This window comes from Pieris rapae, chromosome 1 (genome assembly GCF_905147795.1).
Source record: "Pieris rapae chromosome 1, ilPieRapa1.1, whole genome shotgun sequence".
Classification (NCBI taxonomy): Eukaryota; Metazoa; Arthropoda; class Insecta; order Lepidoptera; family Pieridae; genus Pieris; species Pieris rapae.
In genome coordinates, this window is record NC_059509.1 from 3,751,531 (window position 1) to 3,823,619 (window position 72,089).

At 32.5% G+C, this 72,089-nt stretch overlaps 3 protein-coding genes across 4 annotated transcripts; 2 read left to right on the forward strand and 1 right to left on the reverse strand.

Moving 5' to 3' along the window:
- The first annotated feature begins 337 nt into the window (after positions 1–337).
- On the forward strand, positions 338–3,619 carry LOC110994789 (leucine-rich repeat-containing G-protein coupled receptor 4). The gene is made up of 3 exons (XM_022261641.2): positions 338–541; positions 1,545–1,723; positions 2,169–3,619. Exons 1-3 carry the CDS (start codon positions 538–540, stop codon positions 3,504–3,506), a joined length of 1,521 nt encoding a protein of 506 aa, XP_022117333.2. The 5' UTR covers positions 338–537; the 3' UTR covers positions 3,507–3,619.
- Positions 3,620–3,986: 367 nt separating this feature from the next.
- Positions 3,987–8,589, forward strand: LOC123690011 (leucine-rich repeat-containing G-protein coupled receptor 4-like). The gene is made up of 4 exons (XM_045632410.1): positions 3,987–4,140; positions 4,581–4,648; positions 5,541–5,742; positions 6,012–8,589. The coding sequence occupies exons 3-4, from the start codon at positions 5,563–5,565 to the stop codon at positions 8,061–8,063; spliced, it is 2,232 nt and encodes a 743-aa protein (XP_045488366.1). The 5' UTR covers positions 3,987–4,140; positions 4,581–4,648; positions 5,541–5,562; the 3' UTR covers positions 8,064–8,589.
- Positions 8,590–9,261: 672 nt separating this feature from the next.
- LOC110994910 (protein windpipe) lies at positions 9,262–40,054 on the reverse strand. Of its 2 annotated transcripts, none has more exons than XM_022261830.2 (3): positions 39,797–40,054; positions 22,313–22,356; positions 9,262–12,337 (listed from the first exon to the last, which is right to left on the reverse strand). In XM_022261830.2, exon 3 carries the CDS (start codon positions 12,335–12,337, stop codon positions 10,217–10,219), a length of 2,121 nt encoding a protein of 706 aa, XP_022117522.2. In that variant the 5' UTR covers positions 22,313–22,356; positions 39,797–40,054; the 3' UTR covers positions 9,262–10,216. The 2 variants fall into 2 exon arrangements, with proteins under 2 accessions (XP_022117522.2, XP_022117521.2); XM_022261829.2 differs by having other exon boundaries at positions 22,313–22,359.
- Positions 40,055–72,089: the final 32,035 nt, after the last annotated feature.

The window sequence follows — 72,089 nt, forward strand, 5'->3', positions numbered from 1 at the left end:
CTTATGTCTCAACGTTAGTATAAAATTTATAATTGTAATTAAAATAGCTATACGACATGTAACTTACCATAGATTCTTATCCATCATTAACTACAATTATGTAATATGAGAATTAGTATGCGCCATAAAGTGTGATTTATTATCATAATTTAGGCATTAAAGTTAATACAAGTCTGTATTCACAGATAATAATTATCCTCGGTTTAGGATGTGATAAAATAAAGTTTAGATACCTAATTTAATGCTATTTAATTACGTAAATTGGTTTTTTTAGACACGCAATCTTTGATAGTCAACTTATCTCTATTTTAATAAAACTGATAAGTTTATCATGTTAAAACACCATTTATATCTGACCAGCTCCACAGGCGGGACCAATGCGAGCAAATATAAGTTTTTCAAGATTATTTCGTGTGTGATAAGGTATAGGCTGTATTGTGTAAAGGGCATTATTTTATGTGTAAAATCATTGTTGTAATACTATTTATGTCGAATATGTGACATGAAAAATAATATGCGGAAGAAAATTTGTTTGTAATGGGTAAGTTAATCTTTTATCTCTATTGCCATACAAATTATTGTTACCCTTTTTTTTCGTACCATTTCTCTATGATTAAGGTCAAAATTAAAGAAATCTTTACTGTGCTTTAATAGTTTTTGGTTTTATTGCAAAAACTCTTTAACATAGATATAACCTGTTGTTTATGATAACAATGCAGTGTTCTGAATGTTTTCAAAGGGCAAATCTATCTTAAGATGTACATCGCTCTAGAGGCTTAGATGTGATATATTGTATTATGTGTTCAATGAATTTTTAATTTAGTAGAGATTTTTTAAAGTAAATTTAATTCATATTATATCATCGTTACATCCTCTTTCTACATTTTTAAAGATTTATCGCTTCCTATAACGATACATAGATAACACAATATGTGTGTGGTAATGGTATTATATATATGCAGAAATATTAGTACGTTTTACTTGTAGTAAAGTTATAGAAGGCATGCGATTTTGAACCCTGAGTGTTCGCTGTAGAAATGTTTGCGAGTAACAAAATCCCGTATGAGACTGATCTATCCAAAATTCACGGGAGTTTTAGTCCAAATGAATTTTTTTGTGTCTAGTACCGTTTTGGGACATTTTTATACTGAATATGTAATCCAGTAACAAAATCTTTATGAAAGGATAGAAATAAAAAATTGTAGATTTGAAAGCCAGTCCTAGCCCTATGGCATCCAATCCTTATGACTGATCCTCTACTTAGTCGTGAAGATGATTTGAGCCATTGATTGATAGAATCAGTCCTTCTTATATTAACATAAAGGACCTAAATGACGATATTATATATTTGGAACTGACTGAAAACTAAGAATTTAAAAAGAAGTTCAAATGTCTTTAAAACCTAAGACCACTCAACATAAGATAATTATTAAGCTTATTAAGCTGCTACATAATAATAATAATATGCACATATCACATTATATTCATATCCAGAGATTTTTAATGCCTCAATTTGCCATTATTAATAATTTATACATTTTCAGATGTGGGTGTTATAGCAGTGGTAGTATGGTTGCTGCCAACGGTAGTGTTGAGCGGAGTCCTACGCGACGACATTGATTTTGAGGATGATCCTTGTCGAACTTACAGTCAGGATGGCCTTTGGTTTTTAGACTGCTCAGATCGGGGCCTGACTGAATTACCCGATAACTTGAACTACGACGTAAGTATTTTTTAAGATAAGTAATTTTTTTGTTAAGTGAGGGTTTCAATTATTCATTATGTTTCTGACATTGAAGTTTTTAAACGAGTTAGCTATTTAGTTTGAGAATGATCAGAAGACATTGCAACACAACACAACAGGTTTTGTCATAAAATAAGTACCTACTTGCAAAAATCGGTTAAATGTTTTTATTGATGCTTTGTAAAGTGAAAGTCAAAGTCGTTAATTCAGATGGGTAACATAACTTACACTAATTATAACTTATAACGTCAAAAATAAATACATATGAAATGCTTCTAATGTTACATTTACTGCCAGTTCTCACAACAAGGGCGTAGAACGGAACTGGCAGTAAACTCTCCGCCACTCTTTATTCACAGCCATTCCTATTAATATTATAATTATTTAATGTTGCATTTGAATAACAGTTTTTTTTTAATTTCAGGTGCAAGTGCTAATACTGGCTAATAACAATTTTGTTTCATTCCCGAAACAACTTGAACAGTTTTCCAATCTCCATACACTTGATTTGTCTGGCAATCGTCTCGCTACCACACTGCCTGCGTATATGGAATCATTTCAGTCACTAAAAATCCTGAATTTGTCAAATAACAATTACGATACCTGGCACGCAAGTCAGAGAACCTTCAATATTAATAGGTTGGATCTTTCTAAGAATAAAATAAATGGAATAGAAGAAGATGCTTTCACGAGGTTGCGTAACCTTTCTTTTTTGGATTTATCCGAAAATAGACTGAACGACCTACCGAAAACTATGTTCTCCCATGCAACTCATCTATTTGAACTTAACCTATCGAGAAATTACTTTTTATCGGTGCCACAGTTCCAGTCCCAGTATTTACGAATTTTACACTTGAGCAACTGTCAAATTGCCGGCTTCAGCAAAACCGCTATTTCTGAAATGACGTCACTGCTCGTGCTTGATCTCTCAATCAATCAGATTGAATCCATTCCTGATGATTTTGAATCATTAACGTTACAAGATCTAATACTCAGCTACAATGAAATAAATATGCTAACGGACAATACATTCTCGTCACTACCGCATTTAGCGGTTTTAGATCTGAGAGGAAATGCATTCAAAGAAGTCTGGTTGACCTCCTATTTTTCCTCAAATCCCTTTTTGAGGAGCGTTTATGTGAAGGGGAACCGTTGGAGCTGCGAAGGGTTCAGTGTGAATTTGCTCCTCACTTATGACTTTTTGACGAAGGAACCGTCTAAAGTGAGTGATAAGGCGTCGTTAATATGCTATTCACCTTCGAATGTAACACAGCTGACTTGGCAACAGGCTTATATTAGGACGTGGCATGCAGACGATGGCTCTGGCAATGGCTACACATTTATGGCTGTCATGATAGGTGTAATTATAGGAATTGTACTGACATCCTTTGTGTGTCGTAGCCTGATGTTTATAAATAAGCCAGAACCATCTCGAACTGCTGCGAATACTGTTCTAAATGGAAGGACCACTTCACCAACCCCAGCCGTCAATAATGAAACAGAAACAAGAATACCTTTAAGGGTTACGTCTAATCGTGATGATTTACCTCCTACTTACGATGAGGCTTTGCTTCTGCCGCAATTAACCTCATCATTTCATTCACTTCCGGACTTTATTGATACAGAAGAGAATTTAAGGAGAAATCGTAGATCCAGGTCTATTGGTGATTTAACAGAACCGAGGCCTCGTTTAGGTGACAGACGATCAATTCGACGAACTGTCCGTTTGAGTTCAAACGTTGAGACCAGAGAAAATTTATAAAAGTGTACTGTTTTGTTGTTATTTAACGATTATTTAAGGTCTAATTTATATGCGATTTTTAAAATAAGTTCAATAAGATTTAGGTAATTAAATATAACGTACATTAACATTTATAAAACTGTTTTTATTATTTCATTTATAGACATGTCCCCTGAAACTTCTACATGTGAAATTTTGAAAGTGACATCTATATTTCTATATATAACGCTTGTCAAAAACAGTAACTATAAATCGAGGAAAAGATTCACAATATGAAGCAGAGATGGCGTTGCTTTAAAAAGCTAGGTTAATATTTTATATCAAAACGCCTTGCAGAAATAAATTTATGGGAAACGTATAATAATTCCCTGTTAAAATGTATTTTTAATGCATTACTAAACATTATATCTTAGTCATCAAATGAAGTATATTTACTTTGTTCTAAAGTTAGTTGTGAACGTACTATCTCAAAGAAACCTTATCGTTATCAATGATAACACGTCATTCGTTGATTTGGCTCATACAATGTTATCTACTATAGAAAATCGCACGTAAAAAACATTTTGTTTTATTGTGGCAATCATCTGTTTTAATAGTTTTGTGTGTGAAATATAAAGAAGAAAAGAACAAAAAGTAAAATGTAAAATCGTGTATGGTAGGTTCAATATTATTTTTATTGTAATATAAACCATAAGTTACCTTTTACACTTTTTTAATGAAAGTGAACTCTGTTTGAAATGAGTCTTAAAAAAAGACAATTTAAACTGACTCCAGTACTCGCGAGCCCTCTGAGAGAGTCCATGGGCGGCGGTATCACTTAACATCAGGTGAGCCTCCTGCCCGTTTGTCCCCTGTTCTAAAAAAAACTTTCTTTGGTAACATCACAGTTGCAATGTTGAACTTAAGCGTAGCATTTGAAATCATTGTAAGGCTATCATCAGAATTTTATTCTTGTTAGAAGAGTATTTCCATTGTACAACCCATAACTTTGTAAACAAAACCTGAACCTTTATTTTAATAGATTAAACCATTCTTTAACATAACAATTGATATATTTAATTAAACTTTAACATAACATAGTGGACTTCTTTGCAGCCATTACAGGATTTGTATACATATGGTACTGGAAAAATATTCATCTCTGTTTGCAGTTTCGATATCAGGTGAGCAAGTATATAACGACCTAAATTTAAGTATTCCATAACCACTTATCACAGTTGATAACAGATAAAACTGTGACTATGTGTTTTACCTACATAGTATTAAACATTTGTCGATAAAAAACACAAAATTTAAAACGCCTTAAAATTTATGTATATAATCTTTATTATCATTTCTCATCAACAAAAATTCAAATAATTGGGTTCGCCTTTTCTTTTTCACTAAAATTTTTTTTTTTTGTATTGGCAATTAAACTGGGACAGAAATAAGAAAAAAAAACCGGGAACGAAAAATGTGTTTATTTTAATTTGTTTATATTTACCGGCTATCTGTGCAGAGCCATTTTAGGCTTCCGTCAAAGCGTGACCGGAAAGAAATTTGAACACCTGACTATGACTCAAACAGGAAACAAACTCTACAGTATGATCTCTATTATACTATGTACTTGTAAATACAGATGAAACAGATAAAATATAGTTAAGAATCCTAGTAAATAGTGTACGCCTAGTGGCTTAAGCGTGCGACCTCAACTCCGCGGTCGTGCTTTCGAATACCAACTGTGCACAAAAGGATTATACTTTCGATTTGCTCAATTAACACTTGCTCCTACAGTGAGAACACCGGCATTCCTACAAATCCAAAAATCGTCGAGATTTATCAGGCACGGACGTTTCACGGCTGTTTTCCTACTTGTCTAAAAATTAATAATTGTCAAAGAAAATGATGTGTTCTGTTATTACCTTGCCACAAACGATATCAAATGGATATTTTTGTATTAAATTAGCCGGTATATTATAGCTACTTACAGAGTATGTTTTGAATTATTTAGTTACTCCACGGCAAGCAAACATTTATAGATTAAAAATTATATATGTTATTTTTTACTAATTTCAGGTAGTAATGATCCAGAGACGTGATGATACTATTGCGACTATTAGGAATATGCATCTTTGTTTTATCAACGAAGTCAGAGTTATTAGACTTCGATGACAATACAAGTGAAATATGCTACCTGTGCATATGCAATGACGATAGAACTAGTATTGACTGTTCTAGGAGAGGACTTACCAATCTTCCAGATGGAATCCCAAGAAAGGTAGATACTAAATACATATTTTACTATACATCTCTTTGGAGTGTCTAAGGTCGCTTATAATCTTATCCACATACGAGCAGCCAAATCTAGATAGGTATCAAATGTTTTTGACATATCAGCTCAGTTTATTTAATCTACTAAAGGTAAACCAAAATTTTCATGTCCTGTGCCTGACATAGCGTTTAGTGAAACAGATTCACTTTTCATTTTTATTGATGTGACAAAAAAATAATGTCATTCATTCATTCATTTTAAATTTTGTTTTTCAGGTCAGGAAGCTTAATATTTCAAACAATGAAATATCAATTTTTCCAACAACATTCAGCAAGTTGTATAACTTAGTATCGTTAGATTTAAGTGGCAATCAGCTACTTGAAATACCTCAGAATGCCCTGCAAAATCTAACATATCTCGAAGTTTTAAATTTATCAAATAACAATTTTGAATCATGGATAAGTCTTTATCCAAATGAAATCCTGCAGCCGTTATCTAATTTGAAAATTCTGGATTTGTCCCACAATAAATTTACCACATTAGCGAATTTAGCAAATCAAGAATTATTAATAAGTCCGTCGTTGGAAACACTCATCTTGGACAATTGTGAAATAGAATCAATACACGGAAGATCACCGTTAAGTGGACTGATAAATATAAGAGTATTTAAAATCAACAATAATCCTTTAATGAGATTTCAAAATCTTATCTCACCAACGCTTAAAAGTTTGTATTTAAGTAATTGTAAGCTAAGTTATATTAGCCCTAACGAATTATCATATTTACCATCGTTAGTTTACCTAAAAATGTCACATAATTATCGATTAGAAATATCTTCAACTATTAACACTCTCTCTTCAACGTCCTTAAAATATTTGGATATATCCTATTGTAACGTACTTCAACCTAGTCTCAAAGGTTTTCAGAATTTAAGAAAAGCTATAATTAATCACAATATGATAAGATTACTGCCGGGAAATGAATTTTTTAATAACTCAAAGCTGGAATACCTCGACTTGTCATACAACAACATTGGATCAATTTCTAGTGATACATTTCGAGGATTGACGTCACTTAAATTCTTAGATCTGTCGTGGAATGAAATAGCTCAAATACCAGAAAATAGTTTGTTAGAAATGCCATCCTTGACACAAATGAAATTAGCAAGAAACTATATAACACGAGTTGGATACTTGAAATCTACATCACTATCAATAATTGATATGAGCTCCTGTGAAATAAATACGATAGGAAAGGCATCTTTAGAAGGTTTGCCATCACTCATTGAACTTGATGTATCGCACAATCTTATATCACATATCCCGGATAGTATTTCTTCAAACTCCTTGAAATATCTAAACCTTAACTATAACAGACTGAGCCATATAACCAACAATACCTTTTTCATGTTACCGCGACTCAGTGGCCTCGGAGTGGTTGGAAATCGATTTACAATTATCTGGAGTAGATCTTTCTTTCAGTCTAATCCATACTTAGAAAAATTAGAGCTAAGTGACAATATGTGGCGTTGCGATTGTACGGATGACAATATGTTCGATTTTTATGAATATATTACACTCGAACCGAACAAAAAGGAAGAGTCATACAATTTAATGTGCCATGGACCGCAAGATGCAGTAGGACAAACTTGGTTAGAGGCTTGCTACTTTACATGGAACCCCACAGAGAGAGTACAAAATGCAAAAAGTTTAATATGGTTTATTATTATAATGATTGTAGGATTGGCTCTATGTCTAGTTTTAGTAAATGGAATTAAAACAACAATGAATCGTCGTGTAGCATCCCTTCAAGCAGAAAGAGAAAGACAAGTAGAGGAAGCGAGAGATAGACTTAGGCAGTTGAGAATACGTGCAGAACAGGAGGCGTTATGTAATACGCCAGACCCAAGAGACTTAATAGCCCCACCCACCTACGACGAAGCTCTCTCCATGCAGAAATTGAATGTCTCTTGCTACTCTTTGAATGAAACGGGAACTGGTAAAAGCAGAAGAAAGAGAGGCAGGAGGAAAACTAAGTCAAGTGGTGACTTACTGGAGGATACTGAAGCGCAGGCTGATGTTGAAGACTTGGAACTTACAGAAACTAGTAACAATCGAAGAAGGCGTCGTCGTAGATCTACAAAATATGGCAGTCATGAGATTGCAGAACTAGATCAGTCACCAGGCGCAAGGAGAAGGCTTATGTCAGGTAACGAGTCAGATGATGATAATGTAGTAGTACAAGTAGAAGCTGATCTAGAAAGATCTATGCGGAATAGAAATAGGCGCCATTCTGTTAATGAAGTGCCAAGAGAAAGTGACTTTTAGAAAAAATCTGCTTTATTGTACAAAAGTCATCACGAATAGACATTTAATACTTTTGTAATAAATACGTATTGTAGTCCGTTGGGACTAAAATATACTCCATATTACAAAAAAATATTATTGAGAGACGTTGTGTTGTCCCGATTATATTATATTATATTATTATTAAAATTAATTTTGTTAATATTTTAAGGTGTCTTTTTTAAATCTTATAATATAGACATATGTAATATATTAAACAAGGCAAGCATAAAAATAATTCACTGCGCCATCTTGTGAACACTCATTTAACTAGTACGGAATAATTCGTCTTGCTTATCAAAAAGGTTAAATTCTCGAATAGCAGAATTACTAACAGAATTGTTAGGAGTTGTTAAGAGATGGCGTGATTTACACCGTAACATTTATTTGCCCCGCCAAATTGACAAGCTTTTGTTAATAATAAACCTATCCATATATCCACATGATTGTTCTATATTTTTTGTCCAGCCATAAAAATTATATACATTAAACTTGATATAAGCTCAGATTTAATTTTTTACTACTTTTCCCGCATCACATATTGCCAGCATTGTATTTGTTTTCAATTGTGATTCTCAGATGTTTTCAAAATTGGGCTCGGGCGTTAGTAATATACAGCATATCTGTCAGTTGCATTCTATCCATATTATATGTAATATGTCTTTCTATGGATGTCATGTTTATCGCCGAACCCAATAATTAATCCACAATCAGACCGTGACAGTTGATCGATCTCCTATCTGCATCCCAATAACCAAACCCTACGATGTGGCGACGGATAGAATGCAATCTCTTCGCTCTTTACACTCATATTTGATAACCAAATAAAGTAAATAAAACCGTACAAGTATTAAAATATATATGTCTGTGTTTAAAACATATCAAATAGCATTTTAATTATTAAAAAAACTGGTGTATGTATTAGTATAAGTATAAGATAGGATATCAGTACAGTTGAACTGTCCTTTTCATACAAAGATATATCCACAACGATGACGACATATCGACATATGGATTTTAAAATCCGTCGATTGTATATTGAAATACTTTTGTCAATATTTGGATTAAGGTGTCAATCTCAGATAAAAAATGGATTGAGATAGGTTATTGGGTTTGGGCGTATGTCTACTCTATACTCTCTATACACTCTATGTCTATAAAGGGATTAAAAAAAACACACTTTCAATCAACATTTTATATCGTTCAAAATAAAATTACATCATTTATAAAAAAATTACATTGGAATTATTGTTCTCGTATTTGATCCTTATAAAGATTCATAATATTTATTAAATAAAATATTGGTGTTCAGCATAAGTCACAAGCACGATACGAGATAATAGTTAAATGACAAAACAGGGATTTTTATTGTATTAAAAATAAAAATATGAAATAGAAGTTACTAAGCAAATAACTATCAATATACATTTGTTTCAATCTGCATAACTAAGATTTTACGTTATAGCGTTCCTTACAATAAAATGGTATCACATTCTTAAATACTAAATAATTATAATAATATTACTTAAAGGAACTTATGCTTAAGTTATGAAACGAATCTCTGGTAAGACAGAAAATTATAATAGTGACACCGAACTTTCCATAGTATGTGAGTAATGGATACAACAAGTAAGTACACAACCATTGAAAACTCAACATTGTATCCAGAATTTTTATAGGTGATTTCAAAAAAAGATACAGAGCCTATAGTACCAAAAACGTATCTGGCCTGGTTGTACAAAGTGAGGAAAAATGGAAATTTACTAGCCGTAACTGGGACAGATATATTTCTGGCATACAGGGATGCGATAACAGCCGAGCCTAACGAGGATTCCAATTTTAAATGTAACTCTAAAAATGGCAACATTTTATACACATATTATAAAAATATTCACTTATCGCTCAATATACTCTCATAAATATACTAATAAGTTAAAAATAAAGGCACTGTCGACTACAAACACACTTTGGCAGTACTTAATACACAGTCAATACCTTCATACCATTTACGAGTCCCCCTTAATTGACACACATACGCTTAAATCACAGAATTTTGCCAATATTATAATTAGTATAAGTTTGTTATTAGACACCGATATATACAATCCCTTAATGTTTTATTATTGAACTAAATTTCAAGTAGCTGACTTGCGTGCGTTTCCATCGACTGAAGGTGTAATAATTATATCTCCTGCGTTAGATCTGCTCCTAGTAACTAGCACTGGAGTTTTAGGTTTCGGAGTTTCCGACATTTTGATTCGAACTCTGCCCATATCAGGTGAGTAAACAGGCACATATTCCCGAGATGGTGACAGGTAGTCTGAATCATTGGCTCCATTAATTAGTGGTTGCGAAATATCAGAGCCTCCAGTGCCATTTAATCTGGGTGAATCATCATCAATAGGAACAAAGATGTCTTCACTAGAAAGAGAATGTCTGTTACCAGATGTTGGTGATGCTGGGTCGGAGTCAAAAGAAGTTTCTTGTTGTAAAACTGGGTCTTCAATTAAATTATTATCCTTAGAGCTACTTTTGTTTTGATTTGTGTCTCGTGGGCTGTCAGTCCTTAGGTGTTTCTCATCATTCTGCTTAATCCCATTTCCTACGTCTCCGTTTTCATTTTTCTTCACATTATTTTCATGTGTTGGTACTAATTCATATCTTCCGTTAGTCTTTTTATCAATAGGCGCCACTACTGCAGCTGGCTTTCCTAATAACGATTTATTCATGTCAACCATTTCTTTTGAAGCTTTTTCTACATCGCGTTTTTGTTGCCTAAGAAGTCTTCTATCTCTACGTTTACGCATTTGTCCTTTTGTTATTGCAAAACCAATTAATCCGACTAATAGAACGACTATTAGAGCTATACATACATAAGTTCCTGTTTTGTGAGGCGTTACTGTTTCTTCAGTATTCGGTATTTGACCTAAAACTTCTGAAGCCTGAGTTATTCGTATTTGTTCTGATACGGTAGTGTCTCTTGTTATTTGGGGTGTTACTGCTTTTTCAGTCATGACTTCAGCATTAGCACTTCGACTGTGCCAATCAACTCCACCTTGATAAATGGATGGTGGTTCTGGAATGGGGAATTCTGTTGTGCTTCCATTGATGTCTTCATCATTTTCAAATATTTTATGAACCGGTTCCGGATTAAACTCCTCAAATACAGGAGTTGTAGTTTCTGGTAATCTTTCAGTCTGATCTTCGTAATCAAAAGCAAAAAATCCATCACCCGAACCCTCTCCAGATCCTTCTAAGGGATTTTCTGTTGTTGTAATATTATTAGCGGGTAATATTTCTTCAGAAACCATAAGATTACCCAATATTTTTTGCTCCTGAACTGGTTCAATAATATCACTTATTGTCGTGCTTTCAGCTTCACCAGAACCCTCGATTTCAGTTAAAGGAGAAGAAGTTGACAAGCGACCCACTTTCATAAACTGTACGCTATCATCGTCGTCAGAGAGTTCTTCACCGTGAATGATACTTCCATCCTCTAAGTCGTTTCCAGATACTAAGGACATAGATTTTAATGCTGAAGTTTCCTCTCCAATTCTTACAGCATCAATTGGTTGGTCACCCATCATCATATCCATAAAATCCGATTTAGCAGCTTTACATATATCTTTCGTTTTTAATTCTAGCCAGGAACGGCCTTTAAGTCTCAATGGAGTTTGACATTTAACATCATCTATGTACACATTTAAGGATAATAAGTGGTCCCGAGCAATAACATTATCACAAGAACAATGTAGGGGATTTCCTTCAAGTTCCAAATGTTCTAGACTGTTCAAATGTGTTATATCAGAAGGCACGTCTTCGAGTAAATTATTTGTTAAATCTAAAGAGCTCACGCTCTTTGGTAAATGCACTAGTGCCAACTTTTGAAATCTATTGTTAGCCAGATTTAAATGTACTAGTTTTCGTGCATTATGTAAAAATTTATTGATCTCTGTAAGGCCATTTGTGGATAAATCTAGTGTAACAACTTCAGTAAGTTTATCTAATTCATGAGTTATTTTAGTTATATTGTTGTGCGAGAGATCTAAAATATTAACATTATGGTGTTTCTGACGTAGAGTGTATTTGTAAAGCTCTGCTAGGTTGCTGCACGTGGCCCGGTGCAAGCCATCTCTCGTGGTACTGCAAACACAGCTTTTCGGGCAGATGGCAGCCAGACATGAATTCAGAAGTAGGGACACCACTATGAAGCAAGCAGATATACGCAGCCACGCCATGTTGTAGCTTTGCGCCATCTGAAAAGACAATACATCCTTTTAGTACAGAAAACGACAAAACAATTTCATAATTCACAATATTTTGGCAAAAGAACTGCGAATCATTGTCACAGTGATACAGAGTCGCCTCTCGTCAAATTCTGTTTTATTTATATTCGTAAATCCTCGGTGCACTTGGCCGGCGCGCGGGCCAGAAGTAGTTCAATGTTAGAGGCAGGAAGCAGACTGTTAACCATTTGTGCGAATGTTACCAGTTACACTGTCTTCGCGGGAGACGCCTAAGTGGACAATATTGCACAATACCTAATTGACTTAGTGTATATACTAGAAGCTTGAATTGTGATATAAAATTTTGAAAAGTAAATAAAATTACAATCATAATTTATACCTTAAGGGAAAAATACAATACAACCGTTTTTAACATTCAATATAACCTCCAAATTGCACAAAAAATAAAGAACAACATTTTAGACATATATAACTATATTAACAGATGCGAGTTCCTGAAAGCTACTCATCTGATTGCAAAAACCCGCATAGCTAATAATAAGATATATGTATATAAAAGAGTTAGGAGGAATTAAGGAATTCAATACTACGGCTCCTATTGCAACAAAAATATGTACCATTAAAGACGTCATTTAACTATATTACCTTAGTTTCATATATAAGTTATGGTTCACTGCAAAGGTTTAATAAAAAGAGGTAAAACATTTTATAGAACCTCTTATAAAGTCAAAAACTATCAAGAACGATTCTTTGAGGCATTTTTTTCCAGAATTAAAATTTAAAACAAAAAAAACTTTGAAACAAAAATAAACTTTCCTATAAAGAAAAATAGTCAGTGGAATCAAACGCAATATTTTGGCTCAACATTGGTTACATGTCACACACACACACACATCAATAGTTATAGATAGAAACACAAGATTTAAACTGGCCTTTGTAATATTTAATTGAAAGGCTGTATTATGAAATAATGAGTCACAAAGGTCGTTGCAACGGATATACGAACAGACATAACGACCTTGGACATTAAAACGTGTCATAATGTTCCGATTTTTATGTCCTTTTATAGAGATTTTAAATTTCGAATGGTTGTAAACTTGAAACAAATTTAACCTATTTACAGGGTCATATGTATTTGTTGAATTATTTAACAAGATTAACGACCGTTTCACAGAATTATACATATATTGTCTTTTGTTTTCTAACCTGTACACACACATTCATTGTGTCTGCATATTAAAAATAACGTTTATCAAACATATGACAAATAGTTTTATTTGTTAAAGCATATCTGTTTCTAACTCTATACTAACTCCAAATCACGCAAAATTCATTCAATATAAACTTATTGACTGAATTTTGCGCGATTTAATTCATATTAAAAGATTTAGAAACAGATATTCTTCATGAAACCATAAATCAATGTATGTTACTTCATTAATTACAAAAGAGAATTTTCTCCTGGCTTTCGCGTCATAATGCAATAACTGAAGATCGGCTTTCCAACAAGGTAACTTACGTCATTGCATGTATCACAAATTATCAGTATCTATAATCTATTTCTACCTATAATTATCACAGATTAATAAAATTACAAGCAGGGTATAGGCAGGCATGAAACTTACACTGTTATTACTTCTTTCGTTTTGTACTTGAATTTAATATAGTTAGCGAGTTTTACAGTCTGTATGAATTTCTCGGTTTTATAGTTTTTATATTAGATAATAATTTAATGTAACTTTGAACTTCTTAAGGTGTTTTTGAATATGCTTTAATGAATATGTAGTACTAATAAGTAAGCACTTATACCAATATTTTACGCAATCGTGGTCTTAACGGTGAAAGTTATGTTAAAAAAGGTCACCTCTCTTAGACTTTTCGTCGCCAATTAAATATAGGATTTGCATTAAACTTAATTTTGAATTTTATTATGAGCGCTTTTTAAGAGTCAAAGTAAGCTAAAGCTAAATATTGTTTATTCCCAATTTTAGCTATTACAGGCTTCTTTAATGATTGAACGTAAGAAATGCCCATAATAAGCAGAGCATCCAAGCTAGCATCAATCAATCAAATCAAAAATCATTTATTCATATAGGTTGTTACCTATATGAATAAAGTGTACATTATGTTTAATGTACACTTATGAACGTCAAAAAAAAAGAAATATACCAAAAACATGAATACGAAATTTTCCCAAAGGATATGTTTAAATAGTATTAAAGTGTCACTGTATAACCTTGTCACCAAAACTGTGTGCGTCACTTAAATGAACATGAGATCAGAGATAACGCAAGTTCCACTTAGTTTACGTCATCAAAAAACCAAATTCACAAACCTCAAGAGAAATCTATTTGTTAAGAAAAGACGTCGAAGGTTTACGAAATTGTCGTATTCCAGAATAATAAAAAAAACTGTAGCTTCTTGTAAAAAGCACGCCCATTAACTTCAATTTACTGCAAGAAATTTCGTTATAAATCGGGGAACAATGTTGCCAATTTCGGGGCTATTTTTAAATGTTTAATGATACTGGCAAGTTTGCTCATTGTTCTGTTCAAAAACTGTTTCATTTTCATTTCACTTGTTAATGTCAACTTTCTACTGGAAGACCTTAATTTAGACTACGTAAATAAAGCGAAAGGTCAACAAACACACCTCAGCTTCCTTATTAAGTTGTTTTTTTTAAATCCTTTTTGGGAAAATGACCTTAAGTCACCGAAAATGTTGTGCAGAGTTTATCAGTTACAGATTTATCGCAATACTATAATTTATGTGAAATATACACTTACTGTACTGTACACTCTTCTATCCCTAATTATCTATTTGTTTAACCTTCAAATCGAGTAAATAAAATAAACACGGAAGCAAAGATGTGTTACAAAACAATTTTTCTTAACACAACGTACAGAATAAAGTTTTCGTTAGCTAATTTATTATAGACTTAACAACATTCCTCGGTTTTATTTAGAATCAAACACACTTGAACTTGTAGCGTTATTCCGTGTGGGTGAAGTAATAAATCTTTATTTCGAGATGGCGAGCAAATTACATTTGAAGCAAATTACACTTGATCCTTAAATAATTTAGGCTGCTTTTAAGAGAATGCTTAGTAACGATAAGGCCGCCAATATCATCATGTTAGTGTTATTATTTAATTGTCTTTAAAAAGTGTGAATTAATAAATGAATACTTCTTTCTCGCATAGACTGTATTTTTTTAATATTGAGGCTAATATGTTTACCTAGCAAGAAAAGGATGACAGAATGTAGAAATATTCTTTTACAATACCAATGAGTAACACGTATATAAATTATATTATATAAAAAATCATAATCTTCTAAACACTTAAAAAAATACTAAAACACTTCACAATACTATTTAATGTGCATTCATTAAATTATTTAACCGTTCTTTATGTTCCGTAGATATGTAAGACGAATGCAATAAACTCGCGTTTATATCCGAATTAAAGAAATATTTTAAGAGCCGTTATTAAAATTTTACAAATTTTTATTAATAAAGAGAAGCAATTCGATTTCAAGTACCAATATCCTTAACTGTCTACAATATCTAAGTTTACAAGTATATTAAAAAGTCCATTATAGCTGTATTACAAAAGTAATTTCCTTTAAGCTATAAAATCTCTCGCCCCTTTTCTTAATGCCGTCTGTTTTATGCGCGTGCGCATTTCGTCGTAAACCTTGTTCGGAATTCCGTTCAATACAAGTGCAAAGCTAAATTCAATTATTTAGACATCATCACGTGACAAGTCATGACTATCCATATTTGACATTCTCCTTTGAATTAGTTGATATGGAATATTGTTTAGAGTATAGTATTTCCATTGGTAATCAATTTAAGCTACTCAGGAGAGACAGAAGAGAGAAGAAGGAGACAGTATGTCTATTAATTTTTTTGGAATCCAGTAGTATTTTAGTTAATGGTTACAAACATTCAAAAAATATAAATGTTTCGGTCTACAAAATAAGTAGAGGATATACTTTAACCAACTTAGAAGGTTAAGTTCTGCAGTAGATATATGTTTAGAAGATTAATAATGTAAAAAAAGCGTCGCTAGTACCTTTTAATATCCGTTTTGTAATCATTTGTTTTTCTATTACAAATTATTTCTACTTCTACGTGCCAGACACATGCCGTCAACCTTTTCGGTCTAAGTAATTTAGATCCAAAAGGTTGCCGGTTTCCTAACGATGTTTTTCTTTACCATACGAACGAGTGGCATGCAAAATTCATTTATGCATAGGTGGAGGCCAAACCCTATAACCTCAGGGAGGAGAGTCGCTGAAGCAACATTACTCCAAGAATCTTCCTGCTCCTTCTCATTTAATTTACGATATATACCTACAATTACTAACATTATAATGTGAGACATTTAATAACAAAGCTATATTTTATTGATTCACCAGCCGTGTAATTCATCATATCACTTCGCACTTCTTAAAACGGATATGGAAAAGTACAAATATTAAACAAATGAACAAAGAGACTTGCGAGAAGTGCACAAACATACATTCAAAGTATCAAACAATCTCGGATTTCTTCGAGTGAAAACTGGAATTTATTTGCGGTAAACGGCCAAGGTGATCTCCCATTGGATTGTGTCCAAACACATTAACTGCACTCGTTTTTTAATGTAATTTTATAAAAGTTTCGTTGTCACGATTATAGATGGCGACGGTGTTTATAATCTCGTATCGCTTCTAAAAGTAACTCACCAGAGTTCACGTTATTAAAGCGCAAAAAATAGCTTTTTGTTTGTGCTTTATTTTAATTTTCACCCTGTAGGTTCTAACTAATGTGGTTTTTAAAATTTGGTGACATTGGGACTAATGCCATACATACTTAAAATCTATAAATATGTTTCTGGTAACCCCTCATTAAAACGTAAATTCCACTTTGATAAAAAACAAAACACGTAAACATATTTAAATTGAAAACTGTTTTTAATTTTGAACAACATCTTTTAACGATAAAATAATTTGGTTACTTTGAATTACATATATACATTTACTGCGCTGTGTGTGTACTACATTTGTTTAATTAATCCCTCTAATACTTCCAATTTTAATGCAAATAAATAATATATTTCTTTATTTAATAATTAATAGCGTTAAACTAATCTCATTGTAGTCAATAACTATCATGGCATTATAAAAATATCGTATTACCTCATTATTCTACGTAAAATGTATTGTGCGAAAGTGACATTTTCCTCAATAAAATTAACCAGAAGTCATCACACAAATTGGTAGATATAACGTACCTACAAACAAACACTTTGAATGAAGATAATATATGCTTATTGTTTACGTTCTGGTCCCAATTGCATAAATTGAACCTCCACTAACCCAATTTTGAACAATACATTGCAGTACAGCATTCTGCCCACTGCACATTGTTTATTAGTTTATTATCATTGGAAACTTGGCAAACATGCGTCAGACGCACGTCAAACTTTTTTGTGACTCGGTATAAATACCTGTTATTATGATACAACGTATCAACATATTTTTCACAAAAAAATATGGTATTCGGTTACAAATTACTGTCTAGCAGCGTTTTTTAGTGAATTAGTAAAAAAGTAATTTTGCCGGTTCACCCTCAAAGTACTAGTTTTACTTTAAATTATGACTGTAATTACAATTAAGTATATATTTCTGGAACAAGTAGTATGTTTTATGTATATCATACTAAATAAACAGATAATACGTAATACTATTTAAAAGGTTTACATAAACAAATAAGTATTATCATATATCACTTTTTATTTCTGTCCTAAAATACAATATTTTTATATACATACATGTATAATAAATATATGGTTATAACCACGATGATAAAATGACTTTAAGATGAACATACTCTCACTTATTTGAACAGCATCCACCACTAAAAGATGTTGCCGGGTTTCGCGAAGTGTTACGCAAGATTTACACGGTAAATTGGTTGATAATAATAATTAAATGACACAAAGACCCAGTAACATAATGAGTAAATTGGAATTTTGTGGCAGGTTGCCAATGAAACAGGTGCGGATGTTTCCCAGACGACTAGCCGCCGGTTTGACTCTCGGACGAAATAATTAGATTCTAATTTTAAACTTTTTTAAAGAACTGTATAATAACTCTACTGTGTGTACCAGTGAACTATTCGAAAACTGAATTGCACTAATGTTTTGTATTATCTGTGATAGAGTTTCCATATGCATATAATTTATAATATATATTTTATTTATAATATATAATTATTAATAATAATAATTAAGCCTCATCTATTCCTATAGCAATATTATTTACAAAAGACACACATAACTACTTATATGCAAAAAAGCTATATTTTTTCAAGGCATCATAATTAGTCGTCATTTGGCTCCATCTCTTTTGATCTTGAGCATTTTTCTGCCAATCTTGTGTAAGCCTGTGTGCATTTATTTTAACCAACAAAAAATAATATACAATATTAATACATATTTAAATTGCGTTAATGATTTAAGATACATGCAACAAAGTAATTAATTAATAAATTTTAATCGATGTAGGTAAAATGGCCGATTCTTTACTTAACAACTGAAATGCCATTCGGACTCAAGAAATTATTGGAATAAACAATAATTTTGCTTGTGATAAAGTTGATAATAATTAATTGATTAAAAGCATTCAAAAATGTAAATAAAGACTATGGTTACGTTTCATTGTTACATAATTTTAAATGTTACTGCATATTTGAAAGAATCATTTAAGGAACTGAAACGATTTTTCATTGTATTAACCTTGATTTGTCTAAGATAAAATAAAAAAAAAGTAAAAATATACAAACAATGTTAATAAATTAATAAAAATATACCTACACTGGGGTTTTATGTAATGTATCCTACAATTCCGACTCAATAGTAAAATGATAGGCCTTAGGTGATTAACAAACTTGATTATTAAAAAAAGGTGTTCTCATCATTAAATAAATATGACTACGTGACTAGCTAATAAGTGCTGTCTAGATCCGTTAGATATATATTTGCCTAAATAGAACGTTGTTTGATGTAAGATTTATCAATACATCTTTCGGAGAATTCATAGCGGAGTATAAGATTTCCTTTTTGTTCGTTTAACTGCATTTATTTTAATCTACACTTAATATCATACAAAGAAAATTACCATTAGGTCCTCAACGAAATCGCATTCCTGGTGTCGCTATTGGAACTTACAGTTACCGGCATTCTAATCGATAGCCAGTAGTTATGTGTAACTAAACATGCGCCATTTTTTACTGCTCAATTACAACCACAACATTTGTTAATTTTGGTCAGGCAACGTCCTAAAGTAAACTATATACGTGCTATGTTTTTTTTAATAATATTTTACTCTACTCCCCTGCCATCGTGTCCAGGGACTTTATATATCTCACAATTTTTTTTTATTTTTTTTTTTTCAACAAACACTACGTTCTATGTTTTCAATTAGTACAATATATAAAAACATAAATTTAATTCACGTTTTGACGGTTATAACACGATAACAGATCCTTCAAGATGGCCGTGATAATATTAAATTCTCATTTATCATTCTAAATTTACACATTCGTTGTTTTTTACTGTGATTACAACAGGATATGTTTGACGTAAGGATGGCGTTGGATTAAACGTATTATCAATTAGACGTCACGATAATTTTATTGTCAAGATATGGAGATACTGTTCGTAGTAACGTATCCAAAGTCTAATGAATAAATATCATTTTGTATTATTATTAATTAAGAAAACCTGCATCAATATTAAAGGCAGCGATGACTAGTGACTCATAGTTAGGTATAATTTTTAATATTGGTTATTAATAATATATGCCGTGAAAAGTGATCAGAAATTTATTGACTCACAGGTTCCAGCGAAGTAAAGTATACTTAAGTCTAAGTATACTGAACAAAAAATTACAAAGAATTTAATTTAACCAAAAAATGGTCGATTATGATAATGTGTGTCTGAATGAGGACCTTTTATCTGAATATAAAACAAAGACTAAAGAATTAAAAGAGGCAGTTTTTTAGTATAATACACCTCATTTGATTTATATTGGTCTAGGATTGGATTCTGATTCTAATTACATTCACCAATCTGTTTCGTTTGATTCTGTTTTTTGGGACTGCTTGTTAATTCATATCAAACTATATATTATATCAACTGATTCTAAAAATGTCTCATGTTCACATGTTATTTTAGGTTGTGTGAAAAAAAACTGTTTATGACAAATTAGTGTTTTTGTCCAGCACTTACACTAATGTGCCATTGGATGGGTCGACTTTTTGTGTGTTAACAAAAAGCGTCAACATGATATTTTTGGAATACAACAAGATATTGCGACAACATGTTACTGCTTCTGATTAGTAAACGAAAGTTTTAAATATGTATTAGCAACAAAAATTAGTGGCCATTAGGTGAATCGCTAATTGCAACTAATACTATATACATCATACTATATTTTGATGAGCATTTGAAACTCGGTTTATGTTCTTTTGATTCTATGAGTGAATTTAAAGCTCAATCGTACTGTCAAGAAAACATCGTGAGGAAACCTGCATGGCTTAGACCTCACATACTTGCCTTTTTAAGGATAAAGCAACAAGTATCTGGGTACAAGACTAAGTGTTTTTTTTTGGGTCAGGTAAGGCTTCCGAATAATAACCATATATTCGTTGCATGTCTGCTATTGCCAAGAGAAAACAACCTATGGGAAATACAGCATAGAGTTTTTATAAACACTGGGGTGACATAGTGGCAATGTAGAGAAAATACATTTAATACTTTTTCTATAAATACTATTTGAGAAACGAATTCATACTTATTTTTCAATGTTTCTGTAAAAATGAATACTTAAAAGACTGACTCATGTAAGTAGGTGTGATCTGATGTCACTTCTGTGTACATAATCTGTGGCTAGAATTTGAATCATTTGTTTTGCGAAAAATTATACGATGATCGCATTACTACTATTGTTTAATTAAAAAGACAATTGCTAGTAAGTCATATGCAGCTTTTGTTTTTTATTATAACAGTCTAAATAGTATTCAATGCTATGAATTATATAATAATAATAATAATTATAGAGGACACTCAAAGTCTAGACTAGCCGATTGTAAATTGGTAAAATAGACCGGTGATTTAATAATTCAAGTAAATATTTAGTATCAATTAGGTAACTTAAACTCTTGCTGTAAAAGGACACGGCTAAGCCACGGTATAATTAAATATATATTAAATAATTTTAGGTAACATCTATAATGTGTCGCAAATATTTTTTAACGATAACCTTTCAGACGTGTACTCTCATAAAAAAATTATAAACACTTTTAGTAATTGTTCTGATAATACATAATATTCTTATCAAGGTTAATTATTACTTTATCAGGTGATGATATTTAAAAGTTTATGACTTAATGAATTATAAGGTAAACAATATTATATTCAGGTGCATGAGTAGAATGCAAAAGTTTTATGTTAAGAAAGCAAGTATAAATATGAATAATAAATAAATAGAAAACATACTTTTAATATAATTGTATAAAAGGAATAATTAGTTTCTTTCAAGAAAAGAAAGAGTTTAATTCTCAAAAGCCAGGAACGCGCTTGAATCTTGTAGAGATCCCCGTTAATGTTCACTAGATTCCCATTTTGCATAAATATTAAACCAATAAAAGGAATTAAATCGTTACAATACAGATGCAAGTGTCGAAACTTGACGACAACTTCTATTGTTTTCCCTGTCTCTCTCGTATCATTTTGTTAATAGATAAAGGAGACAAAACATATCATATATCTTAACTAGAGTGAGTGTCACGAGATAATATAATTATTTATCACAATCAAGCAACACACTTAATTAGGAATAATGAAGCTGTAACTGCTTAACCAATTTCTTAAATTCTTAAAAATATCTCTTATTAAAATTTATTTGATAATTAAATATTGAGAATACTTACTCAATTTAAAAAGGCTCGGCGTTTATGGCATCCCACTTCTTGCACTACTGTAACAAAAGATATTTAATTTAGTAACATGTCATTAAAAAAATACGCTTAAGTTTGTTTGTTGTATTTGACATTTGTCTAGACATCTTTGGTGCAGTCGACAATCCTGTTCCTACATATATACGCCTTTGCATAGACTTAGCAACAGAGTATATAGCACGTAGGCTGGTTTGAGGTAATACTAACTTCGGGTACTAGGCACACACAAATATTCTATTTCTTTATAAAAATTAGAATATTAAATAAGAGTTACGAAACTGCACAAAAAGTAAGCAGCTGATACGAAAACCTAAAAAGTTACCGGCCTGAATCCAACAAGATTACAGACTATTATTTATTTCCAAGTATAAATCATTGTATAAAAAGTCGGTTTTCTTTCATTTCAAAGAAGCTGATCAATGAAGGTTTTATAAATATCCCGTATAATAGGATAGCAACAGATGTTTGAATACCACATTACTGAGCAGGTAAAATATCGTATGATCGCACGTCACGGCCTTTGACTCGTAACGGTTGCTTAACCGGAGAAACTTGTGAACATTCGTATTCAGGCTAATTAAATTAAATATCAAAAGGATTTTGCAACTAATCTTATCTTAGGTCTTTCGGTCACGTGACTCCGTCCTTTATATGTATTGTCTATCGCTTTATACATCAAAGACGATATATATATGTATGTGGAAAAGTTTTTAACACTTTTCTTAAAAATAAGGTTAAAAAATGAATTCATAAACATAAGATATAAACGTTTTTTTGCTAATAATTGTCTAACAATCCGTTATGTTATGTTATGATATGTAGTTATGAGGCACTATTACTATCCCCAACATCGGCGCGGCCGACAGTCACATGTGCTGAGCCTGTTTCAGCGAAGAAGTATCAGTCACCCATGTAGTCCTAGAATGCAAGGCTGTGGCTAAACAACGTGTAAAAATCCTCGAAGGTCGCTCCGTGAAGCCTGTGAAGTGACTTCTGTGCTTCTGAAAGAAGCTAGACTGGCTTAATTAGCCAGGACTTTACACAAAACGAACCAATTATGAGTTTAAGTTCGGAAACTGAGTCTATACGCTACCTACTATCCCCAATTAATTTGGACGAAAAGTTTACGCCACATTCAAAATGTCAAAAAAACTTAAAATATTGTTAACTACGTAATTCTGTTTTTTCACAAACAAGTTCCAAAGAACTTCTCTCAGCTAATTTCAAATGGTAAAAGATGTCGATAGAGAGAAAAATTACAATCCTATTTATTCACCTAAGTTCTAAGGTCCTAAGTGTAAGGTTATCGAGAACCGTCTTTGATATAAATGAATCTTTGTACTTTGATTTATTCGTTATTTCAATTAGAACTAAAAGAAACTGTTTATAATTTATCCGTTTATTTCAAGGGCGTGTCATTTGTGATATGATCTAATCACTTAAAGGTTGGCTCTAATGTTGTAGTTTTTGTTAAACGTGTATCTTAAGGATGCTTTATTTAGTTAGTTTACTAATACTTTTATAAATCAGAAACAGGAAAATATATATATATTCAAAAATAGTAATAAACTACTATAAAAACAATCAGTCTACAACCATTTTTAGGTCTTAGCTGATATATCTGTTTCAATCTAATATGCAAGTAGATGATCAAAGAAAGTCCATTGGTGCACAGCCGGGGATCGTCCTCAGGAATGAGTGTCGCACGCTTAAGTCATATTTCGAAATTCCTACTACGTTAATAAGTGTTTCAGATTTGATATTCAAACTTAACATATTTTGAATTACTAACATTTTCAGAAAGCGTAAAGACACTAATGTTTCTGTCGTTTCGTCAAAACAAGGTCGCCAGATGAAGATAGCCATTGACTTTGATTTGACATCGTAATCTCACTTGATAACCTAAAATGATATCCAAGAATATTTAATTATACCAATAAATCACCGTATGCAAATCAATACAACTAATATGCCAATAGTGTCCTCTAGTAATATACAATTTAGCTTCAATTATTCACAAGTCGAGAATTAATAAAAAATGGCTTCTGCTTTAGTTTAATAACATATAAATATTTATTTCAATTACAGATGAAACGCGCATAATTTACACGTGCATTATTTAAGTATAAGACCACGTAATTGATAAGCCTAGAGTGACTTTACCTTTGAAGGTAACTAATAATAACATTAGGTACGTTTAGTATGACATCGTAGATTACTATGGCGCGTAACAATAATATCAAAACCCGCGTCCATATTAATATTTTTTTTTATTTATAAGTCTCGGGATATCCGTATCAATCCGTTGCAGAAGAAAGTTCGCTAAAGTGTTAAAGTAAATGACTTATATATAAGTAAAGAAAAGCATTGCTAACCAAAAACACATTTTAGTATACTTTAGTTCTAACAGCGCTGATTTAGCAGCAGCTAAATAAAGCATCAGTCAATAATTTAATTTGTGGTACGCTTTAAAAGCACGTTTTTAATTACGTCATACAATAGACCTTATGCAAAGTTTTTTCCTTAAAAATGCATATATTTACTTCAATTTAAAATTAGAACGCTTACATGAAAATCTGATTTGCGTTGTATTTTCTTTAAACGTGTTATGATTATTCAAAGACAAGTTACTTTGTAACTCGCGGTAGTTAAGGTAACGGTAATCAAACCGCTGCATATACCGTACGGGATATAAACCAAAAATGGCTTTGCGAGGATTTGAATTCTGCTTAAGAAGATACAAGATAATTTTTTCAACTTTTATTACCCATACAACATAAAATAGATTTAAGTAATAATGTGACATATTTCTTTATTGTTTCAGTGTCATACAAGTGTCATAATGACAACGTAGGTCGAGGCTCAATAATTAATCAATACTTCAGGGCCTTGAATACGGCTTCGGTTAGACTAGACTTATTTTGATCTTATATTTTTCAAGACTGTTTTTACTATCTCGGTATCATCCAATACCATTGATGTGGCATACATTTTTCTGTTAAAACTGACTTCATACTGTTATTTATATATGGATATTTATCGAATCGCTGTTGTCTGCGGCAACGTAAATATCATTTAGCTGTTGGTCACAATAACGCAAATGTCACATGATGGTTACAAAAGACCAGCTCTAACTCTAGGTTGGTCTAAGATTTATGTATAAGTATTAAGAATTAATCAGGAAACTTAAGTCCAGTTACCCATGATGATTTCCATTTCATTTACCATACGAGCAACAGTTAAACGTGCACATAGAATGAAAATTTCATTGAAGCCTGTCCGTGATTCAAATCCACTACCCAAGGGGTCAGAAGCACACGTCCATGCCAACACTGCTCACACTGTTATACCTATTGAGTATTCCATAGACTATCAAAACAGGATCGATCAATATCAATAACATGTAGGTATAATAAAAATAATAATTCGCAATAGAAGTTTTGGACAGTACCTTGATGCACGGACCGAATTCAATAGCATGTAATAAATCTAAAGAATCGAATTGTTAAGGCAAACAAAGGCACATTTATAAGACGTGTGCGTAAGCGTAAAGTTTTAATTTAAAAAAAACTTGCATGTAGGATATTTTGGCAGTTTTATGTAAGAGTTTGTTTACATGAAAACATAGTCCCACTGTTATTATAGAAAATGAATGAAGAATGTTCGGTAATTCATACACACGGACGCGGTCGAGAAACTTCAACAAAACTGAGAAACTAAATATTAAGATGATATAAAAAGCATTGTTTATACACGCAAATGCATCTATTGAGAATAATGGGTACTGAAGTTGGATCATTATGCAATCATAGGCAGTCCATATCATCAAAGCAAGTTGAATAAGAGCCAGTAAGGTAAAACCTATTTAAAACAGCTACAATTGCATCAAGCCTGGGATACGAATCGTAGTAAATTAGAACCATTTGCGGCTGCCTGTAGTTACCCATTAGTGCCTAAATTGCATGTAGTTCTCATGTTATCCCATCTGCCCATATCGTGAGAACCAAATGCGGACTGCTCATTGTAGTTTTTGTATCTATTCATAATGGTATTCGCAAAACCATTGTCACCAAAGGCATAGGGTTCACTCATATCTCTAGATTCTGATTAAAACAAAACTTGGTACAACAAATTACGGTGATAATTGTGAATGTAATATTTGAAGTTTATTAATTTTTCTTAAAATGTCGGCAACGCACTGGCGAGCGTTTTGGCAATGTGTCTATGGGCTGTCGAATCACTAATAGGTATAAGATGAAACTTCTGCCCGTTGGTTTTAAATAATGTGAATGTATGCGATATTTACGCACTCACCAAATATTAATGTTAAACAGACCACGCCTACACAAATACTCTCACTGATAAAGCTGTTTGCACATCGACAAGGTCACAAGGACAACATAACTTCGCTGACATCCGGCAATCGATACTGCTTTATACTTATCATATTCATATCATACTTTAGGATATTATGTACATATTTTTATTGTATAACACACAAACCCGCATGAATTCGTTTTAATTGAAACTTTGGTTTGTTCTAAGATAACAATGCTCTTATTTAAAGGCCAGCAACGCACTTGAGAACCTTCTGCCAATTGGTGAGATCCATGAGCGGCGGCATCAATAACTTCAGATGAGCCTCATGCCTGTTTGCCTCCTATTACATTAAAAAAGTAATAATAAATTTTAATACTTTTAAGATGGATTCAAATTGAACAAAGCAAACAAAAAAATTATGTCTCTCAAATACTAATAATGACCACATAATAATGATTCCTTTATCATCGGATTGATTTAGTTTTTAAGAAACAATGTATATACAATATATATATCTATAAAAATTCAATGCATCATCATCCAAAGTCCTAAAAACGAGGCACTTAGCCGATGCGCGCTAATCAAAAGTTTGCAATTATAATTATAAGTCATGATCGTCTACGCTGAAATTAAATTTATATACGATTAGAACGACTTACAAGCAAAAAGTTGACCACAAAAATTCCTTTAAAACAGTTACGTAAAGTTTCTAATTAGCTTCAAACTCGCAAACCAACCTTATCCAATCGACAAAAAAAGGTCGCTAAGGGCATTAGGAGGAGAGTACAAAGGGTCTCTGTGTCGGAGGTCTCAATGGAATTTAAAGGAAATGATTTTTTTGTGATTTCAAGGCGTCGCGATGACGGTTAGACTCAGGTAGGAATTTCTATTCCCATATGATATTATCATACGTAAACGTTACTATCTGAATGTTTGCTCAAGCTCGACCTCACGATGTGATTGTGAAAATATATTTGCCTGATATGACTGGCAAATTCGTGGGATATAAATATGAGTATTCACGATTCCATTTTATTTGTTTTATTTAGTTTGGTTGAAAATATTATGTAAATGTTACGTAATTTTCTAATGTTTAATTAAAAATCTACGGTGACAGACGGTCGGCACTTGTTGATAACAAACCATAGGTCACATGTTGCGTTCCATTTTTGAATTTGATGTTTTACAAATCCAGGAGACGAAATGTTGTTTGATATAAATATCGGAATAAATACAAGGACGTGTATTCACATTAAGAGTAAGACTAAATTGATTTATTTTGTTTTAGACGGTTTATACCGCTACTATTTTACATAAATACTGTTATAAAATGCACATAATCATGGGTCAATCTAATTCGTATGCACACCTTTTAAATATTTAAATATTCGTCTGTCAAAACGAATTCATTATTTTCGTGAACCTTTTGTTCCTTTCACTATTCTATTCAAAACTACTACGTGCTTTGTTTTTTTTAATAAAATACAAACAATACCAACAACCTTACAAAAAGGATAGTTATCACTTTGAATGTCTATTTTAATTCAACATGAGTTTTTAATTTAGTTTGTTCTTGGAATTAAACTAAGTGACAAACTGACGAAGATTTCCAAAACACATGCGCTATAACTCAAATGGAGATGGGTACGGCACATAGACGTAACAAGGGTAACTAAATGGACTAGACCCAAAGGATGGAGCGACAAGGATAGTCCAAAACAGCGATAGGCAATACAAGATTGAAAGGGCAAATATTTTATGCTGACAAAAAGATAAAAATAGGATGGGAAAAATTGGAGGCCCCTTGAAAGGGTATCATATATATTTGTGTATATTGTATGTTAACTAGATGTGGATAAAGGCTTAAATATTTTTATTCAGTTGAAAAAACACTGATCCAATTTTTACGGTAAACACAAACTGTCAATAGTCTGACTTAATTAAACTAAATAAAATACGCATTAGGTAACAAATAATACAGCGAGAACTTGAAACGAATTCTTACATAAATGTATATGAAAATACGTCCGACTTAAAATAATAAGCCAATAAGAAAACGCTACGAAATCGAACGATTGTCGCCACATCCCAATAATTGATACGATGCAAAACAATATGCAATCTGGTGCATGTGCCAGTCGACCGTGAGCGAACATTAAGTTTGTAAAACAAACAATTGTTTAAATTCTTTGACTCTTTCTTTGACAGACTCTTGGAATAAATGTTTCTTTAACGTATTTGAACTTGCAAATTAGATATACACTTTCAATAAATCGAAGTAATCGCTTTTATAACATTTGTTTTTGCATTGTAATTAAATAATCTATATTCAGTAACTTTCATTTTCAAGATAATATATTAAATATATTTCTAGATCAGAAAAAACTCTCGAAGATAGAAAAGTTTTCACTCAAAATCAGGGAAAGATTTCCAACATTATATTGTGTATAAGAAATCGCCCACTAGGCACTGAGTTTTCATAATTACTTAGGAGCTTATCATGATGGTGGCGAGATCATGTCGCATCTTGTTCGCAATCAGGTGTCTAAACCTGTCAGGCAGCTGTCAATAATAATTACAACCTGTGGTATTCCCGTCCTATATAAATATAACCTACAATTTATGCATGGCAATAATTTAATGGGTAAGTATGACTTACAGTATAAAATGTTTCAATATGGATAGTTTCTTAGGGGCAATTAAAAATACTTGTTAGAGTTACAAAGTTATTTAATAGGATCTTACCCACTATTAAGTAGTTAACTATTGGACGTTCTAGAGGTCCTAGTTCTATTATTACATGCAGCTAAGGCCATTTTCCACCGTAAAAAGTTGTGAAGTGCATTATATGTTGGTATTAAAGACACCTTTCGCCTTAAGATAGTAACCTGACAACATAATGTGATAGCAAAACAGAGACTATATCAATATTATTATAAATTATAAAATAAATATTAATCATTATTAATATTCAATTACACAGTGGCTTGAATCCAAAAACAAAACAATCTAATTTACTATAATATGAATTACTTGTGGCATTATATTGTGTCCTCATGCGAGTGTGTGAACGTGGATTCGATATAATTCATTCAAGCACATATTCTTAGCAATTCAAATCCATTTATATACATTACGTAAACTAATCAGTGTTCAATAGACAATACAGGCGATAACAATGTGAGAACTAAAAACATAACATTTCTTTGAAAAACAACTTTATGTAATGAGCACTCAAGTGTATCTCAATGTAAACAAACGCATTCGCAAATAATGCAGTTGAATTACTCTTTTAAATATTTGTATTATTCCAACACGAAATTACATATAGCTATGTTGCGTCACAGTAATAAATGCACTTATCAAATAATGATACTTAATCTTGTATACCAATGTAATCTTCACAACTCCAGTAGCACCAGTAAGTTGCATAACAATATATTTAAAAAAAATGTGAGCTGTCACGGGACGCCTGGCAGATGTGAAACATCGACATTATTTTGTAAAAGTAATATGCAGAAAAGAACAGATTGTGATAGGAACTAAATATGTCATAATGATAAAATCAAATATTACGATTTTTTTCCAGATAACGATGACTATTTGTTGAATAAACATTATTTTCATTAAATATTTTTAATGTGAAATTTACCACTGCATTTAGACTGTGATATACAGTCTAAATGCAGTGGTAAATCAGTGGTAAATCAAATATTACGATTTTTTTCCAGATAACGATGACTATTTGTTGAATAAACATTATTTTCATTAAATATTTTTAATGTGAAATTTACCACTGCATTTAGACTGTATATCATATAGCGTGGCGATGCGTCGCCACGCCAGAAATCGGTTTTACGTGCGGCTATAGATGTTTCACATCAATAAAGGAATTCTATAACTCAGTCTTGGCTTCGTATATATAGTTTTTAGCCATAAGTGAGCAGCCTTCTGTGCCTGCCACGTGACGACGTGATTACCTTGCGGTTAGGCAAGTATAAATGCGTAGAAAATCCATTGGTGTATTCGAACGAGGGTTCAAAGGCACGACCTCCGAGTAGTCTCGACTACTAGGTATGCTCAAGCTATTGTAAATATAGAAAACCTGTCGGGGCCCATCGTTAATAGCAATTTGCTAATTTTTGTAGTAAATTGTCATGGTCAAATAACATAGATTGTTCCACTTCATTTCGACAGTAGGAAATATAAATACAAAACTTGTGTGTTTGTTATTTAAATTTATAAACACGCACAAGGTAAGTATACTTCTTTAGAGTAACAAGACAAAAATTAAAAATCTTTTTAAAATGTTTTTTCTACGTTTGTAGAAGAAACGACACGACAAAAAAAAATGTTGACTATAGCTAACTTCAGGGTGCCGGTTTTTTGTGATGGTATGCGCGCGCATCATAAACATAATATATGTACCTACTTTTATTATTTTTCCCTAACGTGCCAAAAGTATAACTTCATTACACATTAATACATATTGAGACAAAATAAGACCACCCGTCACGCTCGACTAACTTCTATAGAAATGTTAGGTTCCAAATATGGTGATAGCCTTATATTCCTATGCTAATACGGGCGGTGAAGTGCATCAAAGTGGTTTCATATGACGTACTGTAATATAATATAACGTGTAATTGAATAATTAAAACATTCGTCAACAAAATTATGGCCTCGTAAGATATTTGTCGGAAGTTAACGATAGAATAACTCGTTTTAAAAGCAATTTTACATTCAAATATTTAACATACATATAATCGCCTATATAATACATATTAAATAAGATTGATCCATTGAATTTTTGACTTATTCAGTGCTTTACTTCCCTCTGTATCCAAGGGTATAAAATTTAAGGAATAAAAGAAATAATGAAATCAAAATTTATTTATTCATTTTGCCAACTATCAACACTGATGAACATATTTAGTAAAAGTTGTCAAAATTTTATATTTACTACCAGTTTCAATGCCTGTAGAGCGGGCGAAAAAACTGGCAAAAAACACGGGTTTTTAATTATTTTTTTGTTGGTTTACAAGAATATATGTAAGATAATTCAACCGTTGTTCACAACAGGGTCAGTATAAGGCTCAATCTTTAAATTCATACTTTAAAACAACGTGGCAAAATCCTTCAATTAATTGGTTCTATAATAAGGAAAGCTATAAATTCGATACATAATACCGATATCAATCGAAACGGCCGTTTTATAATCTGTGGTTTATTACTCCATTTCCTGCGACTAGAAAGCCTGAATGCCACAGGCCGCAATACATAAGCCGACATTAGCGTAGGTGTAACAGAATCCCTACAGTTAAACCTAATGCTTTGCAAATGTACCTTCTATTCCATTTTTAAATATTCTATAGGTCGAACAATGTCAGTTGACAGGATATTTAGACGACTTGACAGTTGACATATTATTGTGAACACAAAGAAAATAGGAATCGCTGATGACGATTTAGATGTTTTTAACGCTTAAAAAAGATATTTCTACAAAATTATCTTTAAAAGCGGTTTTTCTGTTGCTTGTTGTTTTCTTGTCGCTCACAAAAGAAATTGTTAAAAGGTTTGAATGTACATAGAACAAAACGCGATTTATTTTATTTTTTAATCCATGCATAAATCGAATAAATATGTAGATGCATGTATCTACATATGTATCAGTAGGTATATGAATTTTTATTCGAATATATTTAGTTTTTATTTTTTTATGTATTTTTTGCCTGTTAACCAACTTTATCAACCCGGAAGGCTAATGAATGTCAGTACAAAAAAACGCAATTTGCAAGGTTTTCTGCATTTGGTCAACATTATAAATTAATAACATATTTTTTTTTAGTCTTGTTACAGTCGTCATTTATGTCGATGGAATACATTTTATTCGCAAAACAAGGAACATACTCCTTTTATAGGAACCTAGGACGTAAATGGCTTTGGAAAGTACCCGCAAGCAGTTTCTAAAACAAAGATTTATTTGACATGTAATGGTTTTTGTTGGATTTCTATTAGAAATATTCTAAAGGGTTTAAATTAAATAAACTAAGTACCAAATTCTTATAGGATTTTATTCTTAAATTGACATAACTGTTTTAAATTATTCCAAATTATTTATATCCCATTTTTTTATTTTTTTACGGCAAAAACCAATCTTCACATTTATTTATAATGTGGTCTACATTACAAAAACATGACATTTTAAGCTTAAATACTCAATAAAAACAAGTATAAATCTTGCAAAGAAATCAAGGTCCTTACAAAATGTATCTCAGTGCATGTGTCTGCAGGAAAGTAAAGGTAATGCAGTTAACAAATATACAAGTTCGACGATTTTATGGGGACTAGGCCAGTACTAGTAATATAGTGTTTGTGGCAAGGTACATCGTAAAAAAAACATCTGGTTAGTCCAATTCGAAGACAAAACTAAACTAAGCCTATACTTGGATTACGTAACTGTATTTATTTACTGATTGCACTCGTGACTTGGGAATAAATATTAGACAATCAGTTTATTTTCCTTTTGTTCATTGTAAACCTAGGCTTGTTAAACGATAATTATAAAGTCAAAAGTATTAAGATATTTTTCCATATGATTTATTTGTAATCACAGATATTTTCTTTGAACACCTTTTTACAAGTATTAAATTTTTCTTTGTTTGACACTTGAGTGCATATTCCGTTCTTTAATGTGGGAAAGTTTTTATGTCGAACGATGGTTTTTATAAACACACCACATGAGATGTAATTTGCATTTAATGATAACTTAATTCTCTTTGTGGTACAAAAATATTTATCGTGAGACATAAAAATGCCTTTAAATAACGAAATTCGAGACCGAATCGTTTCATTGTGATTGGTCAACATTCGACAGCGCCTATATACCAGACACGCGACAATGCATCTATATATGCGATTTAGGATAGAGGGATATATATTATAGGCCGACGAATTACAGTCAAACAAAACACATATTTCGTTTAATTCAACAACATGTGACGACACGCTTATTTTTAATGCAACTGTCAACTAATTGCTCAGTGAGCTGTATTTAAAATTATTGTAAACGCACTCACTAGCGACATTACCTAGACAATAATAGATGTTTGGTTATTTAAAATGTACGGTGATTAAACAATGAGCAACAATTACAATAGGCAGATCAATTGTCGCGTTGACCCATTTTCGCGGAGTTGTAGACCCACCTTAATCACTAAACAGTCGTATCATACTGTAGTAACACAAGTAAAAAAAAAACTTTCCATAGATACGCTTTATTCAGAAATTTGTTAGTTGTTTTATACTGATCAGGTGGTATAAAATACATACCTGAAAACTAGTTTGACTCTAGCTGTTGTTTCAGTTTTCTGTTGGGCATGTAAATGCTTCCATATAATAAAAAAAAATTACGCTGCTAAAATTAAAAGTTTCCGTATCGGGATATTGGGATCAATCCTTACGATCTAGTTATAACTACAGGCAGAATATTCATTAAGTCGTCCATATTTTCGAGAAAGATAATCGTAAATTTAATACACATTTTATGCATCCCATATTCACGGTTTAATTATGAAAATTATTAAAGCTAATATCGCTTAACATTTAAAAGCTGTCAAAACGTCTGAGTTACTGACAATTGACATAAAACTGTGCCAACGTTTCAGATGGCCTACTTACACACCTTCGAGTTCATTCATGCACGACTTACGATTACAAGAGTGACTTAATTTGCTGAAATTAAGACTAATTATCTTTTCACCAGTTCTAAAAGTAATTGTCACAGATGCCTTTGCACAATGAAATTTCTATTACACAGCAGACATAAAAAAACACTTGAATGTAATGTGCAACATGAAAGAGACTGCAGTGAATTTTGTCATCCCTGTTTTATATTACAAAAAATTAAAATGACAATAAAATAAATATCCTTTTCGCGAAACCAAGGTAAATGAATTATTAACTTCCGTCTTCACTGTGAATACATGGCCTTGATATAAGCAAAAAAACGTAAAGGAAAAAGTCTATACACAATAGTATTGTTTAAAATGTAAGCATTGTTGATGGTTAATCAAAACTATGAGTTGTTTTATGAGAATAAATAAATATCAAAATTTAATTTCATATACAGATTTAAAAATTGTATTTACTTCCACTTCCCTCAACACTAAACTTTAGTAAGACCGGACCAAATTAAAGCGGAGATTAACAAGTGGTTTCCCCTTGTATGGTAACAAACGACCAATGAACATTGATTTCAAAATGCTAGCTTTCTATTAAGCCTAGGGCACAAGTATCACAGCAGTAACAAGTCCTTTACGACATTTAAAAAGCCAATTACGTAGCTAATTAGTTTGATAACAGTCAAGTGAAAGTTCTTAAACCAATTCAACCTGTAACCAATGTAAGCTTATCTTATTATGACAGTTCCACAAAATCCAATTCGACTTAGGGTCCTTCAAGAAAAGAGCGTACCAATTCTTAAAAGGCCGGCAACGCACTCGCGAGCCCCCTGGCATTGAGAGTGGCCATGGGCGGCGGTATCACTTAACATCAGGTGAGCCTCCTGCCCGTTTGCCCCCTGTTCTATAAAAAAAAATACTCATCACCGTACGAAAAACTGTGTACATACAAACAATAGATTCATATACACAGCGTGGTAAAATTGCAAGCCAATGAAACCCCACAATTGTTTAATCTAAAACAACCCAATAGCCTAAATTTTTTGCAATTGTGGTTACAGTTACGTTTCGTGAGCTAATTCATACAGACTTTCACCTCTGAGTTCATATAAACGACCGTTTAATTATGCCTTCAGCTATTCATAACCGTGTATTATCAGATCTAAATTCAGTGGGTCAAGCGTGAGTTTTAAAGACAGATTGCAGACCCAAATATATGCGATACTGTCTCAATCCGTTCTGGGCAGGGCACTGAGTACCTTATGTTTATTGTTATACGCGCTGGCGCAAATTCTACCGCTGGTACTGTCAACGAGCTAAGTGTGAACACCGGTTATCGATATATCAGTGGTAGGGTAGGTATAGCCGAGCCGAATTGTGTATTTGACACAGCAGTGTTTTTATTAATGTACACATTGTTACACATATTATTTTTTTTAAATAGAAATCAATATAAAAATTGATGACCACTTAAATAGACTTAAAAAGTTAAAACCTATGATCGGCTTATTCATAAACATTAGAATATTTTGACATGTACATTTTGAATAAACAAACATCACATATTAAATACATTGATGAGGCTTAAAGTAAATTTATAAAAAATATTCAATATAATTTGTATTTCGTTTCAAGTTACATACAAGCCAATTTAATTATGCATTATGTCCTTGAATGTTGTTTAATGTTCCATAATCGTCACTAATTATAAAGGGCAGATACATTTCTATGTTATTTAATAAAAAAACAGCCTTTGTTACCGGGAATTCGTTACTGTGTTTTCGAGAATCGAACCTAGGACTTCTGAGGTGCGAACTAAACATAAAATAAATATTATCTAGTAAATACCCATTTAATTTCGGCCAATTTTAATCGGGCTCTATAAACGTAGTTCATTGATTTCAAAATGCTATTTAAATTAATTAACTTGCCTACACATTAATATTATGTTGCTAACGTAATATTTATTACACAAAAGACGTTGAAGATCAAATAACTTGTTTATTAAGTGGTTTTGGTAAAAAATAATTTACTTAATTTTGTAGACACCGATTAGCCATTACAAATGTATTTTAATGCCAATTATAATTAAGTTTGTTATGCAATATTAATATTTCAATCGCAAATTAAAAACGTATAGAAAAGCTAAAGTTTGAATTGGAAAGTTAAAAAAATGAACAGTTTCCGCCATCGCAAAAACTAAAAAATAATGGAGTAATTATTTATATGTTATTTGTAAAAGTCGTTTTCGTAAAAGTTATTAATTTAAATCTGTATCTTAACAGACCATTTTGATCGGAAACATGTCATTAACATAAAAAAAAATATATTAAGTATGTCGTATATAATTCAAAAACATTTTAAGAAAATATAAACATCAAATAGGCAATTTATCTATTTCACAGCAAAAAAGGCGTCAAACTGGACTGGTGTAGATCTTATAATACACGAATTTAAATTGTCTATTCAATGCAAAATACTCCTTTGGGTATTAAATTTTATGTTACATATGTGTGTTGAAATATTCAAATACGAAAATAAAATGTAACTATTACTCAGACTTTGAATAATATTGACAATGATATAAACATTATAATCCATATTTTCAAATAAGTATATATGTTATTAACTGACGTAATTATTCTGAAAACTGAAACTATTATTTTCGTTTCGTTTGTAGCTGTATTACAATTTCATTGATCACAAAACACCACCAATCCATCTAATCATCGTCTAAATATTAACTGTATTTCAGGAATCTTATTCGTGACTTTACTGTTATCACCATAGTGATAGTAAAAGCGTGTATTAGTCATTTGATAAGTAAATTAGCATTATAAAAACCGATTACATCACACTATAAGGTCACGACACGAATATACGATGAGATATAATTCGCGTTTTAAATAATATAATATTTCAGAGTTCGAAATTCGAATATATTCACATTATATTTGAATTTCGAACTCTAAAACAAAACTTGTAGATTACAGAGTGCTACAGAGTATTAATAGTAGCATTAAGTAGATTTATTTAAAAAATACTAATGATATTAGAATCCCTACAAGTCTGTCCCTGTTACGTGACATTCATTCATGCCTTACATAAGAGCTACGGTCAAGGTTTATTTAATTCAACACTACATTACAAATGAAAAGCAGGGGATCATAATAGCGATATCCTTAAGTGTAGTTCTGCGCCATTGGGGAGCCGTAATGATGCACGAACCATAAACGGTCGCTACTAATATATATAATACAGGTAATGGACCTCGTTTAGATCTATTAATATTTTAATATCTAGTTATTTATGAAGTGTGGTTGGAGGACATGTCACATCTGAATGCTATGAAAATGGTAGAAAGGATGTTGAATGATTTTAGTTTTGATAGATCTACCTGCGAGACAAGAAACTTAATTGTAATAAAGTATTGTATCAAATTTACACAATACTTTGGGACACAGCCGAAGTTGCATGTACTATTTTTTTTTATCTCAGATTATGTATGAAAGATGCAAAACGATTAAAATAAAATAACGACTGTATTAATAGCTAATGGTTTAGTATTGTTCACAGAATAGAATGAAGATAATGGTAATGTCTTCATTCTATACTATGTTCATAATACGGTCCGCAAAAATATAAGTATTTGAACATTTTGCAGGATTTTCTGATACTGATCAAATTAAAAAAAAAACTTAAGAAAAGTGAGTATTTTAATAAATAATAGCTACTATGAGATTAATTAATGGCTTGTTCCTAATTTGTTGAAGTTAATTGATATTTCATCCTAGAAAAGGAGACGATGTAATTAAACTACATTTAAGCAAAAATGAGGTGACCTTAGTAAAAATATTATCGAAAAATTATATTTAATATTAACATGATATATAAAGTAACATTTTGTAGAATTAACGGAAAAAAATAAGCTTTCAATATAATTTTACACTTGACCTACCTGTGCCTCTAAAATATTTATAAAATTTTATTGCGATAAGTAGATAGTAAATGTGAAAATTACGCAGCTTAGGACAGAAGCTATTCCAACACAAAATTAAACGTTTCTATATAAGAATACTAAATATTGAATATCATAATACATGAAGTCAATAACCTCGTAAAAATAAAATTAAGTACGGGGTCTAAATGGCCCCGCAATTTACTCCGTTCACTTATCACGCCACTGAGTATTACCGTAACATCGTGCAAAATTTTAGTCGCAGACTCCAAGCCGTCTAGGTAATACGGCATTGCCTGCATAAATCTAGCCTTGAGCAGGTAAAAAGTAGCATGGTTGTTTGACGGGTTCTACAGCGGCATATAAGACATAATTATTGCTTGAAAACGGTAATCATGCGAATATATTCACGTTTAAGAATCGGCTTTACCCGAAGATTTATTAATTGTTTGCTTAAATGCGCATAGAACGTTTGGTGTCAATTGTAAAGTTACTATATTAAACTTTGGGCTATATTTTAGCGCAGGTAAACCGGGGGCCTAGCTAATTTAGAGTATATAGGCTGTGTAACATTAGTTTTTTTTTTCTACAACCGAATGCAAAAACTAAATAATTTATTTAAAGCAACAACAGAATATACAACCTTTACAGACGTCACTGACTTTGATAATAATTTACGTACAATGAAATTACGTAAAGCAAAAAATAATGAACATTATGTTCATCTGAAAAGATTAATAATATTTAAATTATCATAACTTGAAAATACGTTTTTTTTTTTGTTCAGATCTATTAGAAAATTTAACATAAGAGTTTATGGAATACATAATATACAATTACATACATATAGTTCATTGCGAATTAATTTCATCTTGAAAACATAGGGTAGTGTGCTCATTACATGCATACCGACGTTTCTTAAGTACTTTTATTTTAAAAGTTATTTAATAAATCCTTCAATTATTTTACGCATATTACTAAGAAACTTTGTAGTTCTTTAAAAACTTATCAATAATATGATAAGTTGCCGATAACGCATGATTTACAATAAACTAAAGTATTAAATAATAATTTTTTTTTTTTTTTTTTTATTTATTCATAAGAAGATTCACAGCACAATACAAAAATAGATGAATATATACATAACAACATGGGCCAATTATAAATCTTCACAAATAGTTTAATTTGAATGAATATATATAACAAGAAGGTACCTAGACATTTCAAAAAATTTTAGTGTTATGTCAAGTACATCGATAACGTTTGAATAATTACGTATAAATCTAGAAAAAATATATCATTTCTTCGTCGAACATTTTCACTCGTAGATAATATAAGCGAAGGAACGAGAAATAATGTAGATAGCACAAAAACTCTCAGCGTAATATTCACGTAAAAACCTTGAAAACCAGTCCTCAGGTCAATAGTCAAAGATTATAGAAATAAGTAAATTACTTGATAAATGATGTTTGTATTATTTAACACATAAAAACTTACCAAATAAATGGTGGTGCAATTGATGTTTTAAATTCGTAATATCGTACTCGTGTTTATCGAAAACAGGTGGTGATTCAGCTAGTCCAGAGAAATTCCCGAACACTTTTCTCCTCACTGACGCACTGTCACTTTTCAACCCGTGCACAGCCGGCTTTTTCTGTCACGCCACGCTTGTGCGGTGTTTGGCACGTAGTGGCGTGGTGGCTAGTCGATGGTTCGGTGCGGACTGGGCGCTCCGCGTTCGCTCGCACGATCTCACCACTCAACAAATACGTCTCGAATAGATAGCGTTATTGCAACCCTCGAACCCAAAATATTTAAAATTCCTGCAATTAGAATGTAGCATGACGAATGCATTCCTAAATTATCACCGAAAAGACAATTTACAGTTATAACTGGAGCGCAACTCGCGAAATATGAAAGTAGCTGTAATCTGGTTTAAGCAAACCAGATTTTCGCCCCTGATTGTACATGTGGCCCTTGGTACAATACCTATTTATATGTACTGGTAACTGGTATGGAGCCACATCTTTGGTATTTTTTATTTAACGTTTGTCCGTTTTTTGTACTATACATGTAGCGTGACTAATAACCTATTATTTTATGAGTAAAATTGGGCAGTTAAAAATATTTGCAATGATACGACATTTTGTAAAAACATAATGTTTAACTGAATTTTAAAATTTTAGGAATATAAAGCTATGTGGAAATAAGTGTGTTATATAATAATGCTGATGGAAATGATAACTTTAAAAGTGAATAGCAAAACTCGTGTATCGATGCGAAATATGAATAGACCATAGCTTGCAAATTTAGTAACAAAATGTTTATTATACATTTTTGCAATTAGGACATTGAAATATACTTATAAAATAAACTTATTTGATCGAATTTACGTACTTTTACAGTTTTTATTTTATGTAAATATCAGCAATATTTTTTTGGCAACACTTACATTATTTTATGTAATTAACACGGGGTTAAAATAATTAAATAAGAAAATAGAGTAATACAATATTAAATTGCTATACTTCCTAATATACTTGGGTTTTGGTAGTCAAACTTGTCAATTTAATTGATAATTTTAAAGTGATTAGATAATTACTGGACAATAGATAACAAAATAGTAACCCTATCTTCTTACTAATCTGAAAACAATGTTTAGATACTTATTGGAATAATAAAACTATTTTAGTAGTTTCCATTGTATTGCTACTTCCATAATTTTATTACAATCTGTTAGATAATCATTCTAAATTCATGAAAAATACAATAAGTTGATTAATAATTCACGTTTAGTATAAATAATATTGAGGTCAAATTATTATGATGAGTTGCACGACAAATCGGAATCACTTGTAAACGAAAATATTGAATAATGTAGGTTTTCAATCTTGCGCCCTGGTGTTTGATCTTCAGGTATATGACTTGAGTGGGAAAGTAGTCTTTGGTATTTCTGCCGTATGCCGCGAGTGTTGGCGTGTCGTTTCTGAATCTCAGTTCTCACCCATAGATCCAAAAACCCACATCGCACTGAAAACTAAAAAAACGAACTATCAATGACAACTGACCACAACATGCAAAACACTCATAAAGGAATTTAGCGCACTGGATAATGACACCGTTTCACATTTCCGTACAAGTTGCTTTATTAGTAACATTTTAATTTTTTTGAAGTTACGCATAGAGTGCGAGTTTACATAGAATTATATTCCGGCTGACTAAAACAGAGTTTTCATTTTGCATGAAGCTTGAACTTGTTGAAACCCTTAATATATACAATTAATGTGAACTATTGCCTTATTGCATACTATATAGAAGCCACCTGGAAGTAGTAAACTTGATTAACGTATGTGGTAGTAGAATCAGATATATTACGTATACTACCGGTTTTATGTACAATGCCAATCGCAAATATACGAAAATGTGAAGGTCGTGAAGAATTTTATCAATTTTTTATCATATAACAAGGTTCATTCAACAATAATTTTCTTACTTAATATACAATTACCTGTCTCAGTTTGGTAAGGCATAGTAATACAGATTTGAATTTCAGCGTTTGTTTCTAGCTGGAAAACGGAAAAAAAATATCTTTGCAACAGGCACAGAAAGCCTCAATGGAAGTAGCCGTCATCGGCTGAACGCTTTGCGATATAATTTTCGTACTGTTACAGTAGTAGTTTCTTTCAATCACGTCGCGGGGAACACATATTTTCTCAGCGACCATAAACTCACACCCAGAATTGATTAATAAATAAATTCAAATATTTCCCCACATAGATATAACTTGTTAAGTTTAAATATAAAAACCTTAACTTTAAACCTCCGGCCACTCAGGGCAAGGCTATAACCTCGATATGTAGCGTTTGTATACTAACTGACACTTATCAATCGTTTTTAATTTGTTGTTATAGCTGTGTGGTTTACTCATAAGATTTATAATGCAAGGGCCTGAAGTCGATTGACGACGAAATATTTTAAATGGGTTCTAAGTTAAATGGCAAGTATCATTGCCACTTAACTTAGAATATCAGTTAATTGCCCCCTGTTCTATAAAAAAAAAATATCATTTCATGTTGAACACTATCGAAATGCGAAAAACTTATACAATGTAATATATCATTATAACAAAAAAAATTGTTAGTAGAATTACAGTATAAGTAACCTCTGCTAATTATTATTTACATAAACCCTAATCATTGAAATTATACACCTTGTAATCACTTTAATCATGATGACGGATGATTGTCTGTATAACATATATTATCTTGTAACCAAAAATATATATCTATTATTAAATAGTATATAAACTAGAAACTGGTCAATCTGAATCATACTAACTGAATTTATTGAAATTCTCTAAAATTATATATGTATATATATGATATACAATCCCAGTTTTGAGAAAGTCTTTCCTGAACTGAACCAACCTTGCAGTGTCTTACATAAAAAAATCATAAAAATGTTTTAATGTGTTTCAATTTATTTTATGAATGAGCGAAATATTGAACATATTAGAGAGGACGCCACAACATTTTTTTGTCAGCCATTTAAAAAAAACGTATGTAAGAACCTACTTATGTATTCTTTTTTTATAAAAATCTTTTCAATACTTTTTTTTTCTTTCGATTCTATATTTGTAGAAAAAACCAAAATCTTTACTCTTTACTCTCTTAAACCTCTTTACTCTTAACGTACATATATCTTCAATAATATTATTAATGTAATAACTACTATAGACCTACATTAAACATAAAAAAACTAATTGGACAAAATAAAGCACTTGTGTTGCTTTGGAGCCAAATCGTATTTAAATAAATATATAAACAGATCACACATAGAAAAGAACTTAAAATACCTAAAATCTATGGTCGGATAAAAAGTTATTACTCTACTCGAACAATACAAATGTTATCACAACCCTGGTAACAGTAACAAAGACAACAGAGTGTCGTCGCACGATAACATAATTGTTATACATTTGCACGATAATGAAAGTATATGGAAACTATTGTAACTCGAGTATAGACCATAGAGCGACCTACTTACAGCTAATCGCCTTTGGTGTCGTCTTACAAAAATAGAAGAAGCTAAGGAACTGCGTAATAACGCATCAGGATGATAGGATTTTATGTGTAGTGATGTAACGTTGGAAACACGATAAACACAATTGTAACATATACTTTAATATTGCACGAAGTTAGAAATTATATTTGTATTGTATTGCAGTGTTGGCCTAGTGGCTTCAGCGTGCGACTCTCATACCTGATGTCGTAGGTTCGAGACCCGGCTGCACACAAATGGATATTTCTGTCTTTGTGCACATTTAACAGTCGATCGGTCGTTGAAGAAAAACATCCTGATGAATCTTAAATGACTTGTTTTACCCAAAAAGTCGACGACGTATATCAGGCACATAAGAAAGGGACATAGACACAAAGTAATACAATGACTTTGTCGAAAAACAAATTTTGCAACCGCTTTATGATTTTAATTTTAATTGATACGATTTATATAGTACTTTAAAAGGATTGATATAGTAATAATATAAATCTTATTAAATGAACCGAAAATAAATTTAATATGATTTTATGATGATGATCTCATATAGAAAGTGCACTGCAAACCGATCCACTTTTACTAAGATTTAAATATTTTAATTACTATCAAATGTACTAAGTAGGTTTCAGCAGTTCTTTTGAATAGAATCGTTACTTCCAAAGATATGCTGACTGTACGAGTATATTCATCCCAAAAACGGACGTCTAAAATTAGGAAACGTATAATTCACAAAGCCATGCTTGCTACAATCAAGAAAATTTGTGGATGACCTTCGTGTAAGTCTTTGGGTGACGTAGATACAAATTATATTACATAACTAGACGATACAAATCTTTTCCCACCATTTCAATTATTTTAATTACTAGAATCATTAATACATAAAAATACTAGCGCTACAACCTTTTTAAGTGTGGGCCTCAGATTTCTGTAACTGTTTCATGAACATTTGTCAATCTAAGTCTAAGCGATCAGCCTCCTATCCTCTGACTTTTTGTGTCTAAGGCAACCCGGTTTCCTTACGATGTTGTCCTTCATCGTTCGAACGAATGTTTAATGTGCACATAGAAAGTCCATTGGTATACAGCCGGGATCGAACCTTCGACTCAAGGATGAGAGTTGCACGCCGAAGCGACTAGGCCAACACTGCGATCATTGGAATCACTAATCAGTTTGTTTATAGGAATGATGTGCGAAGCAATTTACTAATTATTTCTATTTAATGAAATTATTGTCCCCACAGTTTCACAAATTGCTAAAGCGTTGGGGATAATAAATCTTCGTTCTTCCCCAGCTGTTGTGTTAAGCCATAAACATTTTATCAATTCGTTCTATCACGCGTAATTAAATATTGGATGACCCTATGTGTCTTAAAACATTAATAAGCAATGATTGTTTAAAAGTTATATTTATTTGAACACTATACCTACAACTCCATGTTAATATTAAATTATTTTTAATTTATAATATAATTATTAAAAAAATGTTCACCATTCGGAAGGTTCAATTTTAATAGTTAATTATGACAGAACGTTTGCCAATGTAGTTTAAAGTTCGATCCCCATAACTACGATTATAGTTTGAGGCAATAAAGTATAAAAAAACATACAATGCATTTTTCTTGCATTAATTAAAAAAAAATACTAGAAAATTCTAGAAAAGTAGTAAGGAATTAGTGTATAAAAGTGAATTTGAAAATGAACTATTCCAAAATCAAATCAATTTAGTTTTGGCCAGTTCTGCATGCATCGTCTCATAAGGCAACAACAACCTACTGATTTCACACGTCAGTAGACAGCAAGGCGGTGAGATTAATTAGCACAAGAATTCGATTTATTCAATTAAAAACCTGTCTTGAGCTAAACGGTATTCTCAAGTACTTTTGTGCCCATGTTCGTGATCCCTGCACATTGTTTGGTTTCACCGGTAATAAGCGTTAGAAAGCCGCGGAGATGTGTTAACCATTTAGTGAATGCTATCGCAGAAAATGAAAGTTAATGTGCAGTAATTGGTCGCTTAGTGACATATTTAGTAATAGACACACCCTATATTGTGCTCTAGCGTTTACACTGACTTTCGGTCACACAGATAGTTAAACGTCTTCCACGCTGCTTTATATGAATCAAAATACTAGCGACTTGATTGAATGTCTTTCGATCTTTAATTAATTGTCTAGAGATTCAATTAACTCGCTAATTTAACTACTTTACTGTGAAATATACAAATATGTATTCTTAACTTTTTTCTGTTAAAGTCTAATATTTCATTTAAATTAAATCAATAGAATTCGATTCGACTTTTTCTGCACTAACATCAAGAGCACGTTACTGCTTAGTTGTTATAACGGCAATACTATAGAGAAATTAGCTGTTTCTGATTACAGGAATTTAAAGGTTCTATTATTATTTAAATTCTTATGTAATTTAAACTAATTTTGTTGATGAGTCTACATATACGTAGTATATGTTAAAACTCCATAAATCAGCCTCCATATAAAACAAACTATATCAAGTACCAATTGAGAAATTTGCAATGAACGCGAAGCAGGATGTATTACTAATTTATTTCATTTTGGAGCAGCCCGCATTCACTTATTTTAAAACTTTTCATTGAATGATGATTATAGCCAGTCCACAGAAATCTTTAAAATAATCGTTAAACTTTTTTATAATTTTTAAGATTCGTATTGTTACTAAGACTTAATGAGTACAACGTATTTTTGTGAACGACATTAAGAGCAGTATAATTGGCCTTGTGGCTCTCTTTCACACAATCACGAGGAAACCAGCATCTCTTAAATCCCAAAATATACATGTGACAGGCACAGAAAGTAGATAATCTAATTGTCTAATTAAATATAATAAAGAGTATGGGGAGGATGCGAAAGTAAGTATTAAGCTAAAGCTTTCTGGATAGGAACAGTGCGATGAAAGTCCAGCAACTGATGTAGAAGAAACAAATCAACCGTCACAGTTGTTGGGTCGCTTTGCAAAAGTACGTAACAACCGAGGCCGGTAAATATATTATTGTAGATTACAAATCTCTGATAAGCTAAATACCAACTAATATTATCTTTCTAGTTACTCTCTTTACTAGTTAAACTTATCGAATATGACATACATGATGTAAATACATAATAGTGCCTCAGTTCCTAGTAAATTACATTTGGTCAGATAAAGTTTGTGATTAAAAAGTTATTTTAAAGCTAAAAATGTGTATTTTCTCTCATTCATTTTACAAATCATGGCGTCTTAATTACTTACTATAGGGTGGAAGGGCATGCACACATTATTGCATGGTACACCAGAGTGATGAAAATATGTAGAAAAAAATTTGGTGCTGTGATTCGACAAATATACCTTACCTATATTTGAGTACGCATATAATACAAAATTAAGTCTAGAATGAGAAATAAACACTGTAGTATGAGTTTTACTTTAGCAAGTTCGTATATGGAGTCTCCATGATGTCGATCGCTACTAGACCTCGCTACATTGTATTCTTTGGTTGAAATATAAGTCAAGATGCTTTTACACTCTAAGCTTAGAAGCTTTAAACTTTAGTGTGGATAATGGATTTATAATGTTTATGTTGATTCAACATGTCTTAGGGAGACTGGTATAGTTTTTAAATTTCATACCTTTGATTGAGTATATCATACCGTTCTTGGAGCTCAATTATTAAATCGGAACATCAGTTGAGTATCGTGATATGGTGTTGCCATTTTAGCATTGATTTTTTTTTGTGTTCCCTGAACAGGTTATGATAATTTTATTAGATAGACAAAAAACAGACTTCATAAATTGTTGTGGTTTACGTGAAGCGGAAACACGTCTAACCTTACAATCGTAAAACGACATTGAACCGGAACTAATGATACCTATGTAAAAGATTTATAAATAATCATTGGTATTTATTACTAACTGATTGAAAGATTGACTTCACCAGACGCAATACAGGCAGACAACATCTTTAATAAATTAAATAGGCTATTTAATTTCTACCTGCTCACCGTCCACAATAAACAAAAACATTGTAAGGACTGGCTTATTAACACACTTTACGCAGAGTAGGAAATTCTCCTGAGACCTAACATGTAGTGATACATTGCACTCATTCATTCTCTTACATGCACTCACTTACCCACTCACACACTTACTCACGCACTCATGCGTGTTACGCGTCACGTTAGACTTTTTGTTAAAAAGAAAAGATGTTGTGCATAAACAAAATAAATTAGAATTAAATGTTAAGTATGGAAGAACTGGCAACCCTGAAACAGGTATTTATTAATTAAAAGGATTCCCAAATCTTATAATGTATTGTTTATAGGGAATAAAAGATTGTTCTGATTGAACCGATGCTCCCATTAAATTTCTCATACATCAGCAAAGGTTGGCAAAAGGTAATGTGTTCCTTGACCCTGGCTTTGAATAAGGATGTCCTGGTGCAACGTCATTTTGCTTATGGAGACAAAATATACCGGGGTGGTTGCTATCAATCTTCATACGTGAACCGAAAAGGCGTGCCTGCCGTCTTCGCACACAATCGGTACGGTCAGCAGCGGCCTTCTTTTGAATATATTTTTTCGAATACAAAACTTTTACTTTGTGGTTGAATTAACTTTATAGTTGGCGTCTTGTAGGTTTTAAAAATCGAGACGGGGCATAAGAACAATGAACAGTGAGAAGCAAATGTATTGAGAAAGGCTTACATATAATATAGCCAGTATTCTGTAGATGGGACTTGAAGAATAGAGCGGTTCTTTATAGGCCGCTACGCATTAGCTACACCTCTGCCATTCATGAGCGACGGTATAGCTGAACATCAGGTGAACTTCTTACCCGCTTGCTCCCAGATCTATGATTATATATATATAACTACTGATAGGATCACTACCTACAGTTATTTTGGATTATAATTTATTATTTTTATGAAGTGTTATCAAATTGCAGTTATTATGCAGATAATGAAATGAGTTCGCATTGATGGACTTAATTAATGGATGTCAATTAAGACCATATACCGTAAACATGAGAAAAGTTTCTGTAATTAAAATCTGATGAAAGGTTTTTGGGGCACTGACTACTTAGCTAAAGTGAACTCTCACTGAGTTATTAAACTTATATGCATACGTTTGTATATTTATTTATTTATTAACCCTTCGTTGCATTACAATATAAAAATTTAACAGAATTAATGCAAAATAAAAGTGCACATGAATCACGATAATTGAGGATCACATAGTATGTTATTGGGTATTTTTTTATGAGCTAAGCACACCGTAAAACCTTAGAATTGCGCGACTTAAACTTGAAAGTAAACTACAGAATTTTGTTTTAATTGTGCAGAATACCAGTGTTGCCAGAAACAAAAACTAAACAAGAAAACCGTGTAAAGTATTATGTACTCGCATAGACGTATGCGACACTTACAGATTACTCATTTGTATATTATAAGTTTGTACATATTTTATCTGGATTTTTTTCTGTCGCTCCCTCAGCCCGTATAACAGCAATCTTCGCATTTAAGCTGTTGACGGTGACGCTGCGACCTTGTGCGAAGTCAGGACACAATTAGTTCTCCCGATCCTTGAGTGCATCCTTACAATATGGACCATCGCTAGAAATAGACGTATTGAACTCATTGTTTGGGTATATGCCACCCAGGGACCTCTATTATCAACTTCTTAAATACTAAGCAAATAATATACAAAATGTGATCACATGCAGTATAAATCTTAGGATTGAGAAAACTTCTCGTGAAACAACAGTGCATAACGTTAGGTACTAGCTTTTGTAAATAAGAAATTTACTAGAAATATTGCAGTATAAGTCATACGTCATCTAGACTGATGACGTATGACTGTCTCCCTGAGGACGTAGGTTGGAAACCCGGCGCTGTGCGTATTTGCTTGTGCGAGATACTTTAGATACCGGCATTACAGTTAAAAAACACGGCTTGTGTCAGGTACACAAACTACTTGCCTATAAGAAAAAAAATGTGCGTGCCTTCAAAGTACACATGTTAGAAGAGAAACTTCTTTGTAAATTAATTATTACTAAAGTTATGATCATTTACCAGTATATGATCACTCCAAGTATTTGTATATCTATATTCACACTGTTTGCACACTGTAATCGCGCTAGTGATAATATAAATAAATAAAACATCTGCATTTACTGCATAAGACGTTATGCGACAGAATTGCCATCTAAAGTTTTAATAACTACTAAAGGAATACATCAACCAATAGCGTGAAAATTTGCCCAATGCCTCACTCTCTCTCTCAATCTTTCTCACTATAGCTCTCTCCCGCGTCTCACTCTCTAGAACTTCCTCACTTCCTTGCTCCCTACTCTCGCTTCATGGCTATTTATTTATTAATGCTACGTTCGCCCTTTCTCACTCTGTCTCGATCAGTCTCAATCGCTCTCTCCCTTTTCTTCGACAAAAACTTTGCACATCTTCGTCATGCTTACATTATTATGATTGCGTCTCGTCTGTAAAAAAATTACCCTAAAGAAGTTTCACTTCAAAAACCAATTATCACAGTCCTAAAACGTTAAATAGCCATTTTTTTATTGACGCTTGTATTCAGTAATCGAATGAAACAATTACAAAACAATACAGACGAATAATAACTTTCATAAATAAAAGTCATGTTATGTTATATAATAATAAGTCTATTTCATAGAGATACATATATTACATTCGATTACAATGTATTATTATTATTTTTATTTTTTTATTTATTATTATTTATATTTTTTATTCTTTATTACTCAATATGTCATATGGAACATGGTGTAATGGTTGCAGCTCCTTACAAACATTGTGTAAAAAAACTTGGCGATTAAAAAGGGTGGCGGAGAGTTTATTGCCAGTTCTTCTCTTCCGTTCTACGCCCTTGATTTGAGAACTGGCTGTAAATGTAAAATAAGATTCATTTAAAATTTCTTTTTTTGACGTTCATAAGTGTACATTATGTTACCCTATATGAATAAATAAATTTTGACTTTGACATTAGAAATCTTTTTTTTTTATAATTTATTTCCTAACCATGGATACAGAGTCCACATTAGAAATCATTTCTAAATCACGCCACCAGTTCCAAGTGCGCGGCAGCTGATAAATGATTCCGAGACGACTTACCGCTATCATTATTCTTCACCGGTTAGAAATTTGCATAATAACGCCCCCATCACAAACGAGCCTAAACAGCATATTTAGTATCTTCAGGCTATAAGAAATTGCTTGGTTAAACTGCGATTACTATAATCACAAAACCAAGTATGGCCAGCTATGTATCCTCAGTAACGGTCAGCAAATTAGATATTGACCTAGAGAAATATTAGCAACTCAGGTCAGTCACATGGTTATAATTGTATAAAAAATAAGACGCTTAAAGAAATCTTGTTAAGAGTTGAATGCTATAATGATTGGTTCGATGTAGCGTGAGTGATTAGCCTCAAAGCTTGTAATTGTGCCTTGAAAAGAGTCGGTGAGAGCAAAGAAATTGAAAGACGTTTGGTCTGCCATGCTTTCATATTTGGAACGGAATTATGTTCAATAGAGGTAGATAGTCTAACATGGATACTAATAGTTTCTTTTGAATCCTTTACTTATAGACCAGTGTCGATAATTTTTGAAACCAAAAAAAATTACAGTAGGATGAAACCCATTAGAAATGCAGGGGAATATGATCAAAATGAAAGGAAAAATAAATTACGGTCGATCCGAGTTCGGGAAGTGGGAGGGGGGTGACTTTTAAGGGGGAAAAATTGTTTATCTTGATTTCCGGCGAAACTACCAGTCCTATGGAAAAAAGTTAAATGGCAAAGTTGTAGGTCATAAAAAGATCTACAACTTTGGTACTTACAATTTTTTCACATAACCTCAAAATTTAGGTGAAAAATTCAAAAAACCAAGTTTTTAGTTTTTTATTTATATCTTTTTTAAAAAGTTTTTTTTTTCTACGAAATTTGGTGAAAACTTACCTTATTATGTCCCAAATATACTGTAATTTATTTGATTAAAAATATTTATTTTTTCGCCTCATTTTAACTTAATATCAAAAAAGCACCCTAATTTTCAATCGAAAATTCTGACGTCAAAATTTCAGCTTTTTTCAAAAAGTTTGGAGGCTTTTTGTTCGTTGAAATATCTACTTTCTGATGGTGTAAAAAAAAATATACATTACTATAGGAAATATTATTAGAAAATGCAAAAAATTGAAAAAACCTCAAATTCGAAAATTTTCTTTTAATTATGTACAATTTTGAGGTATTTATTAAAATTTACACTTTAATTACTCAAAAAACGTAAGATTTCATGCTTCATTGATAAACGAAAAAATTGCAAATTAAAATATACTTCTATAATTAACAAACAAATAAGTTAATAAAGTTAATATTTAATAAGACATCTACAATATTTTGAAAAAGTTGTAGAATCTTCTGTAAATAATATTTGTAGATGCCTATTTATTGCTGTTTTAAGATAATTTATATACCTGAGTGACCTTCGGTGAATTTTGAATTTTTCTTTGAATAAAGTAAATTTCTCACAAATCACTTAGAGTAACTCAGCCTGCAGGTGTATTTTTAAAAACTGATGTAGTACACTACTCTGTATCTCGAATACTGGCTAACGGTTTTTACAGCTGCTACGAAATAGCAGGTAGCAGTAAGGCCCAGACCCTCCTAGGTCTATCCCCACTTCTCAATGAAATAACTTACACTGGGCTAAAATTCACCGAAGGTCACTCAGGTATATAAATTATCTTAAAACAGCAATAAATAGGCATCTACAAATATTATTTACAGAAGATTCTACAACTTTTTCAAAATACTGTATATGTCTTATTAAATATTAACTTTATTAACTTATTTGTTTGTTAATTATAGAAGTATATTTTAATTTGCAATTTTTTCGTTTATCAATGAAGCATGAAATCTTACGTTTTTTGAGTAATTAAAGTGTAAATTTTAATAAATACCTCAAAATTGTACATAATTAAAAGAAAATTTTCGAATTTGAGGTTTTTTCAATTTTTTGCATTTTCTAATAATATTTCCTATAGTAATGTATATTTTTTTTTACACCATCAGAAAGTAGATATTTCAACGAACAAAAAGCCTCCAAACTTTTTGAAAAAAGCTGAAATTTTGACGTCAGAATTTTCGATTGATAATTAGGGTGCTTTTTTGATATTAAGTTAAAATGAGGCGAAAAAATAAATATTTTTAATCAAATAAATTACAGTATATTTGGGACATAATAAGGTAAGTTTTCACCAAATTTCGTAGAAAAAAAAAACTTTTAAAAAAAGATATAAATAAAAAACTAAAAACTTGGTTTTTTGAATTTTTCACCTAAATTTTGAGGTTATGTGAAAAAATTGTAAATACCAAAGTTGTAGATCTTTTTATGACCTACAACTTTGCTATTTAACTTTTTTCCATAGGACTGGTAGTTTCGCCGGAAATCAAGATAAACAATTTTTCCCCCTTAAAAGTCACCCCCCTCCCACTTCCCGAACTCGGATCGACCGTAATTTATTTTTCCTTTCATTTTGATCATATTCCCCTGCATTTCTAATGGGTTTCATCCTACTGTAATTTTTTTTCGTTTTTTACTATTTTTGAAGGCTTCGGCACTGGTCTATTACAAGTTCGATGTTCGCTTAATCTCTGTAATATTCATTATTTTTTATTGGTATCTGGTTCGCTGTCTGTACCTATAGTTTTTGGAAGTTACAAAGAACTAAGGTCATATCCGATCGGCAAATAGAAAATATCGTTATTGCCCAAATTGCTTCTTTGACTTTTATCAGTACTTAAATAAATAATCTACTATGAGAGTTACTATATTAATCTACTTTGAGGACACTCAACATATTGATTTTTTTAAAGTAACAGTAGGCAAATGAGCGGGAGAGTTGGTCACTTGGAGTTAAGTGCTTACCGTCGCCAGAAGGTTTGCAAGTGCGTTGCCGGCCTTTTGTTGTACGAAAGCCACAAAGATGTAAAAATAAAATTTACAGTTGACGTATATTTTTATACAATTTCTACAGTTGTCAGTGCTGCTATAATCAACTAAGTAAGAGGAATACCATAATTGTATTATAAGATTTTGTATGTATTATATTCATTCCAACGTCGTTTTATCTTAGCTTTTATGGCTCTCTGTCATCATAAAGAAATCAACCATGTAATATACATTGTTAGCTAATGACTATTTTTAGCGGTAGATCTAAGGTTTCAAGTTATATCAGAGTAATATTAGATTATGTTATTTATAACTTTAGGGAAATGCTGAATACATGTTATAACAGGACGTAGAAGCTGTCACATTATTTTAAAGTTTTCAAACTGTTGATTCAAAGCCAAGTCCCTCGGCAAAAGGATCTGATTCCTTTATTATTTCAACGCTCAACCCAACACGTTATATAATTTGTATGAATCCATATAGTTTTACATTAAGAAATTAATCAACATTTTAATTGAATTTAAATGTAATCGGATGTCAATGTCCTGCATATTTTATTGGCACCTGTCGTATTTCTGTTAAAATTCAGCTTCAATTAAAATTTCTCAATACTTACGCAAGAAAATACTTCAGGACTTAAAGTTTGTGATAACTCAACAAAAATTGAGAACGGTTACAATAACAGTGAAGATAATTTAAGTATCTGTTCTCGACGTTCAGTTATATAAAATAAATTCGTCTGAGAAAGTGGGCTATTCGACTAGACTGCTGCTAGACACTATTGCGTACTGTTATAACTCTATCAATTACGGTGCTATGAAAATGTTCAACTTTCATCTCTCCTATTGTTTGCTTCCGCTCTCTCAACTTCAATCAATGTCAGTTATGTATTATAAAATTGATTTATTGTTCTTTGCACACGCAATTTTTTTGCTTTGTAATAACCGCTGGGTTAACCTACTTATTGTAGTGTAATTTGTTCTATCATTACAAAATAACATTATAAGCAGTTCAATCAACTAATCTATATCAAAATACGGTTATTTTTAATTATATTTGGTATTAATTTTAAATCGTTTTTACATTCTTCTGTTCTTAAAATTGTAATAATTCCTCTAGTCGAAATGAAATTATTTATTAGTAAAATTAAATTTACCACGTTTCACTTTGCTTTTGCTTTGCATTTGAACAGGTGACAAAAAATGTCGTTAAAAATGACAATTAAAATCCCGTTAGATTCGTGTAAAGAATATGTAAAAATAAATGAAATTATCGCACATAGTGTGTCTTATACGCTTAGTATATAGCATATATGTTACACCACAAACGAGGAGTTTATTGGCTTTTATAAGTGGTCTGGCAGGCAGCTTACGAGTTAAGCCTTCTGAAGTTTACCGGATGGGAGATATTTCTTCATTTACATGTTTAATATTATCTGATTATAGACATTTATTAAATAATACATATCTGTATTTGCCTTCGTTAGAACAATTATTTCTTCATTCAATTAAATTCAATGATTCAATACCAAAACAGATTTTGCATTGTTCTATTACAGAGGATGCCTTTTTTGTTGAAATACAAAACTGAACATGATATATTCTGATGGCGAAACTAGTATTTTAGATATTATGCAAATATTATCTAGGTTACTTCATACTGTCGAGTATGCAAACACAATGTATGTAGAGCAGATATCGTACGATTGTTCTCTAAATTTGAGGTCGTAAAGAGTTGATATAAATGTAATATATATTCGAAATGCATTTTTTTCTTGTTTATGTGTACGCAATGTGTACATTTAGATAGATTTTTAATGTAATGAAGTGTCAAACTAGTTTACTATAAGTAGTACTTTATTATAAGTGAAAAATGTATTCTATTTTTCTTCATAAGTAAAACTTGACGGCATTATTATAATTTGAGTACAGATACCGGGAAACTATATGAACAAGGGAGTGGGAGACAGTTTGCACACATGTGTGACTCACCCCCCCCCCCCTTTGATACCTAAAAATCACTTCTGCGCAGGCAAGGACATTTCTTCAAGATGTTTGCCGGTATTTTAAGGTAATTAATTTTTTATAAGCAAGTCACAATTTGGTTTTCTAGTATCTCTTATAGTTAACTTATAATTTATGGGTGACTGAGGTTCAAAGCTTGTGAAATGCTTAACTCTGACCTAAAATACTCCTCTATACGTCTATTTCTACAAATTTCAATCAATACTCGTGTTTCCGCTGAGTAACCAGACTTGTTTTAGTACTAAACTTTCAATTGTCAATAGTCAATCTTTCCTGGGTCAACAATGATTTCCTTTTGTCAAATCTAATGCGCCTTTGAATTCTAAAACTCCTTAAAATATTTGTAATAGATATTGTACTCTTACGTGGAAGAAAGAGAGATAAAATTTGATTGCCTCTTTGTTGTAAGGGTTAATGTTGAAGTGACAAATTACACTTTGTTCCTCAGCCCCATAGGTGGTCCTATTAACAGCAATCCGACGCTATATATTATCGCGATAATACCTCTTTGAATTACTAAAACGAATTCGGGTTCTGTCGTATCGATACGTAACTTAGACCAACAAATTCTTTGCCAAGGTAATAAAAATGTTAGCGAGTCTTACTTTCCTGGTTTTTTATACGACTTTGTTAAAGAAAACGAACTAGCTCAGTATGATAAGACATTAGTTGCTTGACTGATGTCATAATAACAAATAATAATAAAGGTTTTTTATAAATAAATGATCGTTCTTAGATCGTTATTTTTTATGGTGTAGGCTAAATACTTGTAATAAAGCTGTTATCGATTTAGGTCGCATACTTTCGAAAAGACGTACATTTTTGGGGTATGACCAGACTATACACAAACACAATGTCTGGTGATATTATAATACAACAAACACAATTCTTAAAAGGCAACGCACTCGCGAGCCCTCTGGCATTGAAAGTGTCCATGGGTGGCGGTATCTTAACTTTCCTCTCTGCTCTAGCCTCTGTTTCAAAATGTCAGGATGCTGAAGTCAAGATCCAAAAGAATGTTTAATTTCCTATCTTTCACCATATCTGACATTAAATCACTGTAAAGTATTTACGATGACTTATACCATCAATGCTAAGTTCGTCAGTAAATTCCAAACTTTATCTACATATGTGTAACAGGAAAAAGAAAGAAAGAAACTTCGCCACTATGCCTTGATATTATTATCGTAAAATAACGTCGAAATTACGTTATCAAAATTTCATTTCCTTGTAGACAAGTAAATACAATTTGAGTAATAATTACAAAGACTTCAGAACAATCTTATATAACAAAATGTTTCATTAATAAACGTCCAAGTATCATGTTAAAAAAAAATACTGGATAAACACGTTTATAGTACACCTTAAGGCAAATGCTATTTCTATGACAGAGAAAAGTTATTGATGTACTCTCGCGTATAGACGAGATAGAACAATATTGCGATTATATATCCCAGTTGGTGGTCCTGTTTTACACCTAGTAATATATTCTGTTCGTGCTTTCCCGTTACGATTTACATACACTTCTACGAAAGATCCCAGTCAATTTCTTCGTAAATACATTTTTATATGAAATTGACGCTAAAAAGAGGCCAGTTTATCAACTCTGATTCAAGTTTTAGGAAATTTAAGCATGTTCCAATAATATTACTTTTAATTAAATTTTCCTGTAATAATAAACCGAATTTTAAATGAAAAGAAAGAAAATTAAATGAAACGCAGAAAGTCCAAAGTTGCTCAGGCGGGGTTCGTAACTATGACTTCTGGGCTGAGAGCCCATGCCACTATGCCAACACGGCTTTTAATTTAAATTATGGTACAATTTAAAAACTAAAGCAAAAACAAACTCACCCAGTGAAGTGAAATGGAACTGAATGAAATGAGAGACATTCGCATAATATTGGCATTAGGTAACAAAGAATCTATCACAGCAAAAAAGTATCTATTCAACTCTGCTCCACTGAACATAAGGTCACCAGACAATTACGTATTAAATAAGGCTTAGAACTACTTCATGGGTTTCAAAAAACCTAAATTAGATTACGATTTAGTTTCCTGTTGCTCATTGTATTATGAAACTAAATCCTTAATGTGCTGTGTGTTTTGTCTTCATTTTATTAACAGAATGCAGAAATGAAATATGTTAAATATAAATTAGAGAAAACTCATAACCCGAATGTTAATTTAAAAACATATGAATGTCTTGTGTATAGATAACTTTTTGTTTTCAAAAATGTTTTAAGAGTCAGGTGTTTTTATAACCTAAGATAACAGAGGACGAATAATTAAATAATTAAATCAGCATTCAATAATACGCAACGAAATTATCTATGGTACTTGTGATGTGGAATAAACCATTATAGATAATAGTCACCTTTTAATTACGTAATATTAAGTTGCATAGAAGATTTTAATTAAATTTTTAAAAACATATTTATTCTTGTTATCATTTGCGGTTATCACAACTAAAGTATAAATTTATTTTTAACCCGATAACGAAGATGGTACAGCGCATTTAATGTTTATTAATTTACACTACATAATTAATATCTCATTATTAAAGTTATTATATAATTTCTAAAAAAATATAGTAAAGTTTGCAATGAATATATTTATATTTATTTGGGATATATAACACCTAATACAATCATTGACCAGTGTTGGCATTGTGATTTCAACGCGTGAATATCAGTCTTGGAGTCGTAGGTTCGATCCCCGGCCGTGCACTAATGGACTTTCTTCCTATCAGCACATTTATATTCGCTCCAACGGTGAAGGAAAACATCTTTAGGAAACCTGCGACTGAAACCTAAAAGGTCGACGGTGTGTGTCATACACAGAAGGTTGATCACTTGCCTATTAGAAATGATCTAGGAACAGATACAGAAATCTGAGGCCCATAGCTAAAAGGTTGTAGTGCCGTTGGTAATAATAATAATCATTAGACTCCATAGACATTTTAGTCCTTAGTTTTCATCAAAAATCACAATGGTTGTTATTTTCTAAGACTCATACAACCTTCAAGAATTTAAGTTCTACAAGACATAAAAACGTGTTTACTAACTTAAGTTTGAATCTTTTTGTGTTGTATCGATGGAAACCAGTTACAATCAGCTGCTGCAAGGAGCAGATGGCAATAATTGCAAGTTACATGATTCGGGAGGATATTTCAAGCAGGTATAAATGACTTAAAATCCGTTACATTGTTATATCATCCCTCAAATTTTAGAATCAAAATATTACGTAATTACATAGAATTTATTTACGTAATTTAACATCTTGCGCCTCAGTTCGAATTAACTTTAGATTTAACTCATCAGCTGAATACAATTAATAATTAATTAAGTTAATAATAATCCACATCAATGATTATATTCTTGCAAATTCAAACAGTATTTTTTCGGACAGAAGGTACAAGAACTAGCGGGTTACTTTGAATAAAGTGCTAAGCGCCACGCATGTACTGAGGGAATGGTCCGCTCTTTAAGATAATATATGATTTTTATTTGATTCTAAAGAACGAACTATCTAAAAGGCTTTGTGAGTACCCAACTTACGCACACAATATAAGCGTGTTTTTTACTATACTGTTACTAGTGGTAATACAAAGAAAGATAGATATTTTTTATGTTAGCTTAATTTTAAATTCCTTGACATTTATATAAAAATGTTTACCAAATTTCTAAAACTGTGTAGTTAAAGCAGGGAGTTAAAGTTTAAAATGTCTGACCTAATATTTGTACTAACCTGTATCTTGCACAACACATAGTACAAGCTTGAACTAATAAACCTAAGATTACTTGTAAGCCGCAAGATATGAATGTGTACATAAGTAATTGAAAATGAGCAATTTTCTGCATTCAGATGAAGAAAATTATTATTGCGTGAGAAATATTTTAATTCTAGCAAAAACTTCTACTAAATAATAATAATATTTCTAAAACAAATGTAATGGATGTTTGGAATTATCTTTTATTGCTCATATTATTTTTAAACCCTCCTTTGACGAGATCTGCGTGTGTAGCCACATGCTTAATATTGTATCTATAGACAGCAAAGCCATTATTTATTTACTTTATTTATTTATTAACACTTACAATATAAAAATTGGTCAAATTAAAAATTAAAATCGATTGATTACGTATATATTCATATTTTCATTTCTGTTATAATCATTTAAGTAGTAATTGGTATAAAATACAGGTACTTAATCATCTTAATGAATTGGAATAATGGAGGATTGTATTTGAATTATTGTGGTAATCAAAATTTAGAAGAGTATGGTTCTCATTTCTTTTATAATCACTCATTAAGTAGTCATGCAGGCGGCGCGCGGGCGATGAGTACATTAGAACAAAACAAAGGAACGCAAACCCATCGTCTGTACAAGTTTTTGGCGCTAAAATCCAGCCGAATACTTTTGCCTTATATTCGGCTATTCGGTCAGGGCCTCGCCGAATATTCGGTATACTGCCAAGTCTACTACAATTAATTGTTAATAAAATTTGTATATATGAAGTCTGTAAGTTTAATAATACATCGACTTAAAGCCCTCGACGCCGGCAGGTAAAGTTATAAAGGCAGCAGTGTTGATTTTTGACGAGGATATTGGTATTATCCAATACCCCGCACTAACAACAACCAATATAGTGCCTATTAAACTGAAGACCACGGCGGAGTCTGGCATTGCACTGATCTCATACTACATGGAACCAGACCCAGCGGATATAGAACCCTATCTAAAGCACCTGGAAACAACGGTGAATGAGCTCAAGAGAAGAATAGTCCTAGGAGGTGATGCAAATGCCAAAAGTCCGTGGTGGGGAAGCCCGAAAATAGACAATAGAGGACAAGCCTTTGGAAGTCTGGTAACTGAGCTTGGTCTGCACATACTGAACGATGGGCAGCAACCAACATTTGAGGTAATAAGGAGAGGAACCAGAATAGTCAGCCACATAGACATAACAGTGTGCACGAGTGACCTACTGGGAAAGATCGAAGATTGGAGAGTGGACATCGGAATGGTTTCTTCGGATCATAATGCCATACTATTCAAAATTAATGCAAACATACATCAAGGAATTCATAGAAGGAGTAAAACAAAAATTTACAATAGTAAAAAAGCTAACTGGGTAAAGTTCGAGGAAGAAATGTTGTTTAATATAGAAAATTTTCAGTTAACAGAAGAAGTCGTAAGAAAGTTAAATAAAGTTGAAGACTTAGAACAAATAGTAGAAAAGTTCACAGAAGTAGTAATCAAATCAAGTGATGTAGCAATTCCAAAAATTAAAACCGGGAAGAAAACTAAAATGGCTTGGTGGACCGAAGAACTACAGGTGCTCAAGAAACAGGTTGAGACTAGAAAGAGGAGGATAAGATGTGCCGCAGCACGCAGAAGGCCAGAGGTCGTAGGTGAATACCTTACATTAAAACAAGAGTATGAAAACCGGATCAAACAAGCCCAAACTGAGAGCTGGAAGAAGTTCTGTGAGAAACAGGAAAAAGAGACCATGTGGGAAGGTATATATAGAGTGATAAGAGGGACAGAGACCAGAGTCCAGGATATACCACTTTGCAGGGACGGTAGATATGTTAGTGAAAGGGAGTCAGCGGAGACCCTGGCAAGAACTTTCTTCCCGGAAGATACTAGTGAGGATGAAACTGAAGACCACGAATTGGTAAGAAGAAGAGCAAACACAGTAAACAAAGAGGAACATAACTTAGTCTATGATACCCCTTTCACAATGACTGAACTCGAAACTGCCGCTCTCAGTTTCAACCCCAGAAAGGCCCCCGGAGAAGATGGCATAACGGCGGACATAAGTTGGCACGCGATAAACGCGGCGCCTAACTTATTCCTCACCGTCCTAAACAAATGCCTGGAGCTAGGGTACTTCCCCAAATTGTGGAAAATTGCTACAATAATTGTATTGCGCAAACCGGGTAAGGCCGATTATTCAAACCCGAAGTCTTATCGACCCATAGGCTTACTACCTCTTCTAGGTAAAGTATACGAAAAGATGCTAATCGTTCGGTTAAAGTGGCATCTAGTCCCGAAAACCTCGAAAATCCAATACGGATTCATGCCCCAGCGGAGCACTGAGGACGCCCTATATGACGCAGTCACACATATACGCGCAAAGCTGAAACAAAAGAAGATACTAACCATCGTGTCACTCGATATAGAGGGCGCCTTTGACAGCGCTTGGTGGCCGCAAATTAGAGTCCGCCTGGCAGAAGAACAATGCCCATTAAAACTAAGGAAAGTTATGGATAGTTACTTACATGAAAGACAAATTAAATTAACCTACGCTGGACACACGGTTGAAAAAGTTACTAACAAAGGCTGCGTTCAGGGTTCAATAGGGGGACCAACAATGTGGAATCTAATATTGGACCCGCTCCTCCAGGACTTGCAAAATAGTGGTGAGTACGTCCAGGCTTTTGCGGATGACATCGTTTTGATAGCGGAAGGAGAAACCGGTAGCGAGATCCAGCAGAAACTCAACCTAACATTGAACCGGATACATAGATGGGGTATCCTAAACAAACTGAAATTTGCGCCACACAAGACCAAAGCCATGGTGGTGACTCGCAAACTAAAATATGACACCCCACGGCTAAATATGAATAATGTACCGATACAGATGGATAACCACATCCGAATCCTCGGAGTTGATCTGGATTCTAGACTCACATTCAACAGACATGTGGAGAGAGTATGCCGGAAAGCCATTCAGATATATAAACAGCTGGCTAAAGCCGCGAAGATCGAATGGGGACTAAACCAGGAGGTTATCGCGACCACGTACACTGCCGTTATTGAACCAATCGTAATGTATGCGGCCGCGGTGTGGGCTCCCGCGACAAATAAAATCTGTGTACGGAAAAAACTAAACCATCTGCAAAGGGGCTTTGCCCAAAAAATTGCCAAAACTTATAGGACGACATCGTTACACGCGGCAACCCTACTGGCCGGGATACTTCCTCTAGACCTACGTATTCAAGAAGCCGCTGCCTTACACGAGATAAAAAGGGGAGTCAGCACGGAAATACTGAAGGAGGGCGAGGAATTAGAGAAGAGAGTGCGATATGTGGATCTCCCACACCCGGCGAAACAAACAAAACTTGACTATAAGATGCTCACAAATCCGGAAGAAATCGCAAGACACGGCGGCACACAAATCTATACGGACGGCAGCAAAACAAGTACAGGAGTGGGCGCCGCTTGGACAGAATGGAAAGATGGAATGGAAATAAACAGCAAGAAAATGAAGATGGCGCCCCACTGCACAGTATTTCAAGCCGAACTGATGGCACTACGGAACGCGACTAGCCACGTGGATAAAAACAAGCGCGACGTTAAAATATACAGTGACTCAAAGTCAGCACTAGATGCTATAGTGAGTGGACGATCTCTCGATCCCCAGGTAGCCGAGATCCGCCGGAGCCTGGAAGAGTGCCGGAGAACAGGAACTCATATAAGCCTCTTCTGGATAAAGGCGCACGTTGGTACGCCGGGGAACGAGAGAGCGGACACATTAGCAAAAGAAGCGTCGGAAAAACTAAGGTCAGAACCTGAATACGCTGCATACCCCCTGTCATATATTAAACATCAGATAAGGCAAAGGACTCTGGAGGTATGGAATGAGCGCTACCTGGGGGGTGAAACAGCTGGAACTACAAAATTATTTATAGGCAATGTTAAAACTGCGTATAAATTGGTAAAAGAGAAGCGTTTCACACCCCAGATGGCGCAAATTCTAACAGGGCACGGAGCCTTTGCATATTACCTGCACAGATTCAAAATTAGGACAAGCCCAACATGTGCCTGCAGTAATGAAGAGCAAACAGTGGAACATGTGCTTCTACACTGCCCTATATTCGCATCGTCCAGGCACGACCTGGAGCAACAAATACAGATGACTGTAGACCGTAACGGCCTACAGGACATATTAATAAAGCACAGACCGTGCCTGGAACGGTTCTGTGAAAAAATAGTTGTATATATAAAGGCGGCAAATAAAACAGAAAGAGCGGGTCTCGCGGGGAATTGCGCCCCGGCTCGCCCATGAATATTGTTAATAAAAATATTACCGATGTAGTCGGGGCGTAATTCCCGACGCGTTAAATAATATCAGTGAAATATAAAGTCCCTGGACACTATGGCAGGGGAGTAGAGTGAAAATTATTTAAAAAAAAAAAAAAAAAAGCCCTCGACGCTTCAATTAATAACGGCTGCATATAAACTTAGCACCGTATGTATCACAAAGACTCCCAAACATCTGTAGGTATGGGACAAGTAAAAAACAAACAATGCAGCATCGCATGTGCAGATCACACGTGCACAGCACGTTCTTGTATCGGTATTTGCTTTGTATGCGTCCGCGCCTTTATTGAGCCGTCATACTGCATCAAATTATAGGCTTACAACCTACAACGTGGTGGAATATGATTGGATAATTGAACTCAATAAATCAAACACAAAATAAATGTTTATTATTAATATTTATTGCTAACTAATTTTTGTATTAAAAATACATATATGCCTTTCATGTAGCTATCTATAAACGGCGGAATAAACAAGAATTAATCTCGCCAAGTTCAGCAAAAAAGCGGTACAGTCATACATCCTTTTCTAGAAAGGTCTTCGATCCTTGTGTATATAGTTGTGGATAAAACCTGAATTTTTAACACATTATAGTAACTGATATTGACGTCTTATATTGTCCAAACCAAAATAAAAATCGAGTAAGTCACACTAATAAATCTAATTATTATTTATATGAAATACATTGTGTTTTCATACGACGCGACGTTGGCCAAGTCAATTTCACGATGGCTAAGACAATCGAATTATTTAAAACATGAATTTTTTTTAATATGGATATGGTAAGATTTTGTTAGGTTACGTTTACTTATTAGATTTTGACATCGATTTTGCATTAACTATACTATAACTTGCATTATTAGTTTGCAATAATCTCAAATTCTGAATCATATCATTTATTTATTTATTTATGTATTCCACTATATTCTACCTTAACAGTTACTACTAATTCGATAGAATGCCAAAGTAATACCCACACCAATTAGCCTACATAAAAAACATTAAACAATTATACTTATATGCCTTAATCTTATAACTAACAAGCAACTGCTGTAAACTCAGCCAGTGTACAAAAAAAAAATAGGTCTATATCAACTGAAATTTCGTTAATTACCTATTTGTATTGTCCGCGTGAATGGCGCTTTGCTAACCAAGCCAAGTCATCATATAAGCAATGCATACATACCTTCCCTCAGTATATCCGTGGCTTTATACGAAAGAAATAGGCAAACAATTAGGGATAAGGAAAGAGTAATCATTATAATAGTCGTTAACGCTTTTACAGTTAAGGCTTTTAACATTTAATGGCAGTTAATGATATATGTAGTAACAACTGTATCTAACGTAAAATGAGTATCAGTAACAAACCATGCGATAACTAATAGCATTCTCAATCTTGTTCAACAGGTGGGGTCTAATGGATCGAGAACTTTTTGCGACAACCCACGCCGGTATGACCATGCCTTTAATTATAGAATCACTTTCGTTGCCTTTCTCTAGTATGCTCACATCAATCAATATTTATATGATAAAGCGACGTAAGCTTTCCCGGTCAATGTTCTTTGTTAACTTAATAAGGAAATTGTATGAAGGCAAAGTGATGTAATAAAAAATAACGTATATTAAGTAAATCATGATATACGAGAAGTAATTATGCCGTGGCTTACTCTTTTTTTTAAGTTAAGTTGTAGAATATCGTGTAATCAAAACCAGTTGTTTACACAAATAAAAAAACTCTGGACTATGCTGTAAAAAATTCAATTCAATGGTTCGTTGGATAAAACTAAAAAAATGTATTATAATTATTAGTAACATTCTTGTAAATAAATATAACTTAAATTTATATAGAAAAGTCAAAGAACATTTGGAAATAGGGTATTTTAAAGAATCTGTAAAAAAAATATGTTAATCCAGTTCAGTGTAACCCATATTTCAGCTGGTCTTATTAGCTAAATACTGCCAACTTAATGTGACCGTCTGTCGCTTATTCAAGAAGTGTACGTAAAATCGTACGTAAAATCGTACAGTTATATGAAAAAAAAATATTTTGTCAAATTATGTATGGAAAGTCTAGCTATATAAAACTGGAAATATCGTGTATACGTATACTTATTTAAATTATAAAGTTCCTCAGCAAATTTTTGAAACTTTGATAAGTTCAAAAGATTTCATATGTAATTTTGTTTAAAATTAAAAGTTTTTGCCATATATTTTACAAACTGTAGACCAATGCGTTTGAAGGTAATAACATTAACTACAGATAGGTTTTTGTACGGTTTTCACCGAAAGGTGTAATTCATTATGATTTTACGTAAATTGTCTGAAATATAAGATAATTGTTAAACGCGGGTACGCGTTTAACAATAATCGCGTCGAAGTAATTAAAACACTAGATCTAATAATGCGGTTGGCTCTAGGTAGTTAAAATGTTTCTTCTATAAAAACATAATTGCTAGCCGCAGTATATCAACCTTTGACACGGTAGAAAATTGTTTTATGTGCAAAGATTACAAAATGGTACTTCATTCGAAAACGTTTCGTCATGTTATGACTTTACGTCATTACAGTGAAACGTGTAAATTTGCACGAGCTAATAATAATAGTTTGTACAAAAAAATCTTGTGCGATCAAAGATTTGGCAGCTTCGTAGCTAATACTACTGGTGGTACTAAATACTACATATTTTCATCTTTAAAACCTACAAACTCGTGATTTCTTTCGCGTTAAGTCTACACGAAATAAACTATTTCGGATATTTTGTCAAAATGTAAAAAAAGTATAGGACGCTAGAATACTGCCCTCTATTCAATAGAGATTGTAAGTTGACACTTTCTTGTGTTAAATATCCTTATTAGAAAATTTGTCTTAAGTTAGCCTAGATCGTATGCTCCATGATGTCTTAGTAAAGACAAATGTATTAACAAAAATATTTTTAAAAAAATATTGAAGATATAGTCTTCTTTGTCTCTCGTTCGCGTCATATAAGTTTGTTATAAAAATCTTTGCAGCAGTGTTGGCCTAGTGGCTACAGCGTGCGACTCTCATACCTGAGGTCGTAGGATCGATCTCGGGCTGTGCACCACTGGAGTTTCTTTCTATGTGCGTATTTAACATTTGTTCGAACGGTGAAGGAAAACATCGTGAGGAAACCGATATGTCTTAGACCCAAAAAGTCGACGACGTGTGTAGGGCACTGGAGGCTGATCACCTACTTGCCTTGAGAGTTGAGACAGATTTCTCCCAGGACCTAAAAAAGGTTGTAGCGCCACTGTTATATTTTTATTTTTATAAAAATCTTTTATTCTATAACATTATACATTGCTAAACCTTGTTAATAAGAATTGACAAAGGTGAATTGCCAATTGTGTTAAACAAAGAATATTATGCCAACCTTAAATTAATATTTTACCGCGTATCCGATAAAAATGCGGTGTGATATAATATCAAAACAAACTAATCCATATTATAAGATAGATAGCTACTAAGTCCCGGAATGTTAATAGTTCATTTATCAAATTTTAATTCCTTCCTCAATTTTACGCATTACTAAATTTATCCTTTCATTCCATTCTGGTCTGTAAAACCTGAGTGTACGAACTATTTTCGAGCAATGGAGCTTTCTAAAGGCTTTTATTGGTCCATGTTTACGGTGCATTTAAGCATAATGGAAACCGAACACTAAAAATTTATTTTAATTTATGTATTTGTATAAAATGCACTTTCCTATCCTCTTAAAGGATTTGTAGGTTGAAGAAGATTTATTGGTGACGGCTTCAAGATTTTGATAAATATTAAGGCTGATATGCTATTAGAGAAATGTCTGTCTGAAACTAATACCTTTACTTTTATGAATAGTAATGGATACGTACTGTGAGCCTCAAATGTAATAAAATATTTGTTCCATTTTAGTTGGCTCTATAATATATTGAAATCGAAGATATAGGGAAACATAGCAAACTAGTGCGGGTATTCTCAATATGTAGAAAAAAGTTTTAAAAAATAGTTAAATGAAAGATACTTTTTTACAAACATACATTTTGCCCAAATATGCAATTAAACTAAGTAAATGATATAACATTGTTCCTATAGTTTAGTGTATTTTTTTTATAAAGGCTTCTTATTGTACAAGCATTATCCAACATTATTTTTATAGAAATTGTATAATAATATTTCTTGCTGCTAGAATGCTAAATGGCCTAGGTGCCATGTTTGCCGTGGTAAGCGTCACATATGTCGTCATTCATTTGTCTAACTGCGTCAAAGGAACTCAAAGAAATGTCATACAACTTTAACAAATGTTTTAACCGAGGAATTCAGAGAATGACACGTGATTTCACGTTAAGTTCATTTTCACGAATTATAGAATTTGTTTTAGTCAAACAAAGTGTTTTTACCCATTACTCACCTGCTCCATACGGTGTAGATCAAGAACAAGATTACAAAATATATAGTAACCTAACCTAACAGTCAAAACAGCAAATAGCCACTTCTTCCTTGTATCTTCACCCTTTTGAGTACAATTTTTAAAATAAAAAGCACTGAGAACAAAATAAATTTAAAAAAAGGTTAAAACGGTATTGGATTTAACATACGTTAATCATAATTTGCCCCATGTTCCGACTTTTAAGTCTGAGGGTAACCAACACCAAGATTTGAGGAGAGATGGTAGAAGAGGAGGGCAACTGGTGGCCGCTTATCGCTTTGATCACTTCTGGGAAACCACTGTGAGAAAAACGGATAGAAATGCAAGTAATACATAATACATCTCGACAAAACCAATGGAACAAAACAAAGCAATTAAAACTTATATAAAACGTGATCAGGACAATGCATAATGAAGCTATTTAAAAAACCAAACCTAGCAAATCCTAGTCAATAGCAAATTAATCTTATATGGCTGCTACATATACGCGAAGTAGTTATTTGAAAGCTCTGACATTAATTATTGTTATTAATGAATGATCTCCATGGCATTTAGCTTTCGCATTCATGAAGCTTTTCAACTTAAAGTATTTCTTACATAAAACTTTCGAAATGCTAATAACGGTTGAATATTTAGTGGATTGAAAAGTGTTATTAATCAAGGAATGTTTGGACTTTCAAACTAATTGAGGCCTGCGACTCCATTTGCGAAAATGTACTTGAATACGCAATTTACCTTTTTAACGATCCATTATCCTTACCTATCCAAATATGACATTCCAATTTGTGAAGTGAAATCGCTTTATAAACTGAAGTTACCATTCCACCAACCAAGTCTCTTAGTAAACAGTTCTACATATGACTATTAATTACTTCCGTGACTTAATTAGATAATGCGGCCTAAGCGCGGTTTCAAACAAACCTGCAACTATTAGAAGAAAGAAGAGATGAAAAGAAGAATGTTTTGAGCTAAAAGACTGATGACCAAGTTGTCAATATAAATAAATCTTAATATTATTTTGTGATATAGACATTTATTTGAACCTGTAGATTTAACTGATTAGTGTTGTATATTTATAAATTAAGTAATTGCTAATACTGAAGTATTTCCGAACCAATTCGACTTAGGGTCCTTCAAGAAAAGAGCGTACCAATTCCTAATAGGGCAGGCAGACAAACCGGCAAAGAACTCGCGAGTCCTCTGGCATTGAGAGTGTCCATGGGCGGCGGTATCACTTAACATCAGATGAGCGTCCTGCCCGTTGGCCCCCGTTCTATAAAAAAAAACGATTAATTTCCGGTTTTTTAACCGGAATTTTTTAAGACTTTTTAGTCTCAAAAAATTCAATTCATGATAACTTAGTTGACGATTGACAGCGAATGCGTATCATGCTCGTTGGTGTATTGTATTAAAAGTTACTAAGACTTGAGCTAAAGAGAATTTAAAAATATATTGATGATATATTTTAAGTAAATAATATAGGATAGGTTGTAGTTCTTCTTATTTTTTCTTTAGCGTTTTATAAATAAATAAGCAGGCCTAATCTACTTCTTAACGATTAAAGTAACACGGACTCAGATCGCAATAAATGCAGGGCAGGCAACTCAATATGTGCGGCGGTTTGCGGTTGCGTTACATTGACACCGGGGTCATTGACCCCGACTACAAACAGTAGCTAATAAACTTTTAATCAGTAAAACTTTATGACAAAATAACATCTAGTTAAGTTTCATGACAGAGGTATCTGATCAACTGCAATTCATGAATTGGGCATGCGGCAAAAGTAAGAGAAGACACATTTCTGTGTCTATTTTAATATAACACCACAAATATAATAATATAGAACTTATTACACATGTGAGAGATTCTAGCGAACATTTAAATTTTATTTTATGTTTTCCAAATTATTAAAAAATAGAAGGTATAGTAAGGAAATTACGAATATCATAGCGAGCCTTTGAAGCAGTATATAATATAAATATATACTTTTAACAATAAATCATAAACAGCGTTTCAATTTAATAAGTTGATTGATTTGACTTATCGTCTGATATACCATCTGGTCAATTAAGGCGTTGAATGTGCTATATTACATATTTCAAGATATCTGTGAGTACATTGTAATAAATAACATTCGCGTGTTGATCTAATACACTTATTTTAAATTGTTTAAACCTAATTTGCACCAGCACCGTAATATAAACATCAACAAAAATAAACTCGTAAAAAATCACATCCACTCAAAGGGAAAAAGTGTCCTTGTTTGAATCATTCCAGTAGGTATTAATAATGAGTATATATGAGAATTTTATAGCATTCATATATTTAATATTTATTTATGTGCAGAGACATAGCAAGAGCTTTCTATTTCAGACTTGGAGATATTAAACAGAATGGAAGAGCTAATGTTTGGATCTTTTAGTAATAAAGTTAAGATACATTCATGGGAAAGAAGTTTATGTGTCACGTCAATGACATAAATAGAAATAAGTCACGAAAGAGGAAACTCACAAACAGTCAGTTTTGCCGAAAAGATACAAAATTTTGTATTCAGCTACTAAATAGCTTTTTTGCTCAGTAGGTCACTGAAGCGTAAATGAGGAATTGTAAAGTGCAAACATGTCTTTGAAATGAAGTTATTCAGAGCGGAAAATCGAGGTCTAAAAACGTCTTGAAGTAACACTGAAATGAGCCTAACGTCAATTGGTGAAAATTGCATACACGAACAGACATTAACATTGAAACTTCTCCTTAAGAAATGAATATAATAATTTCAACTATAAACAAATCATTGTCTGTCACTACGCAGCCAGGACAAATTTATTGTCATTTCAATGGCTCGGTAAGCGGGTCAGTGCAATTGATTCACTATTATGCTTTATCGCCCACTACGACTAGTACCACAAATGCATATAAATACTCCTTTATAAAAACTATAACACTGTTAGTAGCTCAAACTGGATGCATCAATATTGCTCATATTTTTTGCATTTTCTTTTGCGAATTATACGATCTCCATAGATTCAAAATTCGAACGTACTCCTTCCTCCAAGTCCGGTAACGCACCCACTAAAAATGTGTGTCTATGGGCCGCGATGACTGCAATTTTCGGGCGTTCCACAATCTCGTTTGCCCCTCTAGAAAATAAAAAATCTATTACGTAGTCATCAATAAAAAGCAGAAGAAATGCTGAGTACTTTTTCTCGACTAATACGAAAGCTTTGCAACTTGCAACTTGCATTGCTTGCTTTGATAAAATGAATGATAAAATTATAAAATGCGGCTGAAAAAACAAAAGCTTGCAATTACAGGGGTCTAGACTCTGAATATGATTTTGTCCCTTTCGGTGTCGAGACCCTTGGTCCGTGGGGTCCTAGCGCGAAAAGGGTTTTTATGGAATTATCAAAAAGGTTAGTCGACATCACAGGAGAACGAAGAGCTGGCACCTCGCACAAAGATTTAGTCTAGCTATTCAAAGGTAAGTAAGTACCCCACCTTAGTAAAGTAAGGTACCCCACCTTACCAAAAGGGACTCCTTTTAATAATATTTTTTATTTATTAAATTTTAAGGTTAGTTATTATGTATATTTTTATGTATTATGTTATTTATTTTATACTAAATTATGAATAGAAACCTTTCACATAAAACGCATATGAAATTTCACTTGGTATTTAACTCAGCCGACACACAGCGGGAGATTTGTGAAACAAAACACAGTTAATCACAAGTCATCGTCACGACTTAATCTGTTTAAAAATTAGCTTTGCACTTACCAAAACATTTTTTTACTTTACGCTAGCATCGAAAGAGCCTTATTATTTATTATTAATTAGAGCAAGTTTTGTCTTGTATATTTTAATACAAATTCACTCGAAAGTAAAAAAAAATTCAATGGATGTTTTTTATTATTGTGATTTTATCGTCTATTGAAGTGGTTAGGACAGAATAACGAGATAAGAAAATTATTTAATTATATGAAGTTTATGAGCAAAATGGCCTTACACAAATAACCCTTGTGTACAATGAAACACATTATTTATTCTTATAAAAGGACAACGGTAAAGCTGCTAGCCCTGACCACGATAAGTGACGCAAATATACATTTCCTAAAATTATGAGTTCGCAAAAGTTCAAAGTAACCGCCTTTCAATACAAAGAACTCTGTTAAAATAATAAACATTTTT

Coding starts and splice junctions, on each gene's coding strand:
- LOC123690011 (XM_045632410.1), top strand. CDS start 5,563: ATGATACTATTGCGACTATTAGGAATATGCATCTTTGTTTTATCAACG. Junction 5,743..6,011: donor CAGATGGAATCCCAAGAAAG/GTAGATACTAAA, acceptor TTTGTTTTTCAG/GTCAGGAAGCTTAATATTTC.
- LOC110994789 (XM_022261641.2), top strand. Junction 1,724..2,168: donor CCGATAACTTGAACTACGAC/GTAAGTATTTTT, acceptor TTTTAATTTCAG/GTGCAAGTGCTAATACTGGC.
- LOC110994910 (XM_022261830.2), bottom strand. CDS start 12,337: ATGGCGCAAAGCTACAACATGGCGTGGCTGCGTATATCTGCTTGCTTC.